Source organism: Salvelinus sp. IW2-2015, linkage group LG32 (genome assembly GCF_002910315.2).
Source record: "Salvelinus sp. IW2-2015 linkage group LG32, ASM291031v2, whole genome shotgun sequence".
Classification (NCBI taxonomy): domain Eukaryota; kingdom Metazoa; phylum Chordata; class Actinopteri; order Salmoniformes; family Salmonidae; genus Salvelinus; species Salvelinus sp. IW2-2015.
This window is the reverse complement of record NC_036871.1, coordinates 31,846,499-31,907,446: the sequence shown is the minus strand read 5'-3', so window position 1 is coordinate 31,907,446 and position 60,948 is coordinate 31,846,499. Positions and strand designations below refer to the sequence as shown.

The following is a 60,948-nucleotide window of genomic DNA, read 5'->3' as shown; positions in this document are numbered from 1 at the left end:
CAAAAGTCATTTTTGCAGTAAGTGGTTGATAGAATGAATCCATCAGATTTCATTTTTGAACACGTAATATTTTTTTTTGCAATTGTTGAAAATTGTGGGTGCATGTTTCTGTCTGTCTGTCTCAGTCTGGTCCAGGTCATTGTTCCCTTGCTATGGTAAACAGTCGTAGCTTAGGTCCTCACTCCAAGTTAAAAATTAACACTGACTAAGTACATTAGAGGGGACTAGGCACTTCATCTGGACAGTGGTTTCATTGCTGACAACATGGGGTGTTCAAAGCTCCTTGCAGCTCTCCTTCTCATCCTCTCCCTCTGCTGTTCATCTCTGGGTCAAACGTAAGTCTCTAAACCTTGTTTTGTCTCTCGGGTAAGTGGTTACATGATGACTTAGTTATGATCTTATACATTTCTATAATATATAAAAAACAATGTTTTAAGTGAGAATAGGCATTGGTCTGAAGCCGAAAATGAAATCAATTTTACACGAGCACCACAATGCCTACCAAAGTTTTCCAGCACACAGCTTTGACCTATTACAGTAGCTATGTTGGTATTGTATTTCAAGCTATGTGTAAGCATGTTGATTAGGATTCAAACCTTCTCAAACAGCCTAATTCACACTCTAAAGATGGATAATGGACTTTACAGTGTCGTGCTATTAAAATGATGTATACCAGTGTGTGTGTGTGTGTATATATATACACACTACATGACCAAAAGTGTGTGGACACCGAACATTTCATTCCAAAATCATGGGCATTAATGGTCCCCCCTTTGATGTTGGAACATTGCTGTGGGGACTTGCTTCCATTCAGCCACAGGAGCATTAGTGAGGTCGGGCACTGATGTTGGACGATTAGGCCTGGCTCACAGTCACCATTCCAAATCATCCCAAAGATGTTCGATGGGGTTGAGGTCAGGGATCTGTGCAGGCCAGTCAAGTTATCCAAACCAATCTCAAAAAAACATTTCTGTATGGACGGGGACATTGCCATGCTGAAACCGGAAAGGGCCTTCCCCAAACTGTTGCCACAAAGTTGGAAGCACAGAATCGTCTAGAATGTCATGCTGTAGCATTAAGATTTACCTTCACTGGAACTAAGGGGCCTAGTCCAAACCATGAAAAACAGCCCCAGACCATTATTCCTCCTCCACCAAACTTTACTGTTAGCACTATGCATTCGGACAGGTAGCGTTCTCCTGGCATCCGCCAAACCCAGATTCGTCCATCGTACTGCCAGATGGTGAAGCGTGATTCATCACTCCAGAGAACGCGTGTCCACTGTCCCGGAGTCCAATAGCGGCGAGCTTTACACCCCTCCAGCTGATGCTTGGCGTTGCGCATGGTGATCTTATGCTTGTGTGCAGCTGCCCGGCCATGGAAATCTATTTCATGAAGCTCCCGACTAATAGTTATTGTACTGACATTGCTTCAAATCAAATTGTATTTGTCACATACACATGGTTAGCAGATGTTAATGCGAGTGTAGCGAAATGCTTGTGCTTCTAATTCCGACCATGCAGTAATATCTAACAAGTAATCTAACCTAACAATTTCACAACAACTACCTTATACACACAAGTGTAAAGGAATGAATAAGAATATGTACATAAAAATATATGAATGAATGATGCCCGAACGGCATAGGCAAGATGCAGTAAATGGTATAGAGTACAGTATATACATATGAGATTTTATTTTTATTTTTATTTGATTTATTTAACCTTTATTTAACCAGGTAGGCAAGTTGAGAACAAGTTCTCATTTACAATTGTGACCTGGCCAAGATAAAGCAAAGCAGTTTGACACATACAACAACACAGAGTTACACATGGAGTAAAACAAACATAGTCAATAATACAGTAGAAAAAATAAGTCTATATACAATGTGAGCAAATGAGGTGAGATAAGGGAGGTAAAGGCAAAAAAAGGCCATGGTGGCGAAGTAAATACAATATAGCAAGTAAAACACTGGAATGGTAGATTTGCAGTGGAAGAATGTGCAAGGTAGAGAGGGTAATAATGGGGTGCAAAGAGCCAAATAAATAAATAAAAACAGTAGGGGGAGGTAGTTGTTTGGGCTAAATTATAGATGGGCTATGTACAGGTGCAGTAATCTGTGAGCTGCTCTGACAGCTGGTGCTTAAAGCTAGTGAGGGAGATAAGTGTTTCCCGTTTCAGAGATTTTTGTAGTTCGTTCCAGTCATTGGCAGCAGAGAACTGGAAGGAGAGGCGGCCAAAGGAAGAATTGGTTTGGGGGTGACCAGAGAGATATACCTGCTGGAGCGCGTGCCACAGGTGGGTGCTGCTATGGTGACCAGCGAGCTGAGATAAGGGGGGACTTTACCTAGCAGCGTCTTGTAGATGACCTGGACCAGTGGGTTTGGCGACGAGTATGAAGCGAGGGCCAGCCAACGAGAGCGTACAGGTCGCAGTGGTGTGTAGTATATGGGGCTTTGGTGACAAAACGGATGGCGCTGTGGTAGACTGCATCCAATTTATTGAGTAGAGTATTGGAGGCTATTTTGTAAATGACATCGCCGAAGTCGAGGATTGGTAGGATGGTCAGTTTTACAAGGGTATGTTTGGCAGCATGAGTGAAGGATGCTTTGTTGTGAAATAGGAAGCCAATTCTAGATGTAACTTTGGATTGGAGATGTTTGATYTGAGTCTGGAAGGAGAGTTTACAGTCTAACCAGACACCTAGGTATTTGTWGTTGTCCACATATTCTAAGTCAGAACCGTCCAAAGTAGTGATGTTGGACGGGCGGGCAGGTGCAGCGATCGGTTGAAGAGCATGCATTTAGTTTTACTTGTATTTAAGAGCAATTGGAGGCCACGGAAGGAGAGTTGTATGGCATTGAAGCTCGTCTGGAGGGTTGTTAACACAGTGTCCAAAGAAGGGCCAGAGGTATACAGAATGGTGTCGTCTGCGTAGAGGTGGATCAGAGACTCACCAGCAGCAAGAGCGACATCATTGATGTATACAGAGAAGAGAGCCGGTCCAAGAATTGAACCCTGTGGCACTCCCATAGAGACTGCCAGAGGCCCAGACAACAGACACACTGAACTCTATCAGAGAAGTAGTTTGTGAACCAGGCGAGGCAATCATTTGAGAAGTCTGCCGATGAGGATGTGGTGATTGACAGTCGAAAGCCTTGGCCAGGTCAATGAATACGGCTGCACAGTATTGTTTCTTATCGATGGCGGTTAAGATATCGTTTAGGACCTTGAGCGTGGCTGAGGTGCACCCATGACCAGCTCTGAAACCAGATTGCATAGCGGAGAAGGTATGGTGGGATTCAAAATGGTCGGTAATCTGTTTGTTGACTTTGCTTTCGAAGACCTTAGAAAGGCAGGGTAGGATAGATATAGGTCTGTAGCAGTTTGGGTCAAGAGTGTCCCCCCTTTGAAGAGGGGGATGACCGCAGCTGCTTTCCAATCTTTGGGAATCTCAGACGACACGAAAGAGAGGTTGAACAGGCTAGTAATAGGGGTTGCAACAATTTCGGCAGATCATTTTAGAAAGAAAGGGTCCAGATTGTCTTGTCCAGCTGATTTGTAGGGGTCCAGATTTTGCAGCTCTTTCTGTCAGGACCCGGTGTGAGAAACAGTCACTAATAGTCGGCAGAACCCAGAAGATGAGGCAGACACAGCAGTACTAGAGACGGTGGTTTAATCAAGGTAAAAGATCTTCAGGCAAAAAATATAAATCCACAACGTCAAAAGTAAAGCCAAGAGAAAAAATGGATAACCTCCAAAATACAATGAAAATCCACAAAGTGGTAAGAACAGCAGGGAAAAACAAACCTCAAACGACTAATCAAAAATAAACAAGAACAAAACCAGAGAATCTCTGGAAAATCCAACTAGAGAAATATAKACTGCTCAAAAAAATAAAGGGAACACTTAAACAACACAATGTAACTCCAAGTCAATCACACTTCTGTGAAATCAAACTGTCCACTTAGGAAACAACACTGATTGACAATAAATTTCACATGCTGTTGTGCAAATGGAATAGACAAAAGGTGGAAATTATAGGCAATTAGCAAGACACCCCCAAAAAAGGAGTGATTCTGCAGGTGGTGACCACAGACCAACTCTCAGTTCCTATGCTTCCTGGCTGATGTTTTGGTCACTTTTGAATGCTGGCGGTGCTCTCACTCTAGTGGTAGCATGAGACCGAGTCTACAACCCACACAAGTGGCCTCAAGGTAGTTATGACTTGTGCGCAATGGGAAGCAGGACAGACCAGCAGAGCGAAACGACGCAAGGTGGGCGCATAACTCGCACGGGGCACACTTCGGCAAGTTCATCCAGGATAGCACATCAATGCGAGCTGTGGCAAAAAGGTTTGCTGTGTCTGTCAGCGTAGTGTCCAGAGCATGGAGGCGCTACCAGGAGACAGCCAGTACATCAGGAGACGTGGAGGAGGCCGTAGGAGGGCAACAACCCAGCAGCAGGACCGCTACCTCCGCCTTGTGCAAGGAGGTGCACTGCCAGCGCCCTGCAAAATGACCTCCAGCAGGCCACAAATGTGCATGTGTCTGCTCAAACGGTCAGAAACAGACTCCATGAGGTGGTATGAGGGCCCGACGTCCACAGGTGGGGGTTGTGCTTACAGCCCAACACCGTGCAGGACGTTTGGCATTTGCCAGAGAACACCAAGATTGGCAAATTCGCCACTGGCGCCCTGTGCTCCTCCTTGCACAAAGGCGGAGGTAGCCGTCCTGCTGCTGGGTTGTTGCCCTCCTTCGGCCTCCTCCACGTCTCCTGATGTACTGCCTGTCTCCTGGTAGCGCCTCCATGCTCTGGACACTACGCTGACAGACACAGCAAAACTTCTTGCCACAGCTCGCATTGATGTGCCATCCTGGATGAGGCACTACCTGAGCCACTTGTGTGGTTGTAGACTCCGTCTCATGCTACCACTAGAGTAAAAGCACCGCCAGCATTCAAAAGTGACCAAAACATCAGCCAGGAACCATAGGAACTGAGAAGTGGTCTGTGGTCCACCCTGCAGAACCACTCCTTTATTGGGGATGTCTTGCTAATTGCCTATAATTTCCACTGTTTTCTATTCCATTTGCACAACAGCATGTGAAATTTATTGTCAATCAGTGTTGCTTCCTAAGTGGACAGTTTGATTTCACAAGAAGTGTGATTGACTTGGAGTTACATTGTGTTGTTTACGTGTTCCCTTTATTTTTTTGAGCAGTGTATATGCTTGCATATATTAAATTAAGCTTGAATACCACCATATAGCTAGCTATATACAATAGCCTAGGTTTGTTCGCAAAATATTAAGACTGGCGGCATGGTGCAAGCAGCTGTGTTGTTGCCAAGCAACCTACCTGTGTCGGAACTCTGAGATTCGGCTGAAAATATGTTGGTATTGTAATGAAACAGCGCTTATAAACCCAGGGTCGTTACAGTATTTTCAGAAATGCTGCATAAAGGTAGCACATTCTTGGTTCTTAACAGACAAAAATGAGAGAGAAATTATAAATGTAATCAAAACTACAAACATATTCAGTCTGAAAGCTGGCAAAGTCAATGGTCACTTTATGGATGCTGTAGTCTCCACCAAGGTAAAGAAAGATTCAGGTTGGTTATTCGCCTGTAGTTTTCCTTACGTCCTCCAACAGCAGTTAGGGACCGTCAACAGTGACAAATCAAATTTTTCAAATTTCATTAGCTCTAGCAAACCCGATGGCATAGACACACATTGCACACACTTTTTTGTTGTTGTTGATTTACACCTCGCACTATTTAAAATCATTTATTTACATTTTTGAATTTCAATAGCCCCTTGGTCATTTGACCTACTGTCACGTTCTGACCAGTTCTTGTGTGTTTGCTTGTTTTAGTGTTGGTCAGGACGTGAGCTGGTGCATCTATGTTGTGTGTCTTGTTTGTCCGTTTCTATGTTTGGCCTAATATGGTTCTCATCAAAGAGGCAGATGTTTTGTGTTGTCTCTGATTGGGAATCATATATAGGTGGCTTGTTTTGTGTTGGGGATTGGGGTGGTTGTTCCTGTCTCTGTGTTTTCTCTGCACCAGATAGGGCTGTACGGTAAGCCACGTTTGTTATTTGTAAGTGTTCACAGTTTCGTCTTGTTTATTAAAATCATGTTGAACACGAGCTACGCTGCGTCTTGGTCCGATCCCTGCTACACCTCCTCTTCAGACGAAGAGGGGAAGGCTGCCGTTACACCTACTGACTTCAAACAAGGTTCAGAATCTATCAGTGGGCCTACACATTGCACACCCTTTAGTTTGTCCATTTTCTCTCATGCAACTTTACATGAATTTTCAATGTTTCTGTTTTCAATAGCTCCTTGGTCATGTGACATACTGACCTCAAACAAGGTTCAGAATGTCCACTGACTACCCTTCTGTATTGCACACCCTTTAGTTTGTTCCATTTTCAACTCACACGTTTTACATGATTTAAAAAATAAAAAAAACGTTATAATTTCAATAGCTCCTTGGTCATGTGACCTTCTGGACCCAAACAAGTTCCAGAATGTACAATCAGTGGCCTACACATTGCAATACCTTAGTTTGTCCATTTTCATCTCACACGATTTTACATGAATTTTTCAAACTTTTGAATTTCAATAGCTCCTTGGTAATGTGACCTACCTACCTCAAACAACTTTCAGAATGTCCATGGAGTGGCGGTCACGGGCTCACGAGGCATCCAGTGCGGTAATGTGACCAATCCCGGAGAATCTGTCGGGAGCCCCGGGGAGAGTTTTTTTCTTTTCTTTGTGAAGGGCAGGGTGCCCTGGAATGGGTTCGCCCCGAGAGAGGGGCCCAAGCCCTGGAAAGCGTTGCGGTTTCGGCGGCATCCGTTGAGCTCTCCCTGGCCCTTGAAAATCCAGGGGAGATGGTTTAAATCTCACGCAGGGCCGTACCCATATCCGCAACAGGTCTCCAAGGTGAACAGCCTCTGCATGTTATAACAACGTAGGTAAGGGAAGTTGGCAAAAAAATATCCATAACTTCAGGATAAGGATTGACTAAGGGCTGTGTCGGTCGGGCTGGGGTGCGAAGCGGGGCTGGGACCGTGCCGCGGTTAGGTGAGCAGTCGCTCCGTCACCCTCCTCTCACCACCATTGGAAGTTCATTGTGCAGCCCATCTCGCGGTCTCTCGTGTGTGGTCTCGCAAGGGGCTGCGTGCGGGGGTTCATTGAGGTGGTGTCTGTCGGCGGGCCTAAGGCGGACCGTTGGGGGGTTGGGTCCAGCGGTCCAGCACGCCAGGCCCTTATCGCGGATCTCCCCAGCTACGGCGCTCGCCGGCCCCACACAATGTAGGTGGGAAGGTCTCCTCTACGCTCACTAGACTTAAGGCGGAGACTAAACCCATTGCCCCCACAGTGATAAGGCATTGCATGGATCTGGCTCATGCCCTACGAAGTGGGGAGAGGTATCTCCAGCTTGTCTGGGGAGGGAGGCCTACATCTGATGTGGGTAGTACCATGCACTCCCATTGATTTGCTGCGGAACCATAAAACGGACGGAAGAAGCCTAGGTTTCCACTGGGCACAGATCACTAAATGTCAACTTGATGAAATTCAAAGGAGCGTACCCACCTGTTGCGGTCACACTCAAATCACCCATGGGGTGACTGTGACCCCCCCCCCCTCATGTCAAAGTGAGGAATATCGATGAAGCGCTGGTAAAGGTGGTTCCCATGGTTCTGTCCCGGAGGGCTAAATGCATGCTTTTCAACCGATCGCTACCTGCCGCCCGTCCAGCATCACTACTCTGGACGGTTCTGACTTAGAATAGGTGGACATCTACAAATACCTAGGTGTCTGGTTAGACTGTAAACTCTCCTTCCAGACTCACATTAAGCATCTCCAATCCAAAATTAAATCTAGAATCGGCTTCCTATTTTGCAACAAAGCATCCTTCACTCATGCTGCCAAACATACCCTCGTAAAACTGACTATCCTACCAATCCTTGACTTCGGCGATGTCATTTATAAAATTCCTCGTTTGGCCGCCTTTCCTTCCAGTTCTCTGCTGCCAATGACTGGAACGAATTGCAAATATCACTGAAGCTGGAGACTCATATCTCCCTCACTAGCTTTAAGCACCAGCTGTCAGAGCAGCTCACAGATCACTGCACCTGTACATAGCCCATCTGTAAATAGCCCATCCAACTACCTCATCCCAATACTGTTTTTTTTTCTTTTTTCTCCTTTGCACCCCAGTATCTCTTCTTACACATTCATCTCCTGCACATCTATCCCTCCAGTCTCTATCACTCCAGTGTTTAATTGCTAAATTGTAATTATTTCGCCACTGTGGCCTATTGATTGCCTTACCTCCCTTATCTTACCTCATTTTCACACACTGTATATAGACTTTTCTCTGTTGTGTTTTTGACTGTATGTTTTGTTATTCTATGTGTAACTGTGTTGTTGTTTGTGTCGCACTGCTTTGCTTTATCTTGGCCAGGTCGCAGTTGTAAATGAGAACTTGTTCTCAACTTGCCTACCTGGTTAAATAAAGGTGAAATAATGTTATATATATWTTTTTTTTAAGTCTGACTGGGCAAGCAAATGATTGAAAGGGGATGATTATTTTCTGTTGCTTCTTCAGACACCCGGTTGATGGTGCCGCTAGATACTGAGAGGGGTATTTGGTTCTCAAGCTTATAAATATTGCGCTGGCACTTGATGTCGATTGGGTGTACAAACCCAGTTAAAGTCTGCTGAAGGTTAGTAGCGGCAACTGATGTCCAGTTTGTAAGACAGAAAAGTCTCTGATGATACCACCGGGTGTTACTCGGGCTGGGGGCAGCACTCAGGCTGTGGAGGTTGGGTTGGGGACTTAGTCTCTGAGCGGATAAAAGCGGAAAGGTCACCAGGTGCACAGAGCTTGTTTCAGGTTACCAGATGCACAAGGAGGCCTCCATCAAGGCGGGGGGCACTTCGAGTCCAAGCAAGGGCAGCCGGACTCGGGGGCTGGGGGCAGCACTCAGGCCATGGAGGTTGGAGTGGGGACTTAGACTGTGAGCAGAAAAATGCAGGCGGGTCACCAGGAGCACAGAGCCTGTTTCGGTCAATGGGGGCCTMCCTGGAGGTCAGGAAAGCCCCAGGGAGAAGGGCCAAGTGAATAGGTGTGTGAGTGACACTGTCCTTCAGGGGGGCAAAGCAGGCAATTTAATGTAAAATCGTGTGAGATGAAAATGGACAAACTGAAGGGTGTGCAATTTGTAGGCCCACTGAGTGTACATTCTGAACCTTGATTGAAGTCAGTAGGTCACATGACCAAGGAGCTATTGAAATGTTAAAGATTTAAAAATTCATGTAAAATCGTGTGAGATGAAAATGGACAAACTAACTTGTGTGCAATGTGTAGGCCCACTGGTTGTACATTCGGAACCTTGTTTGAGTCCAGTAGGTCACATGACCAAGAAGCTATTGAAATTCTAAAGTTTGAAAAATTCATGTAAAAACCTGTGAGATGAAAATGGACAAACTGAAGGGTGTTCAATATAGAAGGGTAATCAGTGGACATTCTCAACCTTGTTTGAGGTCATTAGGTCACATGAGCAAAGAGCTATTTAAATTTGAAAGTTACATTTTTTTAATGTAAAGACATGTGAGATGAAAATTGACAAACTAAAGGGTGTTCAATATAGAAGGGTAGTCAGTGTACATTCTCAACCTTGTTTGAAGTCAGTATGTCACATAACCAAGGAGCTATTGAATTGTTTTATTTTGAAAAATGTATGTAAGATTGTGTGAGATGAAAATGGACAAACTAAAGGGTGTGCAATGTGTAGGCCCACTGAGTGTACATTCTGAACCTTGTTTGAAGTCAGTAGGTCACATGACCAAGGAGCTATTGAAATTCAAATGTTTAAAAAAGTTTGTACTTTGTTTACGCTCCCTAACAAATTAAACTAGGAATACAAAATGCTGCTCACATTTCCGCATGTTTATTAGCTTTGCAAAGGGAATTAAGGTCCAAATCGTGAAAATATGACCTGTGCAATTTTTCCAACATCATGACACTTATTTGGAGTCTGTGGCTCAAGTGGTTTGAAAGCGCGAATATCCGTCTGGCTTTACATCGATGTAGTCTCATTCTTATCCAAGGCTAGATATTGAGCTCATTCTGGGCAAAACATTGTCTGACAACCCTAACGCTAAGGACTCTGTTTAAAAATCCGGTATTTGGTTCTCGGTAATGGACAGAAGGTTCATGATGAGAGGCGAGGAGTGTGTTGTGTATCTCTAATCAAGTTGATTTGCGAATTGTCATCGAGATTGGTGTCATTTTGGTTTAGATATGATGGTAGGGAGATTTGAGCACTGAGCTTCAACCAATGCCTATATTGTTCACCATAAAGCAATGCTGAACTGATCAATGGTTTGCAAAAAAAAAAAGAATTGACAAAATCTGTCAAAATGTTGCAAATATTTAGCTGTTTTAATATTTTATTTCAAGCCCACCTACATTCTACACTATGAGTACTATTTTGGTAATGTGTCCYTTTGTTGCAGGTACATAATGGTGGCCCCAAACATCCTTCGGGTTGGCAGTGAGGAGAGCATATACTTGGAGAGCTCAGTGGGTGGTGAGGTGAACCTTACTGTGATGGACTTTCCTTTGAAAAGATCTAAGCTCTATGAAAAAAAACAGATCCTTGGAGACAACAACCAGGCTCTGCATCAGCTAAAGGTAAGATATTTGATTTGGATGAATTTCACATGCTCACAACACAGACCTAAGCCAAATGTATACGCTACGCAAGTTAACATTTGTGCTGCTGCACACTTTACATATTTTTGTGGCGCAAAAATGCAGGGAAAACATTTTGTATGGTTGCGTTCTTGCATTGCGTACTTACATGATGTATACATTATTATTTTAAATTCCATGCATTGTTTACAGTATATCTTCTTCTTTTTTAACACATCCCTTCTCTCAAGGTAAGAATAGAATTTAGATTGGGGTAAAAATCTCAAACCATCCCTTTAATTGTCCCTGTAAGGCTTTACAGTAAGGCATCCTTTATAAAGGCTTCATGCAAGATTTATAAGTGGTTTATAGATTGTTCACTATTCTCATTTATAGTTTATAAATCAGTTATAAAGCCTTATTACAGTGATTAGCAAACTCCCCAATGGGTGCTCATTTTGGGGTTTTGCCATAGCACGTGATGAGTTGATTATATGAATCAGCTGTGTAGGGCTAGCCCTTTGGTGTCCCCAGAACCGAGGTTGGAGAAAAGCTGCCTTATTACATATTGTTAAGGTTATTAACAAATGTGTGCTTGTCATTCTGGTCCTTTTGAAATAGTGAGATAAAACATAATAAAGGGTACCTTATGTGTAGTGCTATTGTTACCATTGTGCATTTGGGAAAAATGTTTCGTTAGCTATTAATAATGATCATGCTTTCGAACAAGCTTCACTAACATCCATTCTCTCTCCCTTGCTCTCTCTCTCTCTCTCTCTCTCTCTCTCTCTCTCTCTCTCTCTCTCTCTCTCTCTCTCTCTCTCTCTCTCTCTCTCTCTCTCTCTCTCTCTCTCTCTCAAGCTTGACCAAAAAGACTTCAAAAGAAATGTTAGAGGCAATCAGTATGTGCACCTGAAAGCAACATTCGGAGGCAGACAATTGGAGACAGTTGTTTTGGTGTCCTTCCAGTCAGGTTATGTCTTCCTCCAGACAGATAAACCTATATATAACCCTGGAGAGGATGGTAAGTATGCAGCAAACCTATCCCGTGCCTCATTCAAAGTGCTCCATCATTTTGCATATACAATATTTGTTTTTTAGTGTATTCAGTCAACAATGGCAGAATGTCTTAACACATACATCACCATATTATTAAGGTGCAATGCATACAAAAAATAATCATAGGCAGTTATGAAGCCTACAAAGGTAATTCATATCAAGAGAGCTTCACATTAGGTTTAATTTTAGACTTTACTTGAATAATCCTCCCAGTTGTGCATAATAAAAATGTGGTTTCCCCTTTTCAGTTAAGTACAGGCTATTTGTCACAAACCTTGAAGCAAAGGCAGCAAACGGTATTGTTAGTGTTGGTTTAAAGGTAAGATAAAATTATGCAATAGCCTACTTTACAGGTATCAAATATTTGGAAAAGCACAGTGAAATATAGATCAACACAGAACAATTTTTGGAAAAAATCAGATGAATGTAGAATTATTTTATGAGAGCGATTTTGTAAGTCACTGTTGTTACTTCTAAAATATGTTGAATCAGTTGTTTGGAATTAGAATAACAATTGATTATATACCTAGCAACTACTTAGCTCTAACCCGATTGGTCAGATGTTTGTTAATTGTTGCAAGAGAAAAGGAAGTAGGGCAGTTAATTCATGACTGTAACAGGGTATTGACTAGATGGTAGTGGATGGTAGCCTACATATATATTGTTTACCGGATCAGCTGGTGTAAGAATAATTTCAAGGTGCTCCTTAAAATATTTTTGTAATGTTAATTATTTTATTTTCTGCTTTTCAACAGAGTGTTGATGGCACTATAATCTCGCAGACCAAAATGGGCCTGAGTGTCAATGGACTTTATGCCAACCAATTTTTGCTCCCAGATATAGTCAAGTAAGATGAATCACCTTGTGTGTGTGTGTGTGTGTGTGTGTGTGTGTGTGTGTGTGTGTGTGTGTGTGTGTGCGTGTGCGTGTGTGCGTGCGCGCAGGGGTATAAAGTACTTAAGTAAATATACTTGAAAGTACTCCTTAAGTAGTTTTTTGGGGTATCTGTACTATACTATTTATATTTTTGACAACATTTACTTTTACTCCACTACATTCCTTAAGAAGATAATGTATGTTTTACTAACATTTTCCCTGACGCCCAAAATGACTTGTTACTTTTCGAATGCTTAGCAGGACAGGAAAATGGTCCAATTCACACCTTTTCAAGGGAACACCCCTGGTCATCCCTACTGCCTCTGATCTGGCGGACTCACTAAACAACAAATTATTTGTTTGTAAATTATGTCTCAGTGTTGGAGTGTGCCCATGGCTATCCGTAAATATATATATTTTTTTTTACAAATTCTGCCATCAGTTATTGAATCTTATGTTCATACAATGTTAAGTTTGCTGAAATTAAACGTAGTTGACAGTGAGAGGACGTTTCCTTTTTTGCTGAGTTTATTTTGCTGGGTGACTTTCACTTTTACTTGAGTCATTTGCTATTAAGCTAACATGTGGAATTTTAAGATGGTCATACCAAAGATCATTTAGCTATTTGATTTTCAATTTTAAAACCCCTCAAGTTATAAAAAAAAAAAATACATAAAAAAATTATTGTATGCAACATTGAATTTGGCATTACTGATATTAGCCAATAGAAACACATTGAATAACAGAATCACCACATGGAAAAACAGATAGTCCCCCTCAAAAAATCTAAAGGAAGTATGTTCTGAAGTGTCTTTCCTATATCTCAGAGATATAAGATCAGGAAACAAACAAAAATCTTTTTCAAAATGTATTTATCCCCTTATTTTAGTGCCTAAAATATCTCCATTTATACTTCCATTCATTTTTAAACTGGTACCTGGACCTTCAGATTAGGCTTGTGGGCGTCCTAGTGCAAAATGGAGAACACCATCGTGCTCGTGAGAGTCTCAGCTTTCAATAGAGTGGTCATAGTAGGCAAAACCGTTTGTATGCTACAAATGTGTTTGTGAGAAAAAACGATTTTCGGGATGTCTTATGTTTTGACAAACACCGCTCTAGCTCTGCCACCTTTCACCCCAGATGTGGAAGGGCGATATTGGCGGATGAGATGGATTGAGACGCAGCCCATGCAACAAAAAAAACATCTCTCTCACTTAAACAGACAGATTTTCAGGGGGATTTTTTGTATTATGTTAATTCAATTTCCGCCGGGCGCGACCATTGTATGCCAATGGTTAAGGGTATCTTTACTTTTACTGAAGTATGACAATTGGGTCATTTTTCCACCAGTGTGTGTGTGTGTCTGCGCGCCCATGAATGTGGCAAAAAAGTGTTCCATTTATTTTGTTACTCCACATTGCAAATGTGAAATTAGAAGTGGAACATTATTTACAATGTGTAAATGATCTAATGTATTCTATTCCCTTCAGGGAGGAAGGAACGTGGACCCTGGAGGTGAAATTACAGAGTGAACCTGACAGGGTCTTTAACACCTCATTTGATGTGAAGAAACATGGTGAGACATCCATTCAAACACAACATTATAGATTATCGATCTAACAGCAGGATTTTTTTATTTCATTTTTTACTGTCCGCTGTCATTATGTCATTGTATTTTTTGTTGTTGTTATAGTGTTGCCAACATTTGAGGTCACATTGAAAACCAGGAAGCAGTATTTACATGTTCAGGACCAAGACTTTAAAGTGGATTTAGAAGCTAGGTGAGTTTGAAAAACAATATCCAGCCTGGGGTGCTTGATCTGATGCCCTCTGGGAAATGTATTTTATTTGACATTTAATTTAACAGATAGTGAGCGAAGATGACAATGGGGAGAGAGAGAGAGGTTGTGTCAAAGGGCAGTAGGCGAGATTTGAACCTATGCTAACACTGTAGACATGTCAGAGGCTAATATACAGTGCATTTGGAAAGTATTCAGACCCCTTGAATTTTTCCACATTTTGTTACGTTACAGCCTTATTCTAAAAATGTATTCAATTGTTTTTTTAGTCATCAATCTACATACAATAACCGATAATGACAAAGCAAAAACAGGTTTTTAGAAATGTTTGCAAATGTTTTTTTAATAAAAACTGAAATATCACATATTTCATATTCAGACCCTTTACTCAGTACATTGTTGAAGCATCTTTGGCAGCAATTACAGCCTCAAGTTTTCTTGGGTTTGACGCTACAAGCTTGGCACACCTGTATTTGGGGAGTTTCTCCCATCCTTCTCTGCAGATCCTCTCAAACTCTGTCAGGTTGGATGGAGAGCGTTGCTGCACAGCTCTTTTCACATCTCTCCAGAGATGTTCGGGTTCAAGTCCAGGTTCTGGCTGGGCCACTCAAGGACATTCAGAGACTTGTCCCGAAGCCACTCCTGCGTTGTCTTGGTTGTGTGCTTAGGGTCATTGTCCTGTTGGAAGGTGAACCTTCGCCCCAGTCTGAGGTCCTGAGTGCTCTGTAGCAGGTTTTCATCAAGGATCTCTCTGTACTTTGCTCCGTTCATCTTTCTCTCGACCCTGACTCGTCTCCCAGTACCTGCCGCAGAAAAACATCCCCACAGGATGATGCTGCCACCACCATGCTTCACCGTAGGGATGGTGCCAGCCTCCCTCCAGACGTGACGCTTGGCATTCAGACTAAATAGTTCAATCTTGGTTTCATTAGACCAGAGAATCTGGTTTCTCATGGTCTGGGAGTACATTAAGTGCCTTGGCAAACTCCAAGCGGGCTGTCGTGCCTTTTACTGAGGAGTGACTTCAGTCTGGCCACTCAAATTAGCAACAATAAAATAAAATAAATGTTTTCTCTTTGTCATCATGGAGTATTGTGTGTAGATTGATGAGGAAATGTTTATATTTAATCTATTTTAGAATAAGGCTTTAACGTAACTAAATGTGGAAAAGGTCAAGGGGTCTGAATACTTTACGAATGCACTGTACGTTTTATATTTAAATAATCTGGTCAACGGTCATTTCAATTCTTGATATTTACCCATTGATTTAAAAAATAATAATAAACTTGCCATGAGCTTAGCACACATTTCTTTCTCCATCATAACCAAAAGTAAGTATTTACAACAATATGCCATTGATAATATATTGAAATAAACATTGTTAATATTGAAGTATACATTATATGAAGCATTGGAATTGTATTGACTTTAATGAAATTCTATAATAAATAAAACATTGACATCCTATAGTATTTACTCTATTTCAATTTTAATTCAAGAAGTAAATCTCAATTGACCCTTCACTAAGCCCCGCCCCAGACTTTTGGGAAACTAATCGCAGTGCTCCAATGGATATCAACTCTTGTCTAGTCCGACACCTCGGACAAGCTTATGTTTAAATCGCATGAAAGCTAGTGAGGGCTATGGCAAGAATGGAGTTTCCTTCAAAAAAATAAATGTTTAAATTACTAAATAGTTGAACAGTACATGTTGTGGAAAATCTTGAGTCAAATATTTACACAGATACCGGAACTTGTGAATTCAATTTAGACTTTATTACACACGTAACAGAGCCGAGCCCTTCCATGGAAAATATTAAATTCTCATATTACAGAGTCCTGCCTTTATAGTATTCTGTCTTTGCGTAACGTATACAGTCCCCTCCCTCGATATGAAAATAGCTTCCCTTGACCTTTCTCCACCATTATCTTTCTAACTTGTTTTCTCAAAATGTATGTTAGCTAAGTTAGCAATGCTATGAATACAACTCCCATCTGCTGTCAACATCCGGATACGATTAGAGAGCATTAGTTAGCTCCTAAGTTGTTATAGCTTTGACTGCATGCATGCTGACGGTGCAATTCAGTGGCTAGCCACACTACAAACATAATCTGACATGGTTCCCGTGAATATATTGTAATGACAGTTCACCACAACATAAGCAAAAGTTTCCTGATTAGCAAGGGGTAGTCTGTGTTTAATTTCATTGTGTATTAGAAGCACCGTTTGTGATCATTGGGGAGGGCATTTCGCCAATGGTTGAATGGAGAATTGGGTTTCCCGGGAAAATGTTGTCTGAGGTTGCAACAGTAACTAAGGGCGGCGGAGCTTAGCGAAGATTCAATTCCATTTATAACACTGCTACACACTTGTTTCTCAGGTACTTCTCTGGAACGGAGGTTGTAGGCTATGCATATGTCATGTTTGGATATGTGTGCAAAAATGGCACGAAAATCCAGTTATCCACCTTACTACAAAGGCACCAATTACAAGTACGTTTTTCTTGAACTGTGCTTTACTGATGATGCCCTTACAGCAAAGTTATTATGATCACTGAAATGTTTCCACAAGGTATGTTATGTATTATTTGGCAGCATATTATTGATCAAGTAATTGTACGATCTCTCAGCAATTCAAACTCAAATTCAAAGCAGTGATTTAGGGCAGGATTTACAATGCCATGATAAAGTATTGCCCCCTTTCTGATTTTCTGTGTTGTTGCATAGTTTTGATACTGAATGTTTTCAGATCTTCAACCAAAACCTAATATTAGGTAAAGGGAACATGAGTTTACAAATAACACAAAAAAAGTATACTTATTTTATTTGTTTAATTAACAAAGTTATACAACACCCAATTTCCCTGTGTGAAAAAGTAATTGCCCCCCCTTACACTCAATAACTGGTTGTGCCACTTTAAGCTGCAATGATTCCAACCAAACGCTTCCTGTAGTTGTTGATCAGTCTCTCACATCGCTGTGGAGGAATTTTGGCCCACTCTTTCATGCAGAAATGCTTTAACTCAGTGACATTTGTGAGTTTTCAAGCATGAACTGTTCGTTGGAAGACATTTGGTGAAAACCAAACACTGCATTCCACAGTAAGAACCTCATACCAACGGACAAGCATGGTGGTGGAAGTGTCATGGTTTGGGGAGGGTTTTCTGCCTCAGGACCTGTACGACTTGCCTTAATAGAAGGAACCATGAATTCCGCTCTGTATCAGAGAATTCTGTGGGAGAATGTCAGGCCATCCGTCTGTGAGCTGAAGCGCAGCTGGGTCATGCAGCAAGACAATGATCCAGAACACACAATCAAGTCTACATGATAAAAAACAACAAATGTAAAGTTTTCGAATGGCCTAGTCAAAGTCCAGACCTAATCCCAATTTAGATGTTGTGGCAGGATTTGAAACGAGCAGTTCATGATTGAAAACCTACAAATGTCGCTGAGTTACAGCAGTTCTGCATGCAAGAGTGGGCCAAAATTCCTCCACAGCGATGTGAGAGACTGATCAACAACTACAGGAAGCGTTAGGTTGGAGTCATTGCAGCTAAAGGTGGCGCAACCAGTTATTGAGTGTAAGGGGGGGCAATTACTTTTTCACACAGCGGAATTGGGTGTTGCATACCTTTGTTTATGAAATAAATTAAATAAGTATGTAATTGTTATGTTATTTGTTCACTCAGGTTTCCTTTATCTAATATTGGGTTTTGGTTGAAGATCTGATAAAATTTAATATAAAAAATATGCAAAGTAGAGAAAATTAGAAAGATGGCAAATACTTCTTCATGGCACTGTACCCTTAGAATACTGATTTGTAGATATTCTACATTTAACCATCTTTTTGATTTTGTCTCTCAGACAGGGACAACCACAGCCATACTGACAGTTGCCCAAATCATTGCTGCCGCTAAAGACGTTAATAGTATTGATGATATCCTTGAATGTTCTCTCTATGCAAGAGCTACTGTCTTCACTAGCTCAGGTGTGGTAATACCTATTGTGAATGCTATATGGATTCATCCATTCATATCCATCAGACCAAGGTCAAATACTTATGCAAAATACTTCAAAATGCTAGAAAGTATTTGAGGTGTGCTTGAATTAGCTTTGTGTGTGCATTTTTGGAGCTACTCTATTGGTTCCATGGAAAACTAAATCAAGCACAGCTCAAGTATTATATAATCATTGTCATGTGTTCATAATCCCTTTATTACTGTTGCATGTTCAGTTTAATAGATTTTTTTTTTAAACATGGAAACACTTATTAAGGCCGCATTGGTTGTCTTTGTTTTTGGACGATAGATAATTCAAAGAGCATCTTCAATCCAGCCTGTGATGGGCTGTTCTACTAGTGACTTTTACTAGTGACACCCATCTTTTTTTCTGTAAATATACATAAGAGCATTTGGAATGTGTATTTGACCCTAATATCCACAGATTATATTTGTTACATCCCATATAACACCTTGTTTTCTCCTGGTCCCTCTCTTTCCTAGGCAGTGACATTGTAACAGCAGAACTCACAGGCATCAAAGTGGTTACATCTCCTTACTCAATTTATTTTACCAAATCCTCCAAATTCTTCAAGCCAGGCCTACCATTTAATCTTCATGTAAGTTGCATACGTCACAAGGGTAAACTTTTGTCTTTAGAAAGAAGCAGAATTATACCCTTACCAAGTCCTTAAATGTATATTGTATGTTAAATCTAAAAATAAAATAAAAATAAAAACAACACATTTACTTATTATATGTCTAGGAAACACTTTACTTGACACCCAGCGTCATAACACGTTATGACACTGTCATAACCATGTCATAATATGTCATAACAGCCTACATGTGTAATTACCTGTTATAATATGGTCATAACACTGTCATTACATATTTAGACCTGTTGTGACATATATTGCGTTATTATATGGCTGGTTATGACACCTACATAAGAGTGTATAAACCCACAAAACCTCCGACTGTAGTTATTATATAGCTGGTTATGACATCTACATAAGAGTGTATAAACCCACAAAACCTCCGACTGTAGTTATTATATAGCTGGTTATGACACCTACATAAGAGTGTCAAAACTKACAAAACCTACCACACAAGTCAAAACATTCCGTTACACCATAGCCTACGTATCAACAGTATGTTTGTTATATATACTTTTTAGAAATGTACCATGTTAAATTTATTTATCCATAATTTTACCAGGTAAGTTGACTGAGAACACATTCTCATTTGCAGCAAATTACCTGGGGAATAGTTACAGGGGAGAAATGAGCCAATTGTAAACTGGGGATTATTAGGTGACCGTGATGGTTTGAGGGCCAGATTGGTAATTTAGCAAGGACACCGGGGTTAACACCCCTACTCTTACAATAAGTGCCATGGGATCTTTAATGACCTCAGAGAGTCAGGACACCCGTTCAACGTCCCATCCGAAAGACAGCACCCTACACAGGGCAGTGTCCCCAATCACTGCCCTGGGGCATTGGGATATTGTTTTTAGACCAGAGGAAAGAGTGCCTCCTACTGGCCCTCCAACACCACTTCCAGCAGCATCTGGTCTCCCATCCAGGAACAACCCTGCTTAGCTTCAGAAGCAAGCCAGCAGTGGTATGCTGCTGGCGAATTATAATTGGGCAAACATTGATGTCAGACATGCACCTATCCCAATGCTGAATTGGGTGGTGAAAACTGGGATGAATGCAGGAGCAGATTTCAGGAGCAGGACAAGAAACCCTCTTTCTGACTGATGACTGATATAGGGCATGTACGTGATAGGCCTATCTGGGTTATATGGTTATGATGCTTCTTCACTTTTTTTTTTACCCCCTTTTCTCCCCAATTTTCGTGGTATCCAATCGCTAGTAATTACTATCTTGTCTCATCGCTACAACTCCCGTACGGGCTCGGGAGAGACGAAGGTCGAAAGCCATGCGTCCTCCTGAAGCACAACCCAACCAAGCCGCACTGCTTCTTAACACAGCGCGCCTCCAACCCGGAAGCCAGCCGTGTCGGAGGAAACACCGTGCACCTGGTCCCCTTGGTTAGCGCGCACTGCGCCCGGCCCGCCACAGGAGTCACGATGAGACAAGGATATCCCTACCGGCCAAACCCTCCCTAACCCAGACGACGCTAGGCCAATTGTGCATAGCCCCACGGACCTTCCGGTCGCGGCCGGCTGCGACAGAGCCTGGGCGCGAACCCAGAGACTCTGGTGGCGCAGCTAGCGCTGCGATGCAGTGCCCTAGACCACTGCGCCACCCGGGAGGCCATAATGCTTCTTTACATTAACATAAAGTGTATTTTCTTAGTCCAAGTAAAGTGACACATGATGGTCATAATGCTTCATGACAGGGTGAAGTTATTTAAAATACAATGAAAAAAGCATGACTAATGAATTCATTACAACAAAAACTAAAGATTTAAAAGACAAACTTTCAAACAAAAGGGAACTTATTGGCAGGGAGAAAACAAATTTGAATAACTATGGGTTTTGAGACTCTTATGTAAGTGTCATAACCAGCCATAAAATAACGCAATGTATGTCACAACAGATGTAAATATATGGGTCATGACAGTGTTATGACATGGTTATGATCGTGTCACAACTTACACTGGGTGTCAAGTAAAGTGTTACCTATGTTTATTTCTCTTTCAAATATCAAGGAAGTATATTACTTTCGCTATAAAATTATGTTTTCATGCACTTTAATGTTGCTAAAACTTCACTCTGAAAAAGTTAACTTGGAGCATAGTTTTTCTATATTTAAACACATACTGTATACTTTCAGTATATTATTGAAGTATACCAAATTATTCTACAAATTAGACAGTGTGTGGAATTCTGAAAAACATGCATTTGCAAGATAATCGCTAAATAAGAGAAAAGAGGACACTTTTAATTGTTATGTATTCTGTGTACGCATAAACGATATTATTKAAAATATTAAAAAGAATACATACAGTATGAACAAAAAATACACTAAAAGTAATCTATCTTAAGACATGAAGTATATATAAACCACAAAAGCTCAYAAACACATTTCAAGCTCTTTTTATTTAAGCAAAACGATACATTAAAGTACAGTATACATTTTTTTTATTAACTTCATTTACATAAGGGTAACTCAAACACATTAACACAAACGGTCATGCAACCTTTCTCACACTCATGCCCTCTCAACCCCTGTTAAACGCACCCTCTCTCTTTCTCTCTCTCCAGGTGTACCTGACTGACACTTCTGGCTCTCCTGTAAAGGGCATTGAAATAGAGAGAGAGGGACAGAAATACTTCACAGACAGCCACGGAATAGCTGTCATCACCATTAACACTGTTCGCACAGACAAAAAAAAAAATGTCCAAGTGACAACAGCTGTCTCTGATTTACTTGATTCTAGTCACCAGGCACGAAAAGATATCACACTTTTAGCATACGAGACAAAGACAGTCAAAGAGTACATCCACCTTTCTGTGGACAAATCTGTTGTGAAGAAGCATGAGTCCCTCTACGTTGCCATTAACTTCCTTGGAGAAAATGGGGCCCAGGTTTTCAAACATGATTTCATTTCATACATGGTAAAACAACTGTAAATTAACTATGTTTTTCTTTATCGTTTTGCAATTCTATATTTTTGATTTGTATTACAGTCCGGTTAAATGTTATATTAGGTGGTCAGCAAAGGGCGGATCATTGAAATGGGGAAGTGGAATTCAAAGGACAAAGCTCTCCTCAAAGAAACCTTGAAAGTAACTCCAGACATGCTCCCTTCCTTCCGCCTGGTGGCTTTCTACATTGTGCCATCGCAAGGTTATGACGTGGTGGCTGACTCACTGTGGGTGGACGTGGAGGACCAGTGCATGGGACAGGTAACTCTAAACTATAACTTTTTTAACAATATACAGTGAGCTCCAAAAGTATTGGGACAGTGACATATTTTTGTTGTTTTGGAATTGAAATGATACAATGACTGAGGTTAAAGTGCAGACTGTCAGCTTTAATTTGAGGGTATTTCCATCCATATCGGATTAACTGTTTAGAAATTACAGCCCTTTTTGTACATAGTCCCCTCCATTTTAGGGATCCAAAAGTATGTGTGCGTATACAGTTGAAGTCGGAAGTTTACATACAATTAGGTTGGAGTCATTAAAACTCGTTTTTCAACCACTCCACAAATTTCTTGTTAGCAAACTATAGTTTTGGCAAGTCGGTTAGGACATCTACTTCGTGCATGACACTAGTAATTTTTCCAACAATTGTTTACAGACAGATTATTTCACTTATAATTCACTGTATCGCAATTCCAGTGGGTCAGAAGTTTACATACACTAAGTTGACTGTGCCTTTAAACAGCTTGGAAAATTCCAGAAAATTATGTCATGGCTTTGGAAGCTTCTGATAGGCTAAATGACATCATTATAGTCAATTGGAGGTGTACCTGTGGATGTATTTCAAGGCCTACCTTCAAACTCAGTGCCTCTTTGCTTGACATCATGGGAAAATCAAAAGAAATCAGCCAAGACCTCAGAAATAATTGTTGACCTCCACAAGTCTGGTTCATCCTTGGGAGCAATTTCCACACACCTGAAGGTACCACGTTCATCTGTACAAACAATAGTATGTAAGTATAAACACCATGGGACCACGCAGCCGTCATACCTCTCAGGAAGGAGATGCATTCTGTCTCCTAGAGATGAACGTAGTTTGCTAACAAGAAATTTGTGGAGTGGTTGAAAAACGAGTTTTAATGACTCCAACCTAAGTGTATGTAAACTTCCGACTTCAACTGTATATTTATATATGTGTATATATACATGTGTATTAAAGTAGTAAAAAGTTAAGAATTTGGTCCCATATTCATAGCAAGCAATGACTACATCAAGACTGTGACTCTACAAATGTGTTGGATGCATTTCCTGTATGTTTTGGTTGTGTTTCAGATTATTTTGTGCCATAGAAATTAATGGTAAATAATGAATTGTTTCATTTTGGAGTCACTTTTATTGTAAATAAGAATAGAATATGTTACTAAACACGTCTACATTAATGTGGATGCTACCATGATTACGGATAATCCTGTAGGAATCATGAATAATGATGAGTGAGAAAGTAAATTAATATCGTACCCCCCAAAAAGCTAACCTCACCTGTTATTGTAATGGTGAGAGGTTAGCATGTCTTGGGGGTAGGATATTTGTGCGTCTAGCTTTCTCACTCATCATTATTCACAAAACATTCAGAACTATCCGTAATCATGGTAGCAATCACATTAATGTAGAAGTGTTTTGAAATATTTATATTATATTCTTATTTACATTATAAGTGACTCCAAAATGACACAATACATTGTTTTCCATTCATTTCTATGGGGGGACTATGTACAAAAAGTGCTGTAATTTCTAAATAGTMTACCCGAAATTGATAAAAAATACCCTCAAATTATAGCCGACAATCTGCACTTTAACCTCATAGCCATTAACCATTTCACATCCAAAGTGCTGGAGTACAGAGCCAAAACAACAACAAAATTGTCACTGTCCCAATACTTTTGGAGTGTAGTGTACATTCAATATGTCACATCACATTTTTTTGTTCTCATTAATGTTCTTTGCATCTGTCCATGTTCTGATTTTTAGCTAAAACTATCCATAAAGAAATCTAATAAACGTCTAGACTTCCGCCCAAGAGAAGAGTTCTCTCTGAACGTGGAGGGAGACCCAGGTGCCAAGGTTGGGCTGGTGGTGGTTGACAAGGCTGCTTACATGCTGAGTAAAAAGGGCAATCTCACGCAGGCCAAGGTGACTCACTGAAATCTTGTTACATTTTAATATTCTGCTGCTTGAACCATTTTGACAACCCCCTTCTATCTCACTTTATTTCAGATCTGGGATGAAGTAGAGAGGAGTGACAAAGGGTGCACAAGGGGAGGGGGGCGAAACAACATGGCCATTTTCTCAGATGCTGGCCTCCTGTTTGAATCCAATCAAGAAAAAACAGCACCTAGACAACGTAGGAGCAATCTGCATTATATTATACTATTACTACATTCCAGATAAGCATACGCTTGTTGAGATGCACTGATCACTGCAGCATTTGAATTACTAAGCTACCGGACAAATACTGGAGTTGATTTTCTCTTGGTTTCTTCAATTATGTTAGTTAAGATTAGACCCTTTTATCAGCTTCAATTGCTTTTCAATCATCTCTTAGGATTCAGTTGTGACACAGAGGTACCTAAAAGGAGGCGAGAGGCAAAGTCTTTACAGGATGCCAAATATGAGCTAGGTGAGTAAGGGCTGATGTAATAGATAATAAATAGAATGAGGGTGAATTATCCGATATAGCTGCGTTATGTTATCTACTTCCCAAGCGATACAGTATGAAGAGGATGCGAAGAGGTGCTGTCATGATGGCATGATGGACTTTCCCTTGGACTACTCATGTGAGAAGCGCTCGCACTACATCACAGAAGGGCCGAAGTGTGTGGAGGCCTTTCTACGCTGCTGTCAAGGAATCCAGAAAGATAAGATACGCTTCACCACCCCAGAACTGATCCTCGCTCGCAGTAAAAGCATTTTTTCTGTCTTTTTTCAGTCTGTCTTTGTCTGACATTTCATAGGCAAATCAATAGATTGTGTAAATATAAATGTCTATCGAGTTCTCTCACTCTCTTTCTCTTCAATCTTGTTTAATTTTTCTGAAGCAAATGAAGATTTCTTTGATGAGGATGAGGAGGACATTATTATCCGCTCTAAATTTGATGTCAGCTGGATGTGGACCACCATACTGCTGAGTGATAAAGAAACGGATGCTGGGTAAAGACAACATTTCATTTAACAGACAGTAAAACATGATTGTTCCTCATGTGTTACTGATTATGTCAAATTGATGGATTAATCAGGTATGGCTTTCAGAATTTGGGAACCAGGTAGGTATCTCACATACTCGAGATCTGACCAACCAAAGATAAGATATTCAAAGGGCTTTCAAATGTAAGCGACGCCCCAGTTCAATGCAATTGCAAGCAAATGTTCTGTTTTCTATTAGACCTACAGCATGATGCATTGTATTCTAATGATGTGGAGGAAGTAGTAGTTTAGATACTTTTAATAATATAATAATAATTTCCCACTGGTTCTGCTAAAGCAATCCCTCACATGTTAAATGCATCCAGCAGATAGAAATGTATATCATTCACTCTCGCTCCCTTATTCAGTATTGTCACACATGAAAAGACTAACATGGTTCTTCAAGACTCCATCACACAGTGGATGGTCCTCGGTATCAGTACCTCTGAAACAAAAGGTGAGTGGCTCCAAGTACCATCTCAATTTCTAGCATGATGGTACAGTAAACATTTCAGATGGAGACAATGTTTTTTCAATGGGAGTCATCCATTATTGATGAATGACAACCGAGATGATGTCCAACAAAAAATCCACAATATATCTGCCTTTAAAGGGTCAATCTGGTTATGCTACATCCATTTTCTTATTTATTATTCATTAGCCTAAAAATCAATGGTATACCTATTTCTAACAATAAAGTAAAATATCATCTCTCAAGGTTTTGATTTAAAATTGTTATTTAGTCACAGCATAAAATAAATGAAACATGAACCACCATGACTACACAAACGTGGACTATATAATACAATTAAATAAACAAGTTATTAAGAACCCAGCAATTATTATTTTCGATTATTACTATTCTCCATGAGAATTAGAGTGAAAAGTGGTTGTTCAATCCCCTTAGCCCTCATAGGTAAACATGCCTGTTACATGTTAAGTACACTCAGTGACTTTAAAACATCCAAGTAATAAAATAAACTACCGTAAGAGACTATCATATCCATCACATTACCATCCTGCAACCTCTAATCATGGTCACAATGATGTAAAAACTAAACAAATAAAAGATGTCAATAATAATAATATATTAACCTTCAAGAGCTAACTTTCTGCTGATTCATTATCTCAATCAGTCTTGACATTGGTTTAAATAGTCTTCCTGCCCTTGACCTAATATGACCCAGAGTACCTTCAACTGCATAAGGAGTGACAGTGTTATGTATTGTTGCAATAGTGGGTCTGTCAACACAGTCAGTGCGTAACTGATCAGGTAAGGAATGGTCCGAGTTTGGTAGGTCAGTACGGATATTGTAAGCAGACTGGTCAATTAGCTCACTCATGACACTGTTACGGTCATGGTCAGATTCTTGAAGACTCTGATCGAGGCAGACCTTCCAGCTGCAGTATATCTTCCACAGAATGCAAAGGTGGAATATCCTAAGCATCCAAGGATTGCACATCACCCTCCAGGCTTGTGTCACCTGTTCCTTCAGAAGGCAACTCCGACACCCACACTTTTGTTCTGTACTCAGCATCATCATCCACTGCAGTGTCCATGGCAGCTGAGACCACAAGGCCGTCATTCATGTCCTCAGACTCTGTTAATCCAGACATGTCTGTTCCATCATCAACGGCAGCATGGGGAAGAGGAAGAAAGTTGACTGGCATTATCAGGTTGCGATGTACCGTCTTCTCCTGTCCAGTGGAGTTGTTCTGAATCTTAAGTGTGACTGTCAGCATTCAATCCAGTGACAAGGTAGACAGTATCCTCCCAAAGGTCAGCGAGCTTCCGCTTTCCGCGCTCCCCCTTGTTAGCCAGCAACACTCGATCACAAATCTCCACTGGTGCTCCTCTGACTCTTCTGTCAGAGGTCAGCATGCCTCTTCAACTGCTTCGCTTCAACTGCTTCGCCTCTTCAACTGCTTCGCCTGTGCTGTATTCATGGCTTCTTTCAGATCTCTCCTCAAGGACTGAACAAACTGGTCATAGATGACAACTTCTGGGTTCTCTATGACAGAGCCAAAGACTGTCAACAGGCAGTCTTGGCGTCTTCCCAAACATTAGCAGGAAAAGGGCAAAGCCTGTGGTCTCGTGGATTGTACAATTGTACGCAAACGTGAGGGACTTCAGAGTCCATCTGTGCTTTGCTCTCGTCGGCAGGGCCCGGATCATGTTTCCCAACGTCCTATTCATCCTTTCGCAGGACCCATTCCCCATCAGATGGTACGGCATGGTGTGAGACTTCTGAACACCTGCAACACCCAACAGTTCGCCTATTAAAGCGCTCTCAAAGTTGGGTCCCTGATCTGAGTGTATACGGRGAGGCATCCCGTAGACACAGAAATAGTTGTTCCTCAATTGATGAGCTACAGACTGGTTCGGACACAAGAAGGCATGAGCCAATTTGGTAAAGTGGTCAGTAACAACGAGCACATCCAGGGACTTGTTTGAAGAATCTTCTGCAGACCAAAAGTCTATGCACACTAGTTCAAGAGGCTCAGTTGTTATTATGCTCTCAGGAGGAGATCTTGCTTCCGGATCAGGAGTCTCGCTCACGACGCATCTCCTGCAGCACTTCACATATGCTTTTACCTCACTATCCAGGCCATGCCAGAAGAACCTCTGTCCTGTCAGGTAGACTGTTCTTTATTGGCCCTGGTGGCCAGCTTCATCATGGACACCCTTCAACAGTGTTCATGGAGGCGGGAACCACATACAGTTACGTTCTCTTTGTAACCACATTCTTCGAAACACGATACAGTACACCTATCTTCATGGTCAACTTGTCACAACTTCTGAGAAGACACAAGACCCCACGCCCTCTCCGGGATGGTCTTCGCCCCAGTCTGAGGTCCTGAGCACTATGGAGCAGGTTTTCATCAAGGATCCCTCTGTACTTTGCTCCGTTCATCTTTCCCTCGATCTTGACTAGTCTCCCAGTCCCTGCCGCTGAAAAACATCCCCACAGCATGATGCCGCCAACACCACGCTTCATCGTATGGATGGTGCCAGGTTTCTTGCAGACGTGACGCTTGGCATTCAGGCCAAAGAGTTCAATCTTGGTTTCATCAGACCAGAGAATCTTGTTAATCATGGTCTGAGAGTCTTTAGGTGTCTTTTGGCAAACTCCAAGCAGGCTGTCATGTGGCGTTTACTGAGGAGTGATTTGTTAGAGTCCTGCAGAGATGGTTGTCCTTCTGGAAGGTTCTCCCATCACCACAGAGGAACTCTAGAGCTCTGTCAGAGTGACCATCAGGTTCTTGGTCACCTAACTGACCAAGACCCTTCTCCCCCGATTGATCAGTTTGTCCAGGAGGCTAGCTCTAGGAAGAGTCTTGGTGGTTCCAAACTTCTTCCATTTAAGAATGATGGAGGCCACTGTGTTCTTGGGGACCTTGAATTCTCAGAAATGTTTTGGTAGCCTTCCCCAGATTTGTGCCTCGACACAATCCTGTCTCGGAGCTCTATGGACAATTCTTTCGACCTGATGGCTTGGTTTTGCTCTGACATGCAGTGTCAACTGTGGGACCTTGTATAGACAGGTGTGTGCCTTTCCAAATCATGTACAATCAATTGAATTTACCACAGGTGGACTCCAATCAAGTTGTAGAAACATCTAAATAAGGTATTTCCTTTTTTTGTTTTTAATACATTTGCCAGAAAAAAATAAAACCTGATTTTGCTTGGTCATTATGGGGTGTATTTTGTGTAGATTGAGGATTTATTTGTATTTAATCCATTTTAGAATAAGGCTGTAACGTAACAAAATGTGGAAAAAGTTAAGTGGTCTGAATACTTTCCAAATGCACTGTATATTTCCATATTGAAGCAATGCAATTAGAACAATACTGAATGCAAACATGTTCAACATATTTAGCAAATATGGGGCAGGCTATTTAACGAATTAGTGTAACGGCTTTCTTCTGTGGAAGAAGGAGAGGACCAAAGCGCAGCGTGATTAGTGTTCATCTTGATTTAATGAAACTCAAAAAACTGAACACTACAAATTACAAAAAAACAACAAATGTGAAAAACCGAAACAGTTCTGTCTGGTGCATACACACAAAGACTGAAGACAACCACCCACAAAACCCAACACAAAACAGGCTACCTAAATATGGTTCCCAATCAGAGACAATGACTAACACCTGCCTCTGATTGAGAACCATATCAGGCCAATAATACACACCTAAACCAATGAAACACAAAACATAGAATATACCCACCCAGCTCACGTCCTGACCAACTAAACAAAGACTAAACAAAGGAAATAAGGTCAGGAACGTGACAAGTGTCTATAAATGAATTCTCTGAGTCCTTACAAAACAATTCTTAGTTTCATTTATAGCCAAGATACACCCCTCTCAACTTACAAAGAATCCTTTACCCGAAAGAGGAGTATCCTATCGCTAGACAGCATCAGCTATAAATCATTGTTCAGTTTGATCTCCCAAGACAAGGTTTCAATCTCATGTTTGATACTTCACTGTTTACCAAAACATTACCTCACCCAATGGCATATATCAATTGTCATTTCTAGATACTCCCAAACCTGGACAAACTCAAAATCAGACAGTGAGCCTCTTAGGTCAAATACTAGGTCAAGATAAGGGCAACCTCAGAGGGGAAATACAATGGTTCCAGACACTGCCAAACTCCTTCCCCCTATGAGAAAAGTAGGGAGTGACTGGCGTACAGACATTGTATGAGATAGCTAACTGGTTCCCCATTAATAACGCCATCCCGTTACATGGTTTAAGATTATAGTTACAGACACATTCATAAGAAAACAACGTTCCATTCTGTCCTCCTCCCCTTCTGATATTCTACATAGCACCACATGGTTTAACATATACATTGACATATGAAGACAAGCCTGACCTCTCCCCTCTCTGGCCCCAAGTTAGTAATCCCTAGCTCAGAAGATTCTCACAAGCATATGATGAAAATAACATCTTATCTATCTATGTTACTTAGCTAAATCTGATTCTGCCACGACACCTTCTCAATTAAAGGTTAACTAGCTACCAAAGCCTTTTGCAAACTCAATATTATGTGCAGGCACATGCATGGAAAAAGTACTCAATTGTCATACTTGAGTAAAAGTAAAGATACCTTAGCTTCTTCTTAATAGGGGGCGCTATTTTCACTTTGGGAAAAAATTGTGCCCAAATTAAACGGCCTCGTACTCTGTTCTATATCATATGATATGCATATTATTATTACTATTGGATAGAAAACACTCTGAAGTTTCTAAAACTGTTTGAATTATATCTGTGAGTAAAACAGAACTAATTTGGCAGGCAAACTTCCAAACAGGAAGTGAAAATTCTGAAATGGGTCTCTGTGAAGGGCTTCGCCTATTCAATTGCCTTGTATTTATGGATATGTATGCACTTCATACGCCTTCCACTAGATGTCAACAGGCAGTAGAACGTTGAATGAGGTGTCTAGCCTGATGTGGGACCGAATGAGAGCTTTTGGAGTGACAGGTCAGCCATATTGGCAGTATTTTGCTGCGCACCTGGGTGCACCATATCGTTGTCTGCAATGCCTTAGGTAGACACGAAGAAATGCTCCGTCTGGGACGTTATTGGATACATACGAGAAAAAACATCCTAAAGATGGATTCTCAACTGAGTTTGACCAGTTTATTCGACTTTTATTATGACTTTTTGAATTTTTCGTTCCATGCGTCAAACTTTCATGGACACGTGAGCTCCACTATGCTAGCCAAAGTTGCTAATTCGACAGAAGAAATGGACATTCTAAAACAAAACAACGATTTATGTGGAACAAGGATTCCTGGCACTGCATTCTGATGAAAGTTCATCAAAGGTAAGATAATATTTATGATGTTATTTCGTATTTTTGTTGAATATGTTGACTCCAACATGGCGGAGAATGGCTGAGCGCTGTCTCAGATTATTGTATGCTGTGCTTTTTACTAAAGTTATTTTTTTAAATCTAACACAGCGGTTGCATTAGAAACAGTGTATCTTTAATTATATGTCCAACATGTATTTTTCAGCAAAGTTTATGATGAGTGTTTCTGTTAGATTACGTGACTCTCTAAAATTTCTCCGGACAATTTGGAGCATTTTGTCGCCATGTCACAATGTAAAACCAGGATTTGTAGCTATAAATATGCACATTTTCGAACAAAACATAAATGTATTGTATAACATGATGTTATAAGACTGTCATCTGATGAAGTTGTTCAAAGGTTAGTGATTTAATTTTATCTCTATTTGTGGGTTTTGTGAAAGCTATCTTTGCGGTGAAAAAATGGCGTTGTGTTTTGGGCTATTGTGGTGAGCTAACATAAATATATGTTGTGTTTTCACTGTAAAACATTTTAAAAATCGGACATGTTGGCTGGATTCACAAGATGTTTATCTTTTATTTGCTGTATTGGACTTGTGATTTCATGAAATTATATTATATGATATTCCCTGTGGCGCTAGGCTAGGCTATGCTAGTCAGCGTTTCTGATGAGGATCCCGGATCCGGGAGGGGGGTTCGGTAGAGGTTTAATAGAAAATGACTCAAGTGAAAGTCACCCAGTAAAATACCACTTGAGTAAAAGACTAAAAGTATTTGGTTTTAAATGTACTTAAGTATCAAAAGTAAATGGAACTGCCTAAATGTACTTAAGTATCAAAAGTAAAAGTATAAACCATTATAAATTCCATATATTAAGCAGACCAGATGGCACAAATTGCTTTTAAATTTTTTGACAGATAGCCAGCGGCACGCTCCAACACTCAGACATAATTTATTAACAAGGCCTTTATGTTTAGTGAATCCGCCAGATCAGAGGCAGTAGGGATGACCAGGGATGTTCTCTTGATAAGTGTGTGAATTGGACCATTTTCCTGTCAAAATGTAACGAGTTATTTTGGTTGTCAGGGAAAATGTATGGAGTAAAAAGTACAATACCACAAACTACTTAAGTAAAAATACTTTTTAGTACTACTTAACTACTTTACACCACTGGCAGAGCACATGTCCATTTGCCATTCCAGTCTCCAAAATGCACTTTTCGGGGGGTGGTATAATTTCCACTAAACTGTTAAATTGTTGGTCTACATTTTTTGTCATTGTTGTTCTGAACCCACTGCCCGCAGTTAAATTCCGTCCTAGTTAAATTCTCATCTATGCTTCAGAAGCAAAACATGTGTCTTGATTGTTGAACAAAGTCCAGTCATCAGCATTCGTGCGCAAAGGCAGGCTCACATTTTGCGTTATATGACCACGTATCCTCCCCGACCAACCTCCCTTCTTTCGTTTCTGTCTTAAGAAAGTATACCAAACATAACATATCATAGGAATTGGAGGGACACAAAAAACATCTACTCAGAGCAACCAGGCTGAATATTTATGTATTACTCAGTTTACAAAACCGTAGTTAAATAAACACCACTGTATAAGTTATACTGCACATTGTCGAAGAAAAGTTTCAAATTATGTCACACTGTGAGATTATAATGAGGTTAAAAGTATTTGTTGCACTTTGCACAATTATTTTGCACCATGACAATGTTCCACTTGACAAGTTAGCTTTTTTTAAATTTTTTACCTAATCTCACATTTTCTTTATGTAAATGGCATGTTATATAAGTGTCCAGAACCTTTTTTTTTTTTTTTTAGCAATTTCACTTGGTTTTGAGAAACTTAGCCCACCAGCGATAGACTTRCTCAGGCTTGTTCTGCGGTGCCGGTTCACAGATAAAACATGATCAAAGGCTCCAAAAACACAACATTTCATCCTTTTAGAAACGTCAATGCACTCAGTATAGTGATGTAGGTGTTGTACACATGAAATTGTGTCCTTCTGAACTTTATCTGCAAWGTTATATTCCATTTTGTTGGAAAGAGCGGTACTTTTCCTTGTGCGAGCATGAGAGAGCTTTCTCATACCCATTGTGTTTATAGATAGCACGTGCATGCTCGCTCACGGAAAGTATCGCCAGTATTACTCTCTGGTGGGGTGTCTGGGCACTTCTATAACATGCCATTTACATTAAAAATAGAGATTTGGTTAAAAAAAGCTAACTTAAGGTTGCATTTGGGCCTATTTTAATTATAGTTTATTCAGATGTTAAATGCACCACCAAAAGCTTAGGTAAATGTTTGCCCAATAGGTTTGAGTTATGATGAAGTAAGACAGTTATACTGCATAAGCTCATGGGAGACTTATGTTATATTTTTCAAGAATCAAAGGATTGATTGAAATGACCATCTAGCAGCAGAAAATATCACCGGTTGTACCTCTTTGGCTGTTATCAAACAACCTCAGTTGACAATTAACAACTTGTTATTTGACATGATCAGTCTGAAACACAGTCGTTAAAACTATATTTTTTGTTTGCAGGTGTATGTGTAGCAGAACCTGTAGAAATGACTGTTGTGAAGAACTTCTATGTGGACCTGCGCCTACCATACTCTGTTGTAAACAGAGAGCAAGTGCAGATCAAAGTAGTTATACACAACTATGATGAAGAGTCTCAAAAGGTAGATGTCTTGTTTGAAGTCACTTGATCAGTAAGGCAGTCACTTTAGGCCGATGACATATATAGTCATCGGCCTATAGTAAGTGACTGCCTTACTATATATATATGAATGGACAAAGCCATCGATCACGTGACACCATTCATTCCTATGTGAAGACTCAATAGCGCATTGAAGACAAATTAATTCGGTTAAGGTTAAGATGGCGACAACATGCCCAGTTTGACCTACTCCAGGAAGTGATGTTGCAGGCCATCAGTGCTGCCTCCTCTCATTGAGTAACTCAAGTTGAAGGCCGACTGGGGTAATGCAGAATGCCATTATCAACTGAATGATCCTTATAACTTCTGTATGTGATTTAAAAACAATCAGTTTAAGGACATACATCTGGTGTATTAGAAGCCATTATTGGTACCATCATTGTCTTCAATTTCTATTTTTACACAGATTGTCATTTTTCCATTCACTATAATGGGGGATCCTATTTACTGCAAACAAGGCCTGCAGTACTGCGGTCGGCTTTGAACTTCCGTGGCTTCAATGAGAGGGGACATTCTCCCCTGCTTTAGGCACAACTAAAATAACTTCTCCTTATCTCTATTTGTAGGTCACAGTTTTGTTAAAGGCCAGTGAGGATCTGTGCACAGCAACGAATTACAGAGGATCCTACAGGCAAATAATTAATGTGGACAAAAAGTCACAGAAAGTCCTGTACGTCACTGTCATTCCCATGAAACCAGGCAAACACCAAATCACTGTAACGGCCCGGAGCGAGTATTATAGAGATGGCATAGAGAAACAACTTCTTGTTGTGGTGAGGCTGCCTACACCTGCTCGTGATGCTCACAGTTTAGTTGATGACACATAAAATGTTTCTTTAAAATGTTTCTCTCTCTCCCTGTTTCTTCTCATATCATAGCCAGAAGGAGTGGAGAAGACCGAACTAAAGAAAAGGATATTGCAACCAGATTTTATGAATGGTTTGGACCAAAACAGCTGTTTACCCTCCATTAGATCTTAAAAAATAACATGGCTTAAAGGAGTGGTTCAGAACTTTACAACTTGATGTTAAATGGTTCCTCACCTTGAAAGTATTCTATGGGCGAGAGAAACTGTAATCCATGGTTCGGCTTACTTTAAACAGCCACTACAAAATTCAGCTAACTTCAGCCACTACAAACTAACAATCAATGGAAGTATGGCCAATGTATGTTTTTACATTAAAATGGCCATATCACCTGTAAGTAAGATCAAACCAAATATTGAGTTGATTTCAGGCGATTTGTTCTGAGAGAAAAAAACATGCTCAAATGCCTCCATCACATCCATTGATTATTAGCTTGTGGTGACTAAATTTAACTGAAGTTTGAAGTGGCCATTTAAAGAAAACCGAACTATGGATTACAGTTTCTCCTGGCCCATAGAATACTTTCAGGTTGAGGCTCCATCTAACATCAAGTTATAAAATCCTGAACCACTCCTTTCAAATGTATTAAGGCCATTGTCGAGAATGTGCCAGAATGTCCTCCTGAGATTACACAGAGGCCTAAATCTATGATATCAACCACATTGGTTAATATTATGTAGGTGTGAACATATAATTGCTTATTTTTGTGTTGTTCCCTCTCAAATGAAACAGGGAAGCAGACAGGAGAAGTTTACATTAACCTGAAGAACATGCTTCCAGACACAGTGTCAAGTACTTACATCGCTATAGAAGGTATCCTCAACCTAAAAGATTGCTTATTCTAATAATAATAAAAGTGTGTTGTGACTACTATATATTTAAAAGAAAACATTAATGAAACAATCCAATGTTTTTTGATGTTTTGCTGTCAGTGTGTAGCCTGGTGGAACCAGCCTCATCGCTGAGTTTACCATTCTGTTTCACTTCATGTATCAGTCTGGCCTTCCTCCAATAGATGGGTATTTGGAATAAGTTAGCAAATGACCGGTCAAATCACCATTCTCTCAGAAGCAATGGGTGGGTTTAGGACAAAATGCTACGTGGCCAAACACTGTGCTTTGAATTCGGCCGTCCTCTGATTGGTTGATGGTGATCCAATTGCAGACAAGTTTGTTTTGAATAATGCCCCTCATTACAGACGTTGGCTCAAAACAGAAGTAGGCCAGACTGATATGTGAAGAGAAATGGAGTGGTGAAATCCAATCCAATCAAATTGTATTTGTCACATGCGCCGAATACAACACCTGTTGTATTACAGTGAAATGCTTAGTTAGAAGCCCTTAACCAACAATGCAGTTTTAAGAAAATACCAACAACAAAAAAAGTAAGAGATAAGAATAACAAATAATTAAAGAGCAGCAGTAAATAACAATAGCAGGGCTATATACAGGGGGTACTGGTACAGAGTCATAGTCAATGTGCGGGGGCACCGGTGTCGAGGTAATTGAGATAATATGTACATGTAGGTAGAGTTATTAAAGTGACTATGCATAGATAATAACAGAGAAGTAAGCAGCAGTGTTCCGGGGGGGGGGGGGGGGCAATGAAAATAGTCTGGTAGCCATTTGATTAGCGTTCAAGGAGTCTTTTTGACTTGGGGTAGAAGCTATTTAGGACCCTGTTGGACCTAGACTTGGCGCTCCGGTACAGCTTGCAGTGCGGAAGCAGAAGAGAACAGTCTGACTAAGGTGGCTGGAGTCTTTGACAATTTTTAGGGCCTTCCTCTGACACCGCCTGGAATACAGGTCGGATGGCAGGAAGCTTGGCCCCGGTGATGTACTGGGCCGTGCGCACTACCCTTTGTAGTGCTTGCGGTCCGGAGGCTGAGCAGTTGCCATACCAGGCAGTGATGCAACAAGTCAGGATGCTCTCTATGCGGCAACTGGAAAACCTTTTTGAGGATCTGAGGACCCATGCCAAATCTTGTCAGTCTCCTGAGGGGAATAGGTTTTGTCGTGCCCTCTTCACGACTGTCTGGTGTGCCTTGGACCATGTTAGTTTGTTGATGTGGGTGCCAAGGAACTTGATGCTCTCAACCTGCTCCACTACAGCCCCGTCGATGAGAATGGGGGCGTGCTCGGTCCTCCTTTTCTGTAGGCCACAATCATCTCCTTTGTTTTGATCACGTTGAGGGAGGTTGTGTCCTTGCACCACACACGGTCAGGTCTCTGAATCTCTCCTATAGGCTGTCTCATCATTGTCGGTGATCAGGCCTACCACTGTTGTCATCAGCAAACTTAATGATTGCTGTTGGAGTCGTGCCTGGCCGTGCAATCATGAGTGAACAGGGAGTACAGGAGGGGGCTGAGCACGCACCGCTGAGGGGACTCCGTGTTGAGGATCAGCATGGCGGATGTGTTGTTACCGTACCTTACCACCTGGGGGCGGCCCGTCAGGAAGTCAAGGATCCAGTTGCAGAGGGAGGTGTTTAGTCCCAGGGTCCTTAGCTTAGGTGATGAGCTTTGAGGGCACTATGGTGTTGAACGCTGAGCTGTAGTCAATGAATAGCATTCTCACATAGGTGTTCCATTTGTCCAAGTGGGAAAGGGTAATGTGGAGTGCAATAGAGATTGCATCATCTGTGGATCTGTTGGTGCGGTATGCAAATTGGAGTGGGTCTAAGGTTTCTGGGATAATGGTGTTGATGTGAGCCATGACCAGCCTTTCAAAGCATTTCATGGCTACAGACATGAGTGCTACGAGTCGGCAGGTTACCTTAGTGTTCTTGGGCACAGGGACTATGGTGGTCTGCTTTAAACATGTTGGTATTAGACTCAGACAGGGAGAGGTTGAAAATGTCAGTGAAGACACTTGCCAGTTGGTCAGCATGCTCGGAGTACACGTCCTGGTATTCCGTCTGGCCCTGCGGCCTTGTGAATGTTGACCTGTTTGAAAGTCTTACTAACATCGGCTGTGGAGAGCGTGATCACGCAGTCATCCGGAACAGCTGATGCTCTCATGCATGTTTCAGTGTTACTTGCCTCGAAGCGAGCATAGAAGTTATTTAGCTCATCTGGTAGGCTCGTGTCACTGGCCAGCTRTCGGCTGTGCTTCCCTTTGTAGTCTGTAATAGTTTGCAAGCTCTGCCACATCCGACAAGCGTCGGAGCCGGTGTAGTACGGTTCGATCTTACTTTTGTATTGACGCTTTGCCTGTTTAATGGTTCGCCGGAGGGCATAGCGGGATTTCTTATAAGCTTCCGGATTAGAGTCCCTCTCCTTGAAAGCGGCAGCTCTTCCCTTTAGCACAGTATGAATGTTGCCTGTAATCCATGGCTTCTGGTTGGGGTATGTACGTACAGTCACTGGGGGGACAACGTCCTTAATGCACTTATTAATAAAGCCAGTGACTGATGTGGTGTACTCCTCAATGCCATCGGAAGAATCCTGGAACATATTCCAGTCTGTGCTTGCAAAGCAGTCCTGTAGTTTAGCATTGGCTTCATCTGACCACTTCTTTGACCGAGTCACTGGTGCTTCCTGCTTTAATTTTTGCTTGTACGCATCTCTGTGTGTGGAGTAAAGGTGGTCCAGAATTTATTTTCCCTCTGGTTGAACATTTAACATGCTGATAGAAATTAGGTCAAACTGATTTAAGTTTTCCTGCATAAAGGTCCCCGGCCACTAGGAGCGTTTTCCTGTTTGCTTATGGCAGTATACAGCTCATTGAGCGTGGTTTTAGTGCCAGCATCGGTCTGTGGTGGTATGTAGACAGCTACGAAAAATACAGATAAACTCTAGGTATATGATAAGCAGTAGACCACACTACCTCAGGCGAGCGACACCTCGAGACTTCCTTAGATATCGTGCACCAGCTGTTGTTGACATATATGCATAGGCCCCCGCGCCTTGTCTTACCAGAGGCTGCTGTTCTGTCCTGCCGATGGAGTATATAACCCGCCAGCTGTATGTTCTTAACGTCGTCGTTCAGCCACGACTCGGTGAAACATAAGATGTTACAGTTTTTAATGTCCCGTTTGGAGGATATACGTGCTTTCAGCTCGTCCCATTTATTTTCCAGCGATTGAACATTAGCTAGCAGGAAGGAAGGCAAGGGCAGATTAGCCACTCGTCGCCTGATCCTCACAAGGCACCCGGATCTTTWTCCATGAAATCTCAGTTTCCTTCTCCAGCGAATCACAGGGATCTGGGCCTGGTCGGGTGTCTGTAGTAGTATATCCCCTCATCCGACTTGTTGAAGAAGAACTCTTTGTCCAATTTGAGGTGAGCAATCGCAGTTCGGATGTCCAGAAGCTCTTTTTGGTCATAAGAGACGGTAGCCGCAACATTATGTACAAAACAAGTTTAGAACAACAGGGAAAAAAATWAAAGAAATAGCATGCTTGGTTCAGAGCCGATAAGACGGCAGCCCTCCCCTCCGGCGCCATTGTGAACGCAGCGATCAGTCTGYTTCTACCAGGCCCAGTGTATATATGACAAAATAATGTACATGTGGGCTAATAAGCATAATCCGGTATAGGCTGCATATATCGGGTAAACCCGATCATTACAATTTTGTAGCTAGCATGAACGGTGTCAAATAGATTACAGTATTTGGAATTTGCCTTTCTAATTCAAGAAAACATACAAGTTTAAAATGTTGTCTTGGATTAGGGGACTCCTTGGCAGATACAGTAATCAACTCCATTGGTGGCGCAGTACTGAGTAAACTCATTAAGAAGCCGGGTGGCTGTGTAGAGCAGAACCTGGTTTCAATGACTGCCCCCATCATCGCCACACACTACCTGGACCACGCCAATGCCTGGGAGGAGGTGGGAGTGGAGAAGAGAGCTGAGGCGCTTGAATATGTAAAGCAAGGTGAATATACTGTACCATAGAGGCATCACCTGCTTTCTTTGGTGGACATGTGTACATGGAGATGTAGCTTTGGCTTCAAMTCGCTTGTAATGAGTGAGCTGGGAAGCCCTGTGCGCCCCTATAGGAATTCCTAGGTATAACCAACCGAACTCAGATCAGACATCAATTGAGTACACAGATCGCATTATCAACATTCAGATAAATGAAAAGCTTATTACATACGGGTACACATTATGATTCTCTATTATTATTTTGTTATTATTAAGGCACTTTTAATTCTATCACATATAATCAAATGTCCTTTTCTCTTCATCTCTTTCTCCAAATTTCGCCCCCACTCTCATGTTGTTGTTTTCKATAGGCTATCAAAGACACCTTGGTTACAGAAACTCTGATGACACGTATTCTCCATATGGAAAGGYTGGAATCCCAAGCACATGGTAAGTGAATTTATCAGTTTCGTCTCACTGGGCCTCATTTGTCATTGGTGTATGCAGTTGCATGAATGGTTGTGTATCATTGTAGATTGTCTATATACTCATCAGGTCTCAGATGGCTTTACCTGCATTATGGTGGTTAGTTAAAATTGTTAAACACATCAGCCTTCTCTTGTGAAACAGAGAGCCACACATTAGTGTTCTGATTCTTAAACTTATGAAAATCAACCCTATGGATAATCACATTTTAAAACGACACGATTTTCAAGTTTTTCAGTTATTTTAAGAATGTTCATACAATACAATTTAGTTCTCAAATTTAAGCTCTTACAAACTGAGCCACACAGGACTGCTTACATCAGACTTACTGTATGATATGACTCGTCGGGCTCCAGAATAGACAATACTGTGTCTTGGTCCCCAGGGTGACAGCTTACACTGCCAAGGTGTTTGCAATGGTGTATATGTTTGGGGTCGTGGAGGATATTAGAGTGTGCAACCCTTTGAAGTTCCTTGTAAAACAACAGAACTCTGCAGGAACTTTTCAAGAAGATGCTCCAATCAAACATTGGGAGATCACAGTAAAGTTGTTTATCTCATTTATACTTTTTATCCACTATTAGAAATATAAAACATAAAATCATGTCAAGCAAACATGTTTGGTAAATCCCTTTGAAATGTACTATTTGTCCTGTAGACTTTTGTATATTTCAGGTTATGTAAGCACAAGTTTCAGCACAAATATTGTACTATGTTCAAAGCTATAATTTCCTTGACTAAAATCTGTTCTTCCATCTCCACTCAGGGTGGGCTATATAAGGAAGGAGATGTGGCAACAACTGCTTTTGTTCTGATAGCCATGCAAGAGACCCTCGGGATCTGTAAGGATATAGACACGGTAAATTAGGATAAATAACTTTAAGGGGATGCATTGTTGATGGTTTGAGTAGCCTACGTTTTGACTTAATTAGTGAAAATTAGTATTGATCACTACATTTGTAAGTCTGTGTGATGGTCTGACGAAAAATTAGATCCGTTTTTTTCTGTAGTGGACAATTGGGACTAAGCTGTAATAGTTGTGTAGCGTCAGTGTAGCGTCAGGTAGCGTCAGTGAAGACTAGTGTGCTGCTCAGTAATGTGGACCTCTATTCTGCAATGAATATGGAATTGTGGTTATTGTTACAGTGTTAAGATTAAGAGGTCAAACTGAACAAATTATTAGTCTCATTACGGTGTCATTCTTCTGTGTGTGTTTCTCATAGGACCTCGATGGAGCCATGAAGAAAGCCTCAGATTACATATTTAATGCACTTCCTGCTCAATCCAGTCCCTACTCTGTAGCCATATCTTCCTATGCCCTGGCACTGACTAAAAAATCTGAATGGAAAGATAAACTCTTAAAAGAATTAGATCGAACAAGCACAGGTAATTTTTTCAGTGCTAATGTTAGTGTTTCTTTCATCCACTGTTTCCCCCAGTTATCTCTTAAAGCCATTTTACTGTGTTCTCTCAAATACACTGAGTCTACAAAACATTAGGAATACATGTGTAGGCCGTCATTGTAAATAAGAATTTGTTCTTAACAGACTTGCCTAGTTAAATAAAGGTAAAAAATWAATAATAATAATAATTCCATGACATAGACTGACCAGGTGAATGCTATGATCCCTTATTGATGTCACTTGTTAAATCCATTTCAATCAGTGTAGATGAAGGATTTCTAAGCCTTGAGGCAATTGAGACATGGATTGTGTATGTGAGCCATTCAGAGAGTGAATGGCCATGACAAAAGATTTAAGTGCCCCTGAACAGGGTGTGGTAGTGGGTGCCACGCGCACCGGTTTGAGTGTGTCTAGAATTGCAACGCTGCTGGATTTTTCAGGCTCAACAGTTTCCTGTGTGTATCAAGAATGGTCCACCACCCAAAGTACATTCAGCCAACTTGACACAACTGTGGGAAGCATTGGAGTCAACATGGGCCAGCATCACTGTGGAACGCTTTCGACAACTTGTAGTCCACACCATGTTGAATTGAAACTGTTCTGAGGGTCAAACAGGGTGCAGCTCAATATTAGGAATATTAGTCTTGTCTGTAATGTCTGTTAGTCTTGTCTGTAATGCCTGTTGGTCTTGTCTGTAATGCCTGTTAGTCTTCTTAGTCTTGTCTGTAATGTCTTTTAGTCTGTTATGTGTCTGACCCCGGTAAGACTAGCTGTCGCCATTGGCGTCAGCTATTTATTTATTTTTTATTTAACCTTTATTTAACTAGGCAAGTCAGTTAAGAACAAATTCTTATTTACAATGACGGCCTACACCAGCCAAACCCGGACGACGCTGGGCCAATTGTGCGCCTCCCTATGGGACTCCCAATCACGGCCGGTTGTGATACAGCCTGGATTTGAACCAGGGTGTCTGTGGTGACGCCTCTAGCACTGAGATGCAGTGCCTTAGACCGCTACGCCACTCAGGAACCCAATAATGGGGATCCTTAAACATCAAATTCTTATTTCTTTGACATTAAATCTCTCTCTGTTAATTATTTTTCTATATCTATCAGACTTTCACCCTGTACCTGTCTCTTTCCATCTTTCCTCAGAGGGCACTCATTGGGGTGMAAATGATGATAAAGGGGTGGAGGCAACAGGGTATGCACTTTCAGCCCTCGTGACTCTGGGTGAGCTTAAGAGATCAGAGGCTGTGAGTGACTGGCTGGTGGCCAAGAGTCAAGCAAATGGCCAATTTGGGAACACACAGGTAACAACAAAATATAGATAGAAAATGGTACTACTCATGGAAGTAAACAGTCTGTCATTTCAATGGTTTACGCTCTTGTCTCCCTCCCCCTCATCCCCACCCCACTCCCTTCTATCCCCTCTGCTTGCTTCGTGTTTCTCTCTCCAGTGCACCATAGTGGTGTTCCAGGCCCTTTCTCTGTTCCAAAAACAGAAGCCTGCCCCACCGGGTAATGACGTAAGTGTAAGCCTGTCTGTCAACAGCCCTGTCCGCACGGGCCAAAGCAGCTCTATCAAATGGAATTTAGACCAGAGGTCCAGGTTTATGTCACGATCTGAAAGGGTGAGTTACATTGGCCTAGCAAACCAATTTGAACAACACAGGCAAATATGGTGTAGTGGCGTTTGCATTCTAGTGGCTTTATTTCATATACACTTGATTACTGCAGATACCACAGCTGACGGATTTCACTTTCGAAGCAAAGGGGTCAGGGAAAGCAAAATTAAAGGTGTGTGGATCATTCCAGCTGTATTTGGATATTTGTGCACAATAAACATTTCAGTTAATGTAGTATACTCGATGTGTTTGAATATTCTTCCCATACTCATGATAAAATGATATCTATGACGTACTGTAAGAATTCTGATACTGTCATCATTGTGCTCTTCAGGTCCTGACAACATACTACGCCATGCTTGTGAAAGAGCAGTCAGTTTGCAAAGGATTTAACATGAGCCATTCAATAGAAAAGATTAGTATGTTCCTGTTTTTCTGAAGAATAGCTTTACTCAACCCCTTTTGTCCAAGTGTCTTTATGTTATCGCTGTTATTTGATCATACCATATTTTAATTACAACCCTTTTTTTGCCAGTGCACTTTGGATGTAACTGCTCTGTTTGTTGCAGATGAAGCAAAGGCTCCAGAGGGTGTTGTCGGTGTCTACAAACTGACCATATGTGTTAGGTGAGAACTAAGGGAAGTTACAGTATACTGTACGTGCATGTACATGTGAATGATATGATCCTGTTATGTTAGCAGACAGTAGAGAGCAGACAGTAGAGAGGAAAACTACATAATTACACATTTATCTGCAGCTACATAGAACATACAGGAAACCTCTCATAGATTGAGAACACAGATATTTGAGGATCTCAGAATTTCCCTTGTTGTTCCCTTGTGCATATGCTTACAGTATGTATTGTGGTAGAAGTTTTGGAAGTGATTGATGGGTATCGAAGTACTATATGTAAATCTATTTACAGTAGTGTTGGTGGTGTGGAAGATCTGAATTAACATATTAAATATGTATCTCTCTCTCTAAATGTAGGCCTCTTGAAGGGACCTCCAACAAGATGGCCATTCTGGATGTATCTCTTCCTTCAGGTTTTGTGCCTGACTATACAAGTCTTAATGAGGTASAGTCATCAAAACAAAGTAGCAAAACAAAGTAGCAGTATGTAGAAAGTATTCATTTCATGTTTAGTATCTACACTATACACAATAAAAGGATATACTCCTTCACTAATTGATCATTGAACTCTGAGCTACAGAACATTCCATATTTRTCTGTGTTTGTAGTTGTTGTCTCGCAAGGACAAGTTGATTCACTTCTACCAACTGGACAAGGAGCTTTCTGATAAAGGATCTCTCATTATTCACATATACGATGTAAGTAATTGGGAAACCTATTGAGAACACTGGCAGAGGTAGAGAGTAAGGGGCATTCTAAGTTAGATAAAAAAACTGAAGAAACTATTCCTTATTTTTAAACAACCTGCATTAGAACTACAACAACTAAGAAAGCACCATAGAGCATTATGGATGTAAAAATGTGATGTATTGGCATGCAAATTGGAAGGTACAGGTTACTTGACCAGGAAAAACACTGGGCCCTAAGGTAAGACAAGTTTTTCCTGACCATGTAAACTGATCWGTCGAAGACTTTGTCATAACCATTTTGTYCACTGAGTGTACAAAACATTATAAACACCTGCTCTTTCCATGACAGCCTGACCAGGTGAAAGCTATGATCCCTTATTGGTCACTTGTTAAATCCCCTTCAATCAGTGTAGATGAAGGGGAGGAGACAGGTTAAAGAAGGATTTTTAAGCCTTGAGACAATATTAGCAAGGTGWTCTTAATGTTTTGTACAGTGAGTGTATGCCTTTTTTTCCATTCTCTTCAGCTATCTCCTAGTCCTAACTCTGATTACTGCGTACCAGTGACTCTGTATCAAGAATTTACTGTGCGCCTCCTACAGCCTTCTTCAATTAAGGTGTATTCCTATTACCAATCAGGTAAGATCCTTTCAATGTACGGGTTGTCCTTGGTTCGGCCCACCATTGATTTGGGAGTTCAACACAACTGTTTCAAAAAATGCTCTCAATTTCTATTTGAAGTTCTTGTGTCCAACCACTTATGTATCTTTATATTCCCAGTTTTTTTTTAATAAAAACACTAAGTTGACTGTGTGCTCCACCAGTTAAAAACCTGGCATGTGCTGCTACTTTCCACCGCACTGATAGGGGACATTTGAATCCCCTGGAATTTATGTAAAAAAATCTTTATTTACAACATCGTGTCAACATTTGAGTCTGATGTAAAATTTAGACTGTACAATTATTAAAGGTGCACTGTGCAGAAATCGCTCTGACATTTCCTGGTTGCTAAAATTGTAATAGTTTGCCTAATTTCTGTTTATGTGACAAAATATGTAAGTATAGTGTAGATAATCATTGTACCATCTACATCATCTTAACCTCTGTGAAATATATTTTCCATAACCAAAAATATTGTTTTTTCAACTGTTTAAAGCTGGTGTAAAAAAAAACGAATTTGGTTGGGWCGCCCAAAAAAGTTACATATTGTAACGTCAATAAAACGCTTTCACTTATAGTCACAGCCCAGCAACAGATATGGAACCCGAACAATATTGACGGAATGATATTCCTCTGTTTCAGAAAAGAGCTGCACCAGATTCTACAGCCCCTTTAAGAATAGCACAGACGAGGACATTATCTGCAGCAAGAATGGTTGCGCGTGCATTGACAGTAAGACGCTTATTTCATACCACCACTGTATATTGGTGGATATTTCAGGGATGTACTGTAAGATAACTATTGAATGGCCATTGTTTAGCTTTACAACTGTACAAAATTAAATTAGCAACATAATTGTTTACATTTATTTTATTTAACCTTWATTTAACTAGGCAAGTCAGTTAAGAACAAATTCTTATTTACAATGACGGCCTACCCCGGCCAAATCCTAACATGGACGATGCTGGGCCAATTGTGTCCCGCCTTTATGGGACTCCCAATCATGACCGGTTGTGATACAGCCTGGAATTAAAACCAGGGTCTGTTGTGACGCCTCTAACGCTGAGATGCAGTGCCTTAGACCGCTGCGCCACTCGGGAGCCCAAATCATTACTACTAACAATTTTTTGCAGCCATTCATTATTTTTATAGTTTCATAAATTTCACGATGGTAATTCTTTTGCTTTTGTAGTATGCATATGTACTATGTTTTCACTTCATGTTTAGCATCTCTGCCTAAGCTTGACTTTTATGTTGCCTGCTTGCCAGTTCTCTTAAGCATTGGGCAACTCTATTGTTTTGTCGCCCCAAGATTGTTTCCAACCTTAATTTTATCTGACAGAAAATTGTCCATCCGTGAAGAAGGCTGAGTCCTTAACAGCTTCTGACCGTGAAGAGGAAGCCTGCGTTTGGACTAACCCTGGTAAAACAGCACTCACATTTCTCTGACTTTCAATCAACCCTTCTGACACATACTACAACCATAGTCGCGGGAAGTAGAAGTACTGATCGTGCTGCAGCACTCCCTGATCATTCAGAATCATTTATAGGAAGAAAAAAWWWWWWWWWWWWWTTTTTTATATACAGAAGTAGTGCACTAGGCCTTTACTAGTCCTGTATGAGCGGACCTAAATATCCGTCAGCAGCACAGGGAGAAAATATTCTCAGCAGCAGTAGCARCCCCACCCCTAATCATCTTCCCACGGCCATGACTACAATAGAATAGGGATAGCCACAGATGTATGTTTACCAAAAAAGATTTGGTCAAACCCACTTATTTTCACCCTGTTTTCCGTCTGCAGTTTACAACATTAAAGTAAAACATATTCAAGAGGATGAGAACACCCTGATCAAATATAAAATGGAGATTCAAAAGGCCTATAAACTTGGTAAATACTACAGTTTTTCCCAAAATCATTATTTGTGTTGCCTCGAGAGAATAACAAAGTAAAGAGTGATAGAGGAATCATGTAATGGATATTGCTTATGCTGTTTTACAGGGAATGATTTAAAAGTGGATGTTAAAACGGAGAGAGATTTCTATGCCCACCGCATGTGCCAGACGTCTCTTGGTTTGAAGAAGGATAAATTGTATTTATTCATAGGCAATCCAAAAGACATAATACTGGGTGATGATGGCAGGTTAGGATCACAATTAATCTGTTTGATTTGTTTCTTACATTACATGCCACAGTTCATTTTTAATGAATGATTTGTTTGATTAAYCCATTTCTGTTGTTTTTAAGTTATTCTTATGTCCTGTCGGGAAACACGTGGCTGGAAGAATTTGAATCTGGGGGAGAACAGGCGACATTCCTGAATAAGCTTGAGACTTCTGGCTGCAGCACTTGAACACAGTGGTCCAGTTTGCTGGTTCATCCCACAACTGTGCATGTAGATGACCCACACAGTTAACTTAACTAACTTTSAGACATGATGTTTATCCTATATCGCAAAATAAATGAAAATTAAACTGAAATATCACATTATTATCACAAACATATGTCCTTGTTTTACTTGATCACAATTTATGACWTGGTCAGTAGGCTACAAATTATTTTGTTGATCACCTGAATTACCACTTAGAAAAGGAGAAGTCATGTGTCATACACCAGTCAATCCATTTGCACTGTGGGCATCAATCAATATACTGTGTGCAGTTCACAACCTTTTTCAGTATTTTCAACTGCATGAATGGCGAAAGGGCGGGCCAGCAAGGCGAGTTATTCTGCGTTCACGTGCTAGTCAGAACTAAGAAACTGTAGTTATACACGTTCCGCGTTCAACCAGATAGCATGTTGGAAATTTCAGAGTTTCCTGGTTCCGACTAGCAAGTGAATGCGTCATAACTCCAGGTAACTCTGGTCCTGGAGAATGGCATAGGTTGACCAGCAAACTGATTAAATGAATGGTTGACTCTATATTCAATTGTGAAGGTGTGTAGAAGCTGGCCTAGCAAAGTAGCCTTGTACCATTACACAACCAATGTGAATTTTTCACCTATAAAAATAGCGGGGCTATATACAGGGGGTACCGGTACAGAGTCAATGTGCGGGGGCACCGGTGTCGAGGTAATATGTACATGCAGGTAGAGTTATTAAAGTGACTATGCATAGATAATAACAGAGTAGTAGCAGCATTTCAGAGTGAGGGGGAGGGACAATGCAAATAGTCTGGGTAGCCATTTGATTAGCTGTTCAGGAATCCTATGGCTTGGGGGTAGAAGCTATTTAGGAGCCTCTTGGACCTAGACTTGGTGCTCCGGTACCGCTTGCTGTGCGGTAGCAAAGAGAACAGTCTATAACTAGGGTGGCTGGAGTCTTTGACAATTTTTAGGGCCTTCCTCTGACACCGCCTGGTGTAGAGGTCCTGGATGCCAGGAAGCTTGGCCACGGTGATGTACTGGGCCATACGCACTACCCTCTGTAGTGCCTTGCAGTCGGAGGCCGAGCAGTTGCCATACCATGCAACCCGTCAGGGTGCTCTCGATGGTGCAACTGGAAAACCTTTTGAGGATCTGAGGACCCATGCCAAATCTTTTCAGTCTCCTGAGGGGGAATAGGTTTTGTCGTGCCCTCTTCACGACTGTCTTGGTGTGCTTGGAKCATGTTAGTCTGTTGGTGATGTGGATGCCAAGGAACTTGAAGCTCTACTACAGCCCCGTCGATGAGAATGGGGGTGTGCTCGGTCCTCCTTTTTTCTTGTAGTCTACAATCATCTCCTTTGTCTTGATCACGTTGAGGGAGAGGTTGTTGTCCTTGCACCACACGGTCAGGTCTCTGACCTCCTCCCTATAGGCTGTCTCATCGTTGTCGGTGATCAGGKCTACCACTGTTGTGTCATCAGCAAACTTAATGATGCTGTTGGAGTCGTGCCTGGTCGTGGAATCATGCGTGAACAGGGAGTACAGGAGGGGGCTGAGCACGCACCCCTGAGGGGACCCTGTGTTGAGGATCACCGTGGCGGATGTGTTGTTACCTACCCTTACCACCTGGGGGCGGCCCGTCAGGAAGTCCAGGATCCCGTTGCAGAGGGAGGTGTTTAGTCCCAGGGGCCTTAGCTTACAGATGAGCATTTGAGGGCACTATGGTGTTGAACGCTGAGCTGTAGTCAATGAATAGCATTCTCACATAGGTGTTCCTTTTGTCCAAGTGGGAAAGGGTAGTGTGGAGTGCAATAGAGATTGCATCATCTGTGGATCTGTTGGTGTGGTATGCAAATTGGAGTTGGTCTAGAGTTTCTGGGATAATGGTGTTAATGTGAGCCATGACCAGCCTTTCAAAGCATTTCATGGCTACAGACGTGATTGCTACGGGTCGATAGTCATTTAGGCAGGTTACCTTAGTGTGCTTGGGCACAGGGACTATGGTGGTCTGCTTGAAATTACATTTACATTTACATTTAAGTCATTTAGCAGACGCTCTTATCCAGAGCGACTTACAAATTGGTTGGTATTACAGACTCAGACAGGGAGAGGTTGAAAATGTCAGTGGAGACACTTGCGAGTTGGTCAGCGCATGCTCGGAGTACACGTCCTGGTAATCCGTCTGGCCCTGGGAATGTTGACCTGTTTGAAAGTCTTACTCACATTGGCTGCAGAGAGCGTGATCACACAGTCATCCGGAACAGCTGATGCTCTCATGCATGTTTCAGCGTTACCTAGTTATTTAGCTCGTCTGGTAGGCTTGTGTCACTGGGCAGTTCTCGGCTGTGCATCCCTTTGTAGTGTGTAATAGTTTGCAAGCCCTGGCACATCTGATGAGCGTCGGAGCCGGTGTAGTACGATTCGATCTTAGTCCTGTATGCTTTGCCTGTTTGATGGTTCGTCGGACGGCATAGCGGGATTTCTAATAAGCTTCCAGGTTCGAGTCCCACTCCTTGAAAGCGGCAGCTCTACCCTTTAGCTCAGTGTGAATGTTGCCTGTAATCCATGGCTTCTGGTTGGGGTATGWAAAATCAGCAAAAAAAGGAACGTRCCTTTTTCAGGACCCTGTCTTTCAAAGATAATTTGTAAAAATCCAAATAACTTTACAGATCTTCATTGTAAATGGTTTAAACACTGTTTCCTATGCTTATTCAATGAACCATGAACAATTAATGAACATGCACCTGTGGAATGGACGTTAAGACACTAACAGTTTACAGACGATAGGAAATTAGGACACTAAAGAGGCCTTTCTACTGACTCTGMAAAAACACCAAAAGAAAGATGCCCAGGTTCCTGCTTATCTGCGTGAACATGCCTTAGGCATGCTGCAAGGAGGCATGAGGACTGCAGATGTGGCCAGTGAAATAAATTGCAATGTCCGTACTGCGTGTGAGATGCCTAAGACAGCGCTACAGGGAGACAGGACGGACAACTGATCYTCCTCGCAGTGGCAGACCACGTGTAACAYCACCTGCACAGGATTGGTACATCCGAACATCACACCTGCGGGACAAGTACAGGATGGCAACAACTGCCTGAGTTACACCAGGAATGCACAATCCCTCCATCAGTGCTCAGACTATATGCAATAGGCTGAGAGAGACTGGACTGAGGGCTTGTAGGCCTGTTGTAATGCAGGTCCTCACCAGACATCACTGGCAACAACGTCGCCTATGGGCACAAACTGCTCTTCACTGACGAGTCGCGGTTTTGTCTCGCCAGGGGTGATGGTCGGATTTGCGTTTATGGTCGAAGGAATGAGCGTTACACCGAGGCCTGTACTCTGGAGAGGGATCGATGTGGAGGGTCTGTCTGAGGCTGTGTGTCACAGTATCATCGGACTGAGCTTGTTATCATTGCAGGCAATCTCAACACTGTGCGTTACAGGGAAGACATCCTCCTCCCTCATGTGGTACCCTTCCKGCAGGCTCATCCTGACATGACCCTCCAGCATGACAATGCCACCAGCCATACTGCTCGTTCTGTGCGTGATTTCCTGCAAGACGGGAATGTCAGTGTTCTACTATGGCCAGCGAAGAGCCCGGATCTCAATCTCATTGAGCACATCTGGGACCTATTGGATCGGAGGGTGAGGGCTAGGGCCATTCCCCCCCAGAAATGTCCGGGAACTTGCAGGTGCCTTGGTGGAAGAGTGGGGTAACATCTCACAGCAAGAACTGGCAAATCTGGTGCAGTCCATGAGGAGGAGATGCACTGCAGTACTTAATGCAGCTGGTGGCCACATCAGATACTGACTGTTACTTTTAATTTTGACCCCGCCTTTGTTCAGGGACACATTATTCKATTTCTGTTCATCACATGTCTGTGGAACTTGTTCAGTTTATGTCTCAGTTGTTGAATCTTATGTTCATACAAATATTTACACGGTATGTTTGATGAAAATAAACGCAGTTGACAGTGAGAGGACATAACTTTTTTGCTGAGTTTACGTACAGTCACTGTGGTGATGACGTCCGCGATGCACTTATTGATAAAGCCCAGTGACTGATGTGGTGTACTCCTCAATGTGATCAGAAGAATCCCAGAACATATTCCAGTCTGTTCTTGTAAAACAGTCCTGTAGTTCAGCATCTGCTTCATCTGACCACTTTTTTTATAGACCAAGTCACTGGTGCTTTCTGCTTTAATTTTAGCTTGTAAGCAGGAATCAGGAGGATAGAATTATGGTCAGATTTGCCAAATGGAGGGCGAGGGAGAGCTTTGTACGTGTCTCTGTGAGTGGAGTAAAGGTGGTCCAGAATTTTTGCCCCCTCTGTTTGCACATTTAACATACTGATTGAAATTAGGTAAAACTGATTTGTTTCCCTGCGTTAAAGTCGCCGCCACTAGGYGCGCCGCCTCTGGATGAGTGTTTTCCTGTTTGCTTATGGTAGTATACAGCTCATTGAGCACGGCTTTAGTGCCAGCATCGGTCTGTGGTGGTTTGTAGACAGCTKCGAAAAATACAGATAAACTCTCTAGGTAGATAGAGTATCTCATGATAAGCTGTAGACCACACTACCTCAGGTGAGCAAAACCTTGAGACTTCCTTAGATATCGTTCACAGCTGTTGTTCATACAAATGCATAGGCCCCCGCTCCGTGTCTTACCAGAGGCTGCTGTTCTGTCCTGCCGATGGAGTGTATAACCCGCCAGCTGTATGTTCTTAACTTCGTCGTTCAGCCACGACTCGGTGAAACATAAGATATTACAGTTTTTAATGTCCCGTTTGGAGGATATACGTGCTTTCAGCTCTTCCTATTTATTTTCCAGCGATTGAACATTAGCTAGCAGGATGGAAGGCAAGGGCAGATTAGCCATTCGTCGCCTGATCCTCACAAGGCACCCGGATCTTTTTCCACGAAATCTCTGTTTCCTTCTCCAACGAATCAAGGGGATCTGGCCCTGGTCGGGTGTCTGTATTACATCTCTCCCGTGTGACTCATTGAAGATGAACTCTTTGTCCAGTTTGAGGTGAGCAATCGCAGTTCTGATGTCCAGATGCTCTTTTCGGTCATAAGAGACGGTAGCAGCAACATTATGTACAAAACAAGTTACGAACAACGCAAGAAAACAAACAAAATATCATGGTTGCTTAAGAGKCGATAAGYCGGCAACCTTCCCCTCCGGCGCCATCACTACCAAGCCCAAACTGAGGGAGGACCCAGTTGACTATTGGATCAGGCTCAACAAAGTAGCAGATTTAGCTGATGACGGTTTACGCAGACAGGGTGGGAGGATGGAAAACTTAGGTCAGCAAGTGGCCCACGTTTGTGAAACATTCCCCTGATCCTGAGCTCTCCTGCAGGTTCAGCTACAAAGCACTTAATAAGTGGAGCTCCAGAGATGTTCAGGTGAGGATAGACGTGTACCAGAGGGAACAGAGAGCCTTAATGAAACAAAGCAGTGTTACACAACTGAAGAGTCATGCCACTGCTCTGCACGACATTGTCCATGTCACACAACCAAGTTAACAATGAAAAATGTAATGCCTCACACTCCTCTTTTGCTCCTGTTACTACTCAAAGTCAACAGTATCACGTTCCACATACTTCCGGAACTCCTGCCTTGGTTCAACATGCACAGCAGCATTCAGATGAGAGGATGATGGGGAAAGCGCAGCGACAAAACAGTGGTTCCTGTGAACACAACCCCCCTGCACACAACCCAAGGCCTGTAGAGTATGTGATGATACTAGGCACTCAAAACAGTCTCATTGCATGGGAGAGCATCTGTGCTTCCTCTGTTTCACTCCTGGTCACACGAGACATGCATGCCCCAGGCTTTTGTCACAGTCCAGTCTGGCTGAGGGAAATTAGCCGACCTGTATTTTGAGGGAGGCAGTACAGGTCAAGGTGAAGATACTCCCAATGCCGAAGCTATATACATGTCAGCCAAAGACTCTAGTGACATGACTGGAGATGTTTTGTACCAGTGCACACTTGTGATAGGAAGAAGCGACATCCTTTTCTACACGCATGTGATTGTTGGTAACAAAGTGACTAGGCGCTATGCTTGACAGTGGCTCAATGGCATGCACAATGAGTGAGATGGCAGAGCTGAAGTTGATAGAAGCTGGGGTAGTTGATGTGAAAAAACTGTTYAACTCAGATGCCATGCTTGTTGGCTGTGGAGGACGCCTTGTGAGGCCTAAGTCTGCATTCAACATAAACATGGAAGTCTATGGATGCAACTTTGATTAATACTGGGAACCAACGTGATCAAGCACATCCTTAGTGAATCAAAACAATGRGACAATTATTAGAAAGCAGTCTTGGCCCCCTGCATCACAGATGACATGGAATCTGAACAGTTTCTCGCCATGTTCACTGGAATGAACCGCTGGAGAGGTGACGACATCCCTGACAAGATAGGAACACTGAGATGTAACTCAGCATTTGCCTTGACCCTGGTCACGAGTATCTGGTTTGGGGTAAGCTACCGAAAACCACTTGTGTCTCTTGGCAGTGCGGGCGGTGATGACAGAACCTACTACGTCTCACTCAGCACCTTAGGGATCATGGTGGCAAGGATTGTTATGCCTCTGTGGGGAGACAGATGGGCCCCACTAAAGCTGATCAACACGTCTGGCCGTCCTGTGTGTCTGAAGCGCAATGTGAAGCTTGCAGACATCTTCCCATTAGTAGCAATGGAGGATATACAAGACGCCGAACCAGTACRGAGTGTAGTCCACCTGGTCAACTATCCTCAAGCCACGTCTGAGGCCGATGTGATGGGCCACATGAGAGAGACACGTTCCATGGAAGAGAAGCTGAGACTGCAGGAGTGGAGTGCTTTGGACCTCAGCTCCTGGGATGTGTCGGAGAAGTGCAAGAGTCAGCTGGCTGACCTAGTAGTGCGCTATGAGAATATCTTTGGATTTGTTCACAGATCACAATTTCCATTTCGAAGAGTGCCTCCAAGTCAATACCAGAAGTTGCGCCAGGTCTTGAGCGAGATGGAGGAAAAAGAGCTCATCTGGAAATCGACAAGTGAGTARGCATCTCCCCTGGTGCTAGTCTGGAAGAAAAATTGAGACCTTTGAACAAGAGGACCCTGGAGGATGCACATCCTCTCCCGCACCAGGTGGACTGCTTGGCTGCGCTCAGCGGCAATGTTCTATTCAGCACAATGGATCTCACCTCTGGGTTCTATTACATGCCACTGCACGAAGATGACAGGAAGTATTCCGACTTCACAACACCAAGGGGGCTCTTTGAATACAACCGTCTACCTCAGGGTCTCTGTAACAGCCCTTGAAGCTTCATGCGCATGATGACCAGTATCTTCAGAGATCAGAACTTCATGAGTTTTCTGGGTTACTTGGATGATCTCTTGGTCTTTGGCCCAGATGAGAAGAAAGCCTTTGAARGCTTGGAGATGGTCTTCAGCAGGCTTCGTGGTCACAACATGAAGTTGGCCCCAGAGAAGTGCTTCTTTCTCAGGAAGTCTGTCAAGTTCCTTGTTCACATAATTTATGAAAATGGTGTTGCAGCGTCGGAAGTTGAGCGTTGCAAACTGGACACCCGAACATGAGCAGGCCTTCGAAAAGTTGAAGACATCTCTAGTAGACACGTGGTGTTGGCACATCCTGACTTCTCCCGTCCGTTCATGTTGTCGACAGATGCGTCCCTGGATGACATAGGTGCTGTCCTGTCACAGTTGCAAGACGGAGAAACGTGTGCCAGACCCATTGTATTTGCTAGCAAGTCTCAGTCTCAGAAGAACTACCCAGCTCATCGGTTAGAGTTCCTGGCAATGAAGTGGTCGATCTGTGACAAGTTCAGTCACTGTTTGAAAGGTTGTGTCTTTACTGTTTGGACTGACAACAATCCACTTACTCGCATTATGACCAAGCTGAGGCTGGACTGTTGCGAGCAGCGCTGATTGGCCAAGTTAGCCAGTTTATGATTTTGACATCAAGTATSTTCCTGGTCCTCAGAATATGGTTGCTGAAGCTGAGTCGAGTGCCTTTTGTCAAAGGTGTTGGCAATAGACTGCTTCGTGAGCCCCACGAAAAACTCCTTAGTGACGTTCAAGCAGTGTCAAACTCTTCAGTCCAAGATGTCTTCAGGTGGTCAAGTGATCTCAAAGGCATTCCCAAATGTGTAAGCTAACAGAGAACTTCCAGTTCTGTTTACATGTGTTCTCAGACCTTGGCAGTGGAGTAGGTGTCAGTCACATGACAACTAGGAAACAGGAGCTAGAGCATGTGCTGTGGAAATGGTGCATCATTTACCTCAACTGATACCTATTGGTCAAGACACCTTACCTGCCTACTCTGAGAAGGAGCTCCGTGATGAGCAACTCAACGACGGGACCCTTTCTCGTGTGCTATTCTATGTGGAGAGAAAACGCAGGCCTTCTAGAAGGGAAAGAGCAAGAGAAACAGTTAGTCYTCAGATACTTGAAGACCTTGGAGAAGCTTGTTGTCAGTAATGACATACTGTACAGAGTCTCACAAGATCAGATATCAAAGACAAAGCAGTTCTAGTACGTAGTTCCTGAGTCTCTCAAAGCAGAAGTCCTGAAGGGTGTTCATGATCACGCGGGTCATCAGGGTCAGTTCAGAAGCCWCGGTTTAGCTAGACAGAGATTCTTCTTGCTGCACCTTGACAGAGATGTTAGGGATTACCAACGTTGCATCGTCAGCAAGACAGTTGAGCCTGAGGGCAGGGCTCCACTGGAAAGTAATACGTTGACTAGGCCGCTACAACTGGTTTGTATCGATTTCTGGTCTGCTGAAGATTCAAGCAACAAGTCCATTGACTTGTTAACTAGTGTTAACAGATCACTTTAAAAGAATGGCTCAAGCGTTTCCCTGCAGAGATCAATCAGCTAAGCAGGGTGCAAGAATCCTGTGGGACCGATACTTCTGTGTGTATGGATTTCCTGAGAGAATTCACAGTGACCAAGGAGCAAGTTTTGAGAGTCAGTTGATCAGCGAGTTACTCAGAGTTTCTAGTGTGAGGAAGTTGCACATGACACCGTATCACCCAATGGGAAATGGCAGCGTGGAACGTTTCAATCGGACGCTTGGCAACATGATCCGAGCTCTAGCACCGAACACTAAGTAAGACTGGCCAAGACACCTGCAGACATTGACGTTCATATATAATTATACCACTCATGAGACGACAGGGTTCGCCCCCTTCTACCTGATGTATGGAAGAATCCCTCGTCTGCCAGTAGACSTGCTTTCAGAAACACTCTGAATGATCCAGCTTTTACCAGTTATGACAAGTATGTGTGTCGCTCTCCAAGGATCTGAAGGATGCTATGGTGATAACACAGAAACAAAAGAACAGAACCGACAAACTGAGATTTACAACAGGGGCCCACCATAGAAGTCGGCAATCYAGTACTTTTGGCAAACAAGAAAGAAAGCAGTAAGAGGAAAGTGGCAGACCGATGGGAATCGACAATATACACTGTGGCGGACAAGAATCTAGGCACTCACAGATACATAATATGTAATGAAGTCACTGGACAGGAAAGATTTGTCCATCGGAACCTGATCATGTTGGTCAACTTCCTCCCAGTGGACGAGGAAAGTGCTGGGTCTGGCCCAACCTCATCCATGTCTGTCTACCTGATTCCAAGTTCCGGTGCTCACAATGTGATGATGGATTCAGTATCAGATATGAGACACGGTCAAGATTCGTTATCTGGAATGGAGCAGGATGTGTCTGTACAAGGTGTCAAGCAGGGAGAACCAGATCATGGAGAGGAAAGAGGAGAGTACATGCCTGAGGGGGAGAGAGAATACCTACCTGCTGAAGAGAGAGTGGATTCCATTTCTGAAAGAGAGAGGACTCCTTACCTGATCCGGAGCTTGTGGACTCTGAAGGAAGAACTCGAGATTGGATAACACAGCTACGAAGTAGAAGAGATGAGCATGAGGAATCTCCAGGTGTGACCTCAGAACCCCTGGTCTCTCAAGACTCAGAGATTCAGAAGAGATCCAGTGAGCAAACACGCTCTTCTGTCGCCATTGGACAGTCTGAACAGCCTAGGGACTCACAGTTCACAGACACACTAGCGACTTACACTCACACTGAGAATCCTAGTGCAGTTATGCAAATCAGGACCCATGTTGGTCGAATCATCAGACATGTCAACAGATTGATCTACTCTATGTCTAGACAAGATATTCTAAGTGACACTAAGCTTAATATTCAAGCAGTTTGCAAGTCATTGATCCAAGCCTTCAGAGATTAAGCAAAACTAGAGTTGTAATTTACACATAATCATTCAATGAAGATCCCAATTTCTATTATTTTACATGGGCATTGTATTTTATTGGTGAGGTCCAGTAGTACACAGTAGGTTGTGTGGGGTGTAGAAAGGCATCCTACAGCCAGTAGTTGGTTTGAGAGTTTGGCCAATTCTCATTCTTTCTCAGGAAGTCTGTCAAGTTCCTTGTTCACATAATTTATGAAAATGGTGTTGCAGCGTCGAAAGTTGAGCGTTGCAAACTGGACACCCGAACATGAGCAGGCCTTCGAAAAGTTGAAGACATCTCTAGTAGACACGTGGTGTTGGCACATCCTGACTTCTCCCGTCCGTTCATGTTGTCGACAGATGCGTCCCTGGATGACATAGGTGCTGTCCTGTCACAGTTGCAAGACGGAGAAACGTGTGCCAGACCCATTGTATTTGCTAGCAAGTCTCAGTCTCAGAAGAACTACCCAGCTCATCGGTTAGAGTTCCTGGCAATGAAGTGGTCGATCTGTGACAAGTTCAGTCACTGGTTTGAAAGGTTGTGTCTTTACTGTTTGGACTGACAACAATCCACTTACTCGCATTATGACCAAGCTGAGGCTGGACTGTTGCGAGCAGCGCTGATTGGCCAAGTTAGCCAGTTTATGATTTTGACATCAAGTATTTCCTGGTCCTCAGAATATGGTTGCTGAAGCTGAGTCGAGTGCCTTTTGTCAAAGGTGTTGGCAATAGACTGCTTCGTGAGCCCCACGAAAAACTCCTTAGTGACGTTCAGCAGTGTCAAACTCTTCAGTCCAAGATGTCTTCAGGTGGTCAAGTGATCTCAAAGGCATTCCCAATGTGTAAGCTAAACAGAGAACTTCCAGTTCTGTTTACATGTGTTCTCAGCCCTTGGCAGTGGAGTAGGTGTCAGTCACATGACAACTAGGAAACAGGAGCTAGAGCATGTGCTGTGGAAATGGTGCATCATTTACCTCAACTGATACCTATTGGTCAAGACACCTTACCTGCCTACTCTGAGAAGGAGCTCCGTGATGAGCAACTCAACGACGGGACCCTTTCTCGTGTGCTATTCTATGTGGAGAGAAAACGCAGGCCTTCTAGAAGGGAAAGAGCAAGAGAAACAGTTAGTCGTCAGATACTTGAAGACCTTGGAGAAGCTTGTTGTCAGTAATGACATACTGTACAGAGTCTCACAAGATCAGATATCAAAGACAAAGCAGTTCTAGTACGTAGTTCCTGAGTCTCTCAAAGCAGAAGTCCTGAAGGGTGTTCATGATCACGCGGGTCATCAGGGTCAGTTCAGAAGCCCGGTTTAGCTAGACAAGATTCTTCTTGCTGCACCTTGACAGAGATGTTAGGGATTACCAACGTTGCATCGTCAGCAAGACAGTTGAGCCTGAGGGCAGGGCTCCACTGGAAAGTAATACGTTGACTAGGCCGCTACAACTGGTTTGTATCGATTTCTGGTCTGCTGAAGATTCAAGCAACAAGTCCATTGACTTGTTAACTAGTGTTAACAGATCACTTTAAAAGAATGGCTCAAGCGTTTCCCTGCAGAGATCAATCAGCTAAGCAGGGTGCAAGAATCCTGTGGGACCGATACTTCTGTGTGTATGGATTTCACAGAGAGCCAAGGAGCAAGTTTTGAGAGTCAGTTGATCAGCGAGTTACTCAGAGTTTCTAGTGTGAGGAAGTTGCACATGACACCGTATCACCCAATGGGAAATGGCAGCGTGGAACGTTTCAATCGGACGCTTGGCAACATGATCGCGAGCTCTAGCACCGAACACTAAGTAAGACTGGCCAAGACACCTGCAGACATTGACGTTCATATACAGTGGGGCGAACAAGTATTTGATACACTGCCGATTTTGCAGGTTTTCCTACTTACAAGCATGTAGAGGTCTGTAATTTTATATAGGACACTTTCACTGTGAGAGACGGATTTAAAACAAAAATCCAGAAAATCAGCATTGTATGATTTTTAAGTAATTAAATTCGCATTTATTGCATGACATAAGTATTTGATCACCTACCAACAGTTAAGATTCCGGCTCTCATCAGACCTGTTAAGTTTTTCTTTAAGAAGCCTCCTGTTTCCACTATTACCTGTCATTAACTGCACCTGTTTGACTTTACTGTATAAAATACACCTGTCCACCCCTCAATCCAACAGACTCCAACTCTCCACAAGGCAAGGACCAGAAGAGCTGTGTAAGGACAATCAGGGATATAATTGTAGACCTGCACAAGGCTGGGAGGCTACAGGACAATAAGGTAAGCAGCTGGTGAGGAAGGCAACAACTGTTGGCGCAATTATTAGAAAAATGAGAAGTCAAGATGACGGTCAATCACCCTGGTCTGGGGGCTCCATGCAAAGATCTCACCTCGTGGGGCATCAATGATCATGAGGAAGGTGAGGGATCAGCCCAGAAACTACCGGCAGGACCTGGTTAATGACTGAGAGAGCAGGGACCACAGTCTCAAAGAAAAACCATTAGTAACACACTACGCGTCATGGATTTAGAAACCTGCGCGCACGCAAAGTCCCCCTGCTCAAGCCAGCGCATGTCCAGGCCCGTCTGAATTTGCCAATGACCATCTGGATGATCCAGAGGAGGAATTGAGAAGTCATGTGGTCTGATGAGACAAAAATAGAGCTTTTTTGTTAAAAACTCCACTCGCCGTGTTTGGAGGAAGAAGAAGGATTAGTACAAACCCCAAGACACCATCCTAACCGTGAAGCTTGGAGTGACATCATTCTTTGGGGATGCTTTTCTGCAAAGGGGACAGGATGACTGCACGCCGTATTGAGGGCGAGGAGATGGGCCATGCTCGGAGATTTGGGCCACAACTCCTTCCCTACAGTAAGAGCATTGAGATAGGGTCTGTGGCTGGGTCCTTCAGCATGACAACAACCGAAACACACAGCCAGGGCAACTAAGGAGTGGCTCGTAAGAAGCATCTCAAGGTCCTGGAGTGGCCTAGCCAGTCTCCAGACCTGAACCCAATAGAAAATCTTTGGAGGAGCTGAAAAGTCCGTATTGCCCAGCGACAGCCCCGAACCTGAAGGATCGGAGAAGGTCTGTATGGAGGAGTGGGCCAAATCCTGCGCAGTGTGTGCAAACCTGGTCAAGAACTACAGAACGTATGATCTCTGTAATTGCAAACAAAGGTTTCTGTACCAATATTAAGTTC

General features: G+C 42.3%; 1 protein-coding gene across 2 annotated transcripts; it reads left to right on the top strand.

Moving 5' to 3' along the window:
* The first annotated feature begins 217 nt into the window (after positions 1–217).
* On the top strand, positions 218–47,594 carry LOC111956615 (complement C3). Of its 2 annotated transcripts, XM_023977119.1 has the most exons (40): positions 218–335; positions 10,536–10,713; positions 11,575–11,737; positions 12,021–12,091; positions 12,528–12,619; positions 14,139–14,224; positions 14,342–14,429; positions 16,828–16,939; positions 18,310–18,433; positions 18,948–19,063; positions 21,682–22,035; positions 22,129–22,326; positions 24,094–24,255; positions 24,340–24,466; positions 24,668–24,742; positions 24,828–25,022; positions 25,161–25,272; positions 25,674–25,762; positions 33,687–33,826; positions 34,431–34,637; positions 34,743–34,803; positions 35,463–35,543; positions 39,404–39,607; positions 39,969–40,047; positions 40,469–40,625; positions 40,850–40,942; positions 41,307–41,469; positions 42,641–42,798; positions 42,946–43,119; positions 43,226–43,285; positions 43,448–43,532; positions 43,683–43,740; positions 44,105–44,192; positions 44,356–44,445; positions 44,963–45,074; positions 45,738–45,827; positions 46,438–46,518; positions 46,898–46,984; positions 47,096–47,237; positions 47,342–47,594. In XM_023977119.1, exons 1-40 carry the CDS (start codon positions 265–267, stop codon positions 47,445–47,447), a joined length of 4,929 nt encoding a protein of 1,642 aa, XP_023832887.1. In that variant the 5' UTR covers positions 218–264; the 3' UTR covers positions 47,448–47,594. The 2 variants fall into 2 exon arrangements, with proteins under 2 accessions (XP_023832887.1, XP_070292799.1); XM_070436698.1 differs by lacking the exons at positions 218–335; positions 11,575–11,737; positions 12,021–12,091; positions 12,528–12,619 and having other exon boundaries at positions 10,558–10,713.
* Positions 47,595–60,948: the final 13,354 nt, after the last annotated feature.